The 71,134-nt window shown below is 38.2% G+C and overlaps 7 protein-coding genes, 3 long non-coding RNA genes and 2 other non-coding genes across 12 annotated transcripts; 5 read left to right on the forward strand and 7 right to left on the reverse strand.

Annotated features, from left to right (window-relative positions):
- The first annotated feature begins 9,043 nt into the window (after positions 1-9,043).
- LOC134329144 (uncharacterized) lies at positions 9,044-12,347 on the forward strand. Its single transcript, XR_010014799.1, has 3 exons — positions 9,044-9,138; positions 10,029-10,201; positions 12,176-12,347. It is a non-coding gene; the product is annotated as an uncharacterized LOC134329144 (long non-coding RNA).
- On the reverse strand, positions 10,324-13,034 carry LOC134329146 (uncharacterized). Its single transcript, XR_010014801.1, has 4 exons — positions 12,558-13,034; positions 11,659-11,812; positions 11,168-11,287; positions 10,324-10,765 (listed from the first exon to the last, which is right to left on the reverse strand). It is a non-coding gene; the product is annotated as an uncharacterized LOC134329146 (long non-coding RNA).
- Positions 13,035-17,912: 4,878 nt separating this feature from the next.
- Positions 17,913-18,075, forward strand: LOC134329713 (U1 spliceosomal RNA). The gene has a single exon (XR_010014937.1). It is a non-coding gene; the product is annotated as a U1 spliceosomal RNA (small nuclear RNA).
- A 3,385-nt stretch (positions 18,076-21,460) lies between these two features.
- LOC134329111 (uncharacterized) lies at positions 21,461-22,390 on the reverse strand. Its single transcript, XR_010014762.1, has 2 exons — positions 22,150-22,390; positions 21,461-21,859 (listed from the first exon to the last, which is right to left on the reverse strand). It is a non-coding gene; the product is annotated as an uncharacterized LOC134329111 (long non-coding RNA).
- A 702-nt stretch (positions 22,391-23,092) lies between these two features.
- LOC134328895 (histone H1-like) lies at positions 23,093-23,693 on the forward strand. The gene has a single exon (XM_063010129.1). It carries the CDS (start codon positions 23,124-23,126, stop codon positions 23,688-23,690), a length of 567 nt encoding a protein of 188 aa, XP_062866199.1. The 5' UTR covers positions 23,093-23,123; the 3' UTR covers positions 23,691-23,693.
- A 438-nt stretch (positions 23,694-24,131) lies between these two features.
- LOC134328425 (uncharacterized) lies at positions 24,132-28,585 on the forward strand. The gene is made up of 3 exons (XM_063009521.1): positions 24,132-24,244; positions 27,121-27,489; positions 28,183-28,585. Exons 1-3 carry the CDS (start codon positions 24,132-24,134, stop codon positions 28,583-28,585), a joined length of 885 nt encoding a protein of 294 aa, XP_062865591.1.
- Positions 28,586-37,609: 9,024 nt separating this feature from the next.
- LOC134329043 (histone H2B-like) lies at positions 37,610-38,007 on the forward strand. The gene has a single exon (XM_063010288.1). It carries the CDS (start codon positions 37,610-37,612, stop codon positions 37,982-37,984), a length of 375 nt encoding a protein of 124 aa, XP_062866358.1. The 3' UTR covers positions 37,985-38,007.
- A 6,931-nt stretch (positions 38,008-44,938) lies between these two features.
- LOC134329044 (histone H2B-like) lies at positions 44,939-45,323 on the reverse strand. The gene has a single exon (XM_063010289.1). The coding sequence runs from the start codon at positions 45,311-45,313 to the stop codon at positions 44,939-44,941; it is 375 nt and encodes a 124-aa protein (XP_062866359.1). The 5' UTR covers positions 45,314-45,323.
- Positions 45,324-53,018: 7,695 nt separating this feature from the next.
- On the reverse strand, positions 53,019-53,595 carry LOC134328942 (histone H3). Its single transcript, XM_063010183.1, has one exon. It carries the CDS (start codon positions 53,571-53,573, stop codon positions 53,163-53,165), a length of 411 nt encoding a protein of 136 aa, XP_062866253.1. The 5' UTR covers positions 53,574-53,595; the 3' UTR covers positions 53,019-53,162.
- Positions 53,596-54,228: 633 nt separating this feature from the next.
- On the reverse strand, positions 54,229-55,077 carry LOC134328427 (histone H2A-like). Its single transcript, XM_063009522.1, has 2 exons — positions 55,062-55,077; positions 54,229-54,656 (listed from the first exon to the last, which is right to left on the reverse strand). The coding sequence occupies exons 1-2, from the start codon at positions 55,075-55,077 to the stop codon at positions 54,229-54,231; spliced, it is 444 nt and encodes a 147-aa protein (XP_062865592.1).
- Positions 55,078-55,213: 136 nt separating this feature from the next.
- Positions 55,214-55,881, reverse strand: LOC134328828 (histone H1-like). Its single transcript, XM_063010058.1, has one exon. The coding sequence runs from the start codon at positions 55,832-55,834 to the stop codon at positions 55,214-55,216; it is 621 nt and encodes a 206-aa protein (XP_062866128.1). The 5' UTR covers positions 55,835-55,881.
- A 1,640-nt stretch (positions 55,882-57,521) lies between these two features.
- On the reverse strand, positions 57,522-57,594 carry trnar-ucu (transfer RNA arginine (anticodon UCU)). Its single transcript has one exon. It is a non-coding gene; the product is annotated as a tRNA-Arg (tRNA).
- Between the last annotated feature and the right edge of the window lie 13,540 nt (positions 57,595-71,134).

A 71,134-nucleotide genomic window follows, 5' to 3' on the forward strand; every position in this document is an offset into this window, starting at 1 on the left:
CTGCTTTATTGAAGAGGCTGAGGGTAAAGGTGATGGACTGGCCAAGCATGTCTCCAGACCTAAACCCAATAGAACATCTTTGGGGCATCCTCAAGTGGAAGGTGGAGGAGCGCAAAGTCTCGAATATCCGCCAGCTCCGTGATGTCGTCATGGAGGAGTGGAAAAGCATTCCAGTGGCAACCTGTAAAGCTCTGGTAAACCCCATACCCAGGAGAGTTAAGGCACTTCTGGGAAATAATGGTGGCCACACAAAATATTGACACTTCAGGAACTTTCACTTAGGGGTGTACTCACTTTTGTTGCCGGTGGTTTAGACATTAATGGCTGTATATTGAGTTATTTTGAGGGAAGAATAAATTTACACTGTTATATAAGCTGCACACAGACTACTTTTCATTGTGTCAAAGTGTCATTTTGTCAGTGTTGTCACATGAAAAGATATACTTAAATATCTGCAGAAATGTGAAGGGTGTACTCACTTTTGTGATACACTGTATACATACTACACGTGTCCCTCAGTCACTATCCATGGCTTAATGGTCCGAATTGCAGTGTCCAAAACCAGTATATTTTTTACCTATGCGATTTATTGGAAATGGGAATGTCAGATCTCAGGTTTGGAGCGAGGTAGGTCTTCCAAATCTGCGTTCCTCTCTAAGTCTACACCTCCTCAACCTATGGTGCAAGTTTGAAAAAAATTGGACCAAAAAATCTCTAAGGGTTTTGGTCATACTATACTGGTTTTGGACCAAATAAAAATGAAAATAAACTTATCCCATTTCCAATATAATAAAGGCATGACAAATATACAGCTTTTGGACAGTGAAAAGTCATCCCATTTGCAATATATTGAATACTTGAGTGGGGTCCCATAAGCAGCATACAGTAGTGAAGGCCCAAATGCTTATTTTTCACACTTCCCAAGGGTCTACAGCAGGGGTGCCCAAATAATTCCTTATAAGGGGCCAAACTTTTAGCTCAGTAAAGGGCCACGGGCCAAAACTAAAATGTTATGTTATTTTAATTAGGGCTGGGCGATATTGCAAAAAAAAAAAAAAAAAAAAAAAAGGATTCTGATTGCGTTTTTTTTTTTTGCATTTTAATTTAAAAGACTGCAGAAATGTAAAAATAGTAACAGCACCACCTATAATCTTTTTAAGGGACTCAAACTTTATAACAATAACAATATAACAACAATTAACAATAATTAAAACAAAAAAGAAATCTTAATTCCTTTTTAGGAACAGCTCACAAACAACTCACTTAAAATAATGTTCAGCAGAACCTCCTTACATTAAAAAAGTGCAAAACCACAAAAAGTTATTTACAGGTTTCTTCAAAGGAACACAAGTCTGTTTACTGTGCTGTTTCCACCACTGAGTGAGTCTGTATCAGTATCTACACTGGGGGCATCAAGTAATCACTCAGCTCAGCTTTGATTTGGTCCTCTTGTGATGGGGGGTGGATGGAGGGGGCAGAGTCTACTTCTAACTATATGGACTACAATTCCCATGCTACCACATGCTGTCACGTGACTGTCACATGTCCCAGGTCAGCCAATCCTGATCGGTCCTCATGCTTGGGAGTTTTGATTCAGTTCAGCTGTGTTCGATTCCATGAATCTTATTTAAACTCTTCTGTTTGAGTCTCGTTATGAAGTTTTGCTGCTCGTGTTTGCGGTCTTTATTTCTGAATCTAACCGTTACCGTGTACGGCCCTTGTTGTCTTCCATTTACTGTTTTAACTGTTTTGGTTTTCGCTGCCATTCTGTTTATCCTCCGATTTTGTACACTGTTTTTGCCCTTTTGATATTAAACTTTCCCTGATTTATATTCCGTGAGCGTCTGGTCAGTTTCTGCCTCGTGACATGTTGGTATTTTAATTAAAATGTAAAATATGTGAAATATCGCGATTGTCACATTTCTAACATCGCGTGATAACGTTCATTCGAATTAACCGATTTAATCGTAAAAATCACCCAGCCCTAATTTTAATACTGCATTAAATTAAAATATATCACGTTTTTTGCAGCTAGCGTTATAAGCAGTTGAACACCTAGTGAAAGAAATTCCCAGCCACTGACAAAAGTAGGTGCTACTTTGATCTAGCCAGGTGGGCCAAAAAAAAGAGACGGCGGGCCAAATTTGGCCCGCGGGCCCCAAATTGGGCAGCCCTGGTCTACAGACACGAAACACATACCAATGTATTCGTCTTGACGAGAAGATGTCATTTGACACCAGAAACGGCAGCTAATTCTGCTGGAAATTACCGAAAATCACCCCGTTTTTTATAATTTTTTTTTTACTAAATTAACATGTTTATCGGACACTTTGTTGGACAAATTTGGTACCCATGCACTCGGGAGGACTCCTAGATTACGATTCAATCGAGTCCCGGTGTCTGTGTTTTACTGTTTATTTCCGCCAAGCCTATGAGGCCTACGTTAGCAAACGAATGCTAATGACACTCGTTTTTCATACTTCCCGGTGGTCAACATGCAAAATACACATATCAATAGATTTGTCTCGATGAGTAGATGCTGTTTGACACCAGCAGCTTGAGCTGCTTTTGAGGGAAATCGCGGAAAATCGCCCCGTTTTTATAACGTTTAGCTACTAAATTAACATGTTTATTGGGCACTTAGGTAGACAAATTTGGTATGGTTACACTCGGGAAAACTCGTAGTTTGTAATGCAAACAAGTTTTGTTGTCCTAGAGGTTCTGGAACCTTTAGAAATGGTTCAAAGTCAGGCAAAAGAAACACAGGAAGGCCTTAAAAATGTTCAAGTGGACCTAGGGCTTCCAGATTTTTCACACTGCTTCTAGAGGTGTCCACAGCCCACACATTCGAGTTTTTAGTCGATCGGACCTTTCAAAGCAGTGTTACATAGAGCGTGTAAAAATCTGAATGGGAATAAATTGGGATTTGGACGTGTCCAAACGGGGTAGCAAGGTCCGATGGGTCCGAAATTTTGGCAACATTGTCGACATAGGCTCCAGATAAACATACTCAAATTTGGAAGCGTTCGGGCTTTCCGAAGTACTTTTTATTGGGGCAACGATTCGAGCAAAATCCATGCAGACTTGCACCTTGGCCTTATGCCTTTCTCAGTGAAGGAGGAGAAATACTGAAAGGCCTTAAAAATCTTCATGTGGACCTAGACCTTTCAGATTTTTCAGACTACTTCTAGAGGTGTTGACTGCCCACATAGTTGAGTTTTAAGTCAAACGACCCAAGTGGTGTCCAAAAAGTTATTATGGGATTTGAATGGGAATATATTGGAATTGGAACGTGTCCAAATAGGCTCTAGAAAGGTCAGACGAGTCTGACATTTCGGCTACATTGTCATCAGAGGCTCTAGATAAACATACTCAAATTTGGAACCGTTCATTCATTCCAAAGTATTTTTTATCTGGACAACGATTCGAGCAAAATCCATGCAGACTTGCCATGTTTTCTTAAGGTCAGCACTTAGAATTTCAAGTACTAAACTTTACTAAAGCCCCTGGGAGAACTGCAAATCCTTTTTAGGTGCTGGGTCAACCACGAAAGGTACTTCAGACAAAGATGACACTCAACGATACCCATTTTCAAAGGCTGCTTCTCAGATTAAAACTAAACACACATAAAAAAAGAGTTGTTGCATCCGAAAAGATGTATTTACAAACACATGACAATCTTCTTCTTCTCCTGGGCCTTTTTCCCGCTCGGTTGCGGGGTCAGCTCTTCGGCGGATCATGATCCGCACATCGATTTGGCACAGTTTTTACGCCGGATTCCCTTCCTGGCACAACCCTCCCTATTTTATCCGGGCTTTGGACCGGCACTACAATGCACTGGTTTGTGCATCTAGCGGCTAGGTATCTATAGGACAATTCAGTGTTTCCAATTAGCCTGGTGGCATGTCTTTGGACTGCGGGAGGAAACCGGAGCACCCAGAGGAAACCCACGCGGACACGGGGAGAACATGCAAACTCTGCACAGAAAGGACCCGGACCGCCCCACCTTGGGATTGAACCCAGGACCTTCTTGTTGTGAGGCGACAGTGCTACCCACTAAGCCACCGTGCCGCCCTACAAACACATGACAATAATTAGCCAAAAATGCAACACGGGTCATTCCCATGCATATGTCCATGTTTTTCCACTGCCCCTTTTTATATCAGCCATTTCTAGCATGTTCTTTTGTCAAAGCATCTATGTTACACCCAATTCTGATGAGGCCGGACTGACCCATGGGTCCAAGCCCTTTCACATCCTGATGGAAGTACCCTTATTTGACTGACTGAAAAGCTGACCAAGTGAAACTCTTTAGTCATTTTGAGTGACTTGATCACTATTTATCAACTCTTCAGAGCTGTGATCCAAGAGCTTGCCAATGCATCACAGCCACCCGATAGATATCTAGCATGGTAAATATCTGTACCTATCAGTGGGTGGTGAATAACCATCAAACCAACCTAGGATGGTAAATGTACAGTTTTCACACATCAGGGTATTTAATGGTTTTTTTAAATAAATGAGCAGGAAAATGTCCACTGAGGAGGACATTGGTCTAGTGATCAACTGGATTAAGTTGGCTGTTTTTTTGGTTGTAAACAGCCAACTCCCTGCTTTCTGACATTTTTCATCTTCTGCTTTGAATATCCTTGCAGCTCCAGTTGAATTATGGGATAGAATAACGATTAACTTGCTTGGTTCTCATACTTTAAAATGTTTGACGATGCAGTTCCACATCTGGGGATTTTTTGTATGTACTGTTTAATTAATACTACTGCTTTCATTTACTGTTATGTATACATATACAACAGTAATAATCAAATTACATTGACATTTATGGCATTTGGCAGACGCTCTTATCCAGAGCGACTTAAATTTATGCAATTTTTTTACATTTATGCAGGACTGGGTGTGGGGGAGGGGCAAGAACATAAGCTTTCCAAGTAAACTTCAGGATCAGGTTTTCTCTTTTCAAATTGAATGACAGAGCACAAATATTCAAATCACACTATAAAGATGTCCTACATGTTATATAAATACATAATACGCAGTGGTTTGGGCACAGCTAGCTGAATTCCATGTTTTGTTATTGGTTTAAACGTCTTAATGTCTCTTCTATGGGATAGAAATTTTAACAATATTTTTTCTGTATGTAACTAAAAGAAAAAAAAAGTTAGCTTTTTAATGCATTATTACTTTTATACCAGGCACATTGTGTTTTTTCCCTAGTACTTACATTCAGCAAGTAAAAAGTAATCATGCATTAAAATGTGCAGCACTTTGTTTCCTGTAGAGAATGTGTAAACTTATTTTTCTTTTTTTATTTTACTTACTTTTACAAAATCAGTAAAACATGGAATTTGATCAGAAGTATCCATTTGTTCTATACATGTAGTTCATGCTAAATTATTTAGCACAATATGTTGTTATCTACTGTATCTGATGTAAAAGCATCAGTAAAAATAAATAGCATTAAATATAGTGTAGTGTTGTGGTAAGACATTTCATACTGCGTTCATGTCACACTGGTTTGTGCATCTTCAGATCCAGAGCATAACAGGTCCAGAGTCAGGGTGGGGGAGGGGATAGAGAGAGAGCAATTAAGCACCTGTGAACTACTAATGCTTTATTCAAGACACACTGAAATTGTTTATTAACTTGATCTGTATGAATATATTTTATTCTGAAATGGAGAACTGCTCAGCCCTCTTTTGTTTTAGTAATTATTTTGAAGTCATACAACAATTTGAGCTCCTTCTGAGTTAATTAAGCCATCCCCTGACCTGATAATTGATATTATTAAAAAGAATGTTGTATTTTCTTTAATGTACAGATTTCTACAACACATTAAAGCGTTTAATAAAGTGTCTCTGAAGCTGTGTTTGGGTAATGATTTTATGGGAGAGTGATTAACTTCATGAGAAGTAAATTGGCACTGAAACATTTGATAAAACACCCCGCCATCATAAACGCACGAGTGCAGTTCTGCACTTTCTCTGTGCACCGTGAACGCATCATTATAATCATGCTCGGTGCGCGCGAGACACGGAGGTTTCAGAGGCTGCGCGCGCATCATCAGCGCTGTGTGGAGCGGCACGAGCTGGAGTCCCGAGAGAGGAACAGACTGGAGCACGAGGAAAGTGTGAAGCTGCTGCAGGTAAGACCTGTTTTACTCTTCTATTCAACTGTAAACTCAGGCTGTACTCAGAGCTTTAATCCGTCCAACACACAACACATACTGATGCTTTCACCTCGTTTTTCACCTGCATGACTTGGTATTTAAACAAATGAGGGTTTAAATGTAGAGAAAACACACTCAGGTGTGAATGTAATCATGTGTTTTAGCAGTTTGAGTCTACAGTCAGTGATGGTTTTGTACTGGATACCTTTAAATTCAGGTGTTCCTAAAATGTAGATTCCCGCGTGTAACTAAGTGGGGTGGGGGAGGGTAAAGTGCACCATGAGCTCTGTGATAACACGCACTTACATTTAGGTTCATCTGGGTTTTTTTTTCTGTTTGTTTGTTGACCTGAAGCAAAATTATTTTACTGATATTTCAAATGTGTACTAAACTTTACAGCGAATGGATAAACAAGAGGATAAACAAGAGGATAAACAAGAGGATAAACAAGAGGATAAACAAGAGGACAACATGGTATGTATTTATTTTGACATGTATTCTTTTCATGTGAACTATAACTAGAATTTGATTTAAAAAAACTACTTAATCTGTTTATTGAACATTTTATTAAATGTAGGATTCACTTTCTAAAATTGAGTGAGTTGCTCTAGGGCAGGGGTCCCCATCATGAAATTATATATATATATATATATATATACAGGTGCTGGTCATAAAATTAGCATATCATGAAAAAGTTGATTTATTTCAGTAATTCCATTCAAAAAGTGAAACTTGTATATTATATTCATTCATTACACACAGACTGATATATTTCAAATGTTTATTTCTTTTAATGTTGATGATTATAACTGACAACTAATGAAAACCCCAAATTCAGTATCTCAGAAAATTAGAATATTGTGACAAGGTATAATATTGAAGACACCTGGTGCCACACTCCACACTCTACATTTTCAGCAGACGCTTTTATCCAAAGCGACTTACACAATGAGCAACTGAGGGTTAAGGGCCTTGCTCAGGGACCCAACAGTGGCAACTTGGTGGTGGCGGGGCTTGAACCGGCAACCTTCTGTTTACTAGTCCAGTACCTTAACCACTGAGCTATCACTGCCCTACAGCTAGTTAGCTAATTAAAGTAACAGGGTTACATAAGTTTGTTTCATATGTGCTTTGTTTTATAACTATTTTATAAGATTGCATTTGTGTTATTGAATAAACCCTAAAAAGGTTATTGAAATGATTTAGAACTTCAATTTTGTAGCTAAAACTATTCCTGAGAGGATAAATAATTATAATTTATAAATACTTTGATTTAAGTTAAAAAGTATACAATAAAGCGTGTAAATAGTGTGTTATTTAAGTGTATTTGTTGGTTTATTTCACTTATTGTGTACTGTTGGTTGTCTAGGAAAATCATCTAGAAAACATTTAGATTAAGTAAGAACTTTACATTGTTCACAGGACCCAGGGTCCCATCCTTATTTCCTTGACATAGGTCTAAGCTTTCACCTTAGGGGGATTGGGGCGCTACACTTAGTACATCACAATTACAAAACACTTATGAACTGCACTGTTGTGCTGAACTCACATGACAAAGTTGCAGTAAGGTACAAGATGTAACTTATTTCTAGCACAACTAGATGGGGATGATGTCTGTACATAATTTTGAACTCCACTTTACAAGTCACTTAAACCTTGAAGATTTTCAGTTTAGCTACCAGTCCAACCACACCACACCAACGTCTGCATTCCTAGTAAAAATACAGTGGCCATTGATGAGCTGATTAATACTAAATAGATCAGGTAGTCCTCTACACCAAGCATTTATAGACGTATTACAGTAAATACGCAGAAGTGGTAAAGCATTGCATTCATCAGAAACGACATTAATGTTTTTGTAGGTGTGTTTGTTAAAAGTCTAAAACCAAGTACATTTATAAACGTGTTTAAATTGGTACTTACACATCCTAACACACTGACATCTTCAGCTCTTCATTTCAATCATCTGCTCTGCTATCACCTGCTCGTGCAGACGTGCACATTTACGCAGACTCACGATTGGCTGTGGGTTTGTAGAGGGGCGGGACAAGGGCTGAAAAAAACGGACGCATCTAGAGAGAGATAAATTCCAATTGGCTACGACTGGATTAGGGTGTAATTTGATTGGTCCACACTCCTGGACAAAATATGGGCCAACCCTAAAACTGCACTGATATTTAGAAAGAAAAACAAGGCAGGCATTAATATGGAATGATGGTCTGAACACCCAGACGTGTTAATCTGAGTTCTACATCAAACATTCAAATCTTTTTATGAATTTACCTTTCTGCACAGGAAGACGTTTTAAGTTAATTTTCCTTCTCCAGCCCCCATTCCCCAAACAGTTCACTGCAGCAAGGAGGAGTGAGAAGCAAATGGTGGCGTAAAAGATGCAGAAGTGATTCTGAAGAGTTTTTGCTCATTTTCTGAGAGGTGGTTTGCTGTTAAGACCATTAAAAGTGACTTTGGCTTTGGTCAATGTTTTGCACAGAAGCATATTAATTTGTCATTTATTTAGTGAATAGTTAGACAAGCCACTTATATATGCATGTAAGAATGGAAAACTGAGCAAACTATTCACAATGTAGAAAAGAGATGCATGTGTAGATGCTGTGTAAAAGGCAAGGTTTTTTTTGATGAAACATTGTCTTTTTGGTTAGACAAGTTTGGTGTGAAGGAACTCCAGTGTCCTGCACAGAGCCCTGAATTTTGTACAGATGCTGAATTTGTCTTCGTAAACACAGCATTAGCTTTCACCCTCCCATGCTTCATGACTGCAAGAGGATAGAACAATGTGGAGGTTGGGCTTTTGTTCTACTGTTTGAAATACTATAAATTTGATTTATTTTTATTCAGGTTTTCCACAGTCATTTAAGACAAAATTGGAATTAAGCAAGTTCATCACCATGATGATGTTCACCTGTTCAGCCTTGCATGCAGCTGTCAACTTTTCTCAGGTGGGTTCATTCTTTTTTAGTCATCTGTAAAACTCACTTATTTGTGTTTACATGATTAACTGTTATTAAACCAAGCAAATACAGATAGGACTGTAGTGTGCCTTAAAGTGGCATACATATGTATTACAACACGGCTAGTTTATAGTGCTACGGATCCTACGGATTTTAACTTATCGATGCCCAATTGCCCAGCCGCAATGCCCCCTCCTAATGCAAAAGGCTTAGTGACAGAAGAAGAGATTTTGTCTTTTCTTCCGGATGTGAACAGTACTTGCAATGTGCTCCTCGTACTGTCCATGCTATCACAGCCAGCAGTTAACTTTGTGAGTATAATCAACACATTTTGTGTCCTGTAGCTCTCACTGACATGGGTGTAAATATTTAACAATGACATGGGTGTAAATTGTTAGCAAAGGTGGGTAGATTACACAAATTATCACGAAGCAGATTTCATCAGACAGAAATGTGTACAAAAGTGATTGAAACATAAGTAAATAAAAATATAAGTTATATTGACCCCACTGTTTCAAACCAGTGTTTTTGTTTTTATTTGCATTTTAAATACTGTATTTTTTAACTATACTATATCTTATTTTTTAAACTGTTATAAAACCTAGAGCAGTGATTCTTTTTATAAATTTAAGTCTGGTAGTTATTGGGCAGATTTAGCCTTTACTAAAGAAGATTATCTGAAGACAAAAAGACCCAATGTTATCATATTATTTATATCAAGTTTTAACTATTTTGAGACCTGCTGCCATGAATAACAAGTTCATAAAAAACACAAATCTATGTTTATGTGGCAGTAAATTCCAACACTACAAAAGTATGTTTTTTATTTTATTTAGTAATTTAGTAATGTTTTTTATTTTTGGTTTATTGTACTGTAGGTGCCCTTGTGCCAGTACCGTGAGTGGTACTTCAGAAGTGGTGACCATCACAGGCTCGTGGAGATGGTACTAAAAGAGCTAGGAGCCATTGCTGATGACATTATCAAGAGAATCCACGATTCAACCCCCCACAGCACTGCAGCCCCCACCCCCCCACTGGCTGCCCTCGCCCGGTCATTATTATTATATTACAATATTTAAGCTACGTGAAATACTAAAATACAATGAAATATCAGAATACATGCAATCAAAATATACTGTTTGTTTGTTTGTTTATTAGGATTTTAACGTCATGTTTTACACTTTGTTTACATTCATGACAGGAACGGTTGTTACATATTACACAAGGTTCATCAGTTCACAAGGTTATATCGAACACAGTCCTGGACAATTTAGTGTCTACAATTCACTTCACTTGTATGTCTTTGGATTGTGGAAGGAACTGTTTTTTTTTTTTTTTTTTTTTTTTTTTTTTCATTTTTTTCATTTAAATAATTTCCTTTTTTATGGCCAGGATGGATAAGTGTTTTACTCTACTCAGAATGAAAGTATCAGCTGGCCTTTTTCTTCACGTATTGCTTTGGTGATGAAGAAAAAAAAGAAAATGTTCGGCTCCTTTGGCAGGAGGTTGAAGTAAAGATGTGTGAGGAAAAGCTTCCAGCACCTGGTATTCCCAGGCGGTCTCCCATCCAAGTACTAACCAGGCCCGACCCTGCTTAGCTTCCGCTCACGCAATACTGCTATTTAATCCACACAGACAATTATTGCAACATATCAAATTATTTATTTAAATCACTGCAAATGCTTAAAGCACTTTCAAGCAAAAACGTGTACAAGTACAGAATTTCCTTAAAAACATTCTTACTTTACTCCATGCAACTTTCAAAATACATTTAAAATAACACATATAAAATAACACAATGTGCATTAGCTTAACATGTACAAAATTCATGTTAATTCATATTACAGAAAAACACTTTTACTGTTAAATATATCAGTATTGAATGCATAGTACAACAATGAACAATGAATCTAGATAAAGTTACATTAGAAATAACACAAGAGCTTCAGAAATGCAGGGTTACAGAAACACAGTAGTTTTGGTATAAAACTCCACTCAACACTGTCGTCTCACATACCCGACTTGAAATGAACCGTGTTCCTAGGTAGACCCTAGGTAGCAAACGTAGTGAGGTAAACCACTTCTCAACCTGCAACCTGCTTTGTTCTTTTCCCTTAACAATCCAATCATTGTTCACCTGTAATCACAGAAAGATCATCTTTAGCAGTTCTATTCAATTTAATACAGTATCCTCAAAATAAATCTAATCTTTCTGAAAAATACAATGTTTTGTAAGGATCCTGTGGCGACTGTTAAACGATGTCACAGTTTACAGCGTCGCAGGAGATTAGCTACTATGCTAGCGCTGTCGTGTCGTATATTTCACCTAACCTGACTAACTTAGCTTTTAAACATGAAACTCACAGTCATTTGTACAATGGAACATTTACTTGTTTTACTTTGGAAAAAAGTTGCCGACAAGTAATGCTAACGCTCCTATAGTGCACAACAGTCCCGATAACCGTGACTAGTGTTAATTTATTGTCCTAACTGTCGTAGACTCTTTACCTTTATTTTTTGCTGGTTCCCAGTTTTGGTGTAAAAAATCCTCTTCTGCTCCTGCTCCACTGCGGCTCCATCCATCATAGCCGAACTGTTTCTGTGTGCGCGCCTCTCCTAAACTCCTTCCCGTAAAACCTGAGATAATGTGGTGGTTCCGAAGCTGAACCGTTAGGCAAACAATGTCAGTTTAAAACTCTCACAGCTGAAAATTAGGTGGAATCTTGTCAATAAAATCGTTTGGCACCAAAGGTAATTACAGTAATTTACCTCAATGTCAAAAATACAGTAAATCTCTGTATTCAGTATTTGGCATCAGGCAAAATTGTCATGATGCAGTGGAAAATACTGTTATGTACTGTAAAAACTATTTGCAGTATTTTACTGTGTGGTATGTGGTTAATAACTGTAGAAATTACAGAAATGTCTAACAGTGTGTGCTGGCTTGTTTTATTGTAATTCTTAAATGAACGCTATTAATGTTGATATTAATATTTTTGTTTCTTGTTTCTTTGTTTTGTTTTAGAGAGCTGCCAGCCAAATGTTAAGAAATCAGCTTGCCGTGTGAAACAGTACAGGTTCATGATTACTGTAAAGAGCTGTTTGTGCTTTCATACAGTCTGTACAGTTTTTAATGTTTCCTTGACATGTATTTTAAGTAAATATTTCTGAAGTGAAATAAAAAAGAGAAGAATTTTATGATTGTCTGTTTTTCTATAAATAAACATTTCTAATTGATATTTAAAATGTATTTAACATAAACTATTTTAAACTATTTTTTTAAATTGAGCTCAAGATAAGTAGAAATATTGGGAAAAGCAGTTGGTATAACAAAAAAAGAGTTTAATCAACTTGTGTAATAACTTAATGTTTTAAAATCATAAGTTAAATCAACAGAATTAACTTACTTGTTACATCAATCAACCTGCCAGGTAAGTATGAGGTCCAGAAGCACCGCCGAACAGAGACACCGAATCACACACCGTTCACACTCACAGTGACTCCACTCGATAATGAGGGACCACGTTCGCTTTCCCGTGATTTCTGTGGAAGCACTCCGGAGCAGAAAGTGGCGGTATTGCACAAATTAACTGGATTTTAACTTTCGTCAAATAACAAGTCGTTTACCGCCAGAACTGTGAAGGATTCGGTGGCGACACGTTGTCATCAACACTAATCGAAAAAGTAAGTCAAATTAATTTATGTTCGTGTTCGAGTAGGCAACATTCCCACTAGTATAACCAACATTAACATTCGCTGGTTAAATATGAACGTTTCTTAGATGAGAACAGTGCTTCAGTGTAGGCCTACTCGCAGCTAAACCGTCAATCAGCATTATAACGGGAAAAAAATCCCATATTTTATAAACGGCTGTATGGTAATATTGTGGCTCTGTACTTTATGCATCGTTTTGAGGATTTTGCTTACAAAAATATTACACAATTAGCCTATAATATAAGTTGAGTAAGTTTTGTTTAAATATTGCCGTTATGTCTAACATTGTAAGCTATTACAGAAAATAAGTCTGTTGCATCTTTATTTGTTTGTGGTCTTTTAATTAACTAAGGGCATGTACTGAGTTTACCTTATTGATTAAAATATCTTTTCTTAGGTTCCTCATTCTTTTCGCAACGCACACGCACTAAAAGGCATTGTTCTGGTAAGTGCTGTCTTTGTCCTGCCTCTAAATTCATAAAGCTGTGTTTTGTGAGGCTTTAAGATCCACCCATAAGTTTTATATATATATATATATATATATATATATATATATATATATATATATATATATTGCACACTGCCATTCCAAACAAGACTTTAACAAACACCTGAAATCAATAATAATAATAACTCATTTAGTTGTTTTGAGTTAGTCTAGTTAGTGTTACTTTTTAGGGACAGTTGATGTGGAGGTTATAGCAGATTTCCATAATATATTATGAGGTGCAGTCATTTTGTGTATATTTTTATATGTTGTGTGTGTTTGGGGCACATTGGAGGTTTAATTATGTGCCTACTGATTATTTTGGTGTTTGTTACAGGGTTTAGTGGTGGGAATGTGGCGTTGCAAGGGGTGCACAGAAACTGTTTCAAATAGGTCTCTCTTATAGGGCTGGTGAACTCCTTGATACTTATCCACTACAAGATTGGATCAGCTTGCATGTTGACTTTGAAAAGGCACATTGATATAAAAGGTGAGCTAAGAAAGTAAATGTGCTGTTTATCTCAGATAATTAGTTATACATTAAAATACTTATGCTAACCTACTCTTTCATTATTCTATTTCATGGAGTCTGCAGGTCATTAACATTATAGGTATGTATTAGGACTTGTCGTTATGTCTAATTTATAAGTTATTATAATTTATTAATTTAATTTTAAAAAATTGACACTGATCTATGCTATTCACCAGATATGCAGTACTGACCTTTTCACTTGTGGTTTAATTTGGGAAAAGGTGATTTGGCCAAATATCAGCCTGAAATGTAGTTAACATTTTGTATTAATGTTTTTTAAGGGATTTAAATATTATTTTTGTTGTCCTGAATTTATTTTTTTTTGTTTTTGTGCAGAGTAAACAGCTTTGAAGATGGTGACTTCTTTAATCCCTAAGGTTATCTTGCCTGATGCCAGTGCTCAGAGGTTAACTCTCTCCCAAGGACTCCCTGCATCTATTGATCTTATGGTGTGGACTTGCTGAAAGGTTTAGACTTTAGTACCTGGATTCCATGTTTGGAAATGAGTTTTTTTTTTTACCTTATCTCAATTTCAGAAGTAGAGGACTATGCAGTAAGATTATGAAAGTTCTGTAGTTAGTGGTCCAGTCTTAAATCCCCAAGCTTTCAGTCTTTCCTCTGTAAGTGACTCTTCTTCCCTGTCAGCTGGTTCTGATACAGATATGTCATCAAGTGACTGTTCAAGTGCACTATCTACTTGACCTGCTTTTTTTCATGTGCCTAAATTGTCATAAACTATCTAACTACCATACAAAGCTGAGAAAACTGTTTTTTTTTTATTAGCATTCTCCACAACTTTATCTGATTTGGGGTTGTATATGCAGACTTGCATGCACCTTCTTGTTTCTAGACTCATTGTCCATTTTATCAGCTCCACTTACCATATAGAAGCACTTTGTAGTTTTACAATTACTGACTGTAGTCCATCTGTTCTCTTCATGCTTTGTTAGCCCCCTTTCACACTGTTCTTCAATGGTCAGGACCCCCACAGAGCAGGTATTATTTGGGTGGTGGATCATTCTCAGCACTTCAGTGACTGACATGGTGGTGGTTGTGCTGGTATGAGTGAATCAGACACAGCAGCACTAATGGGGTTTTTAAACAATTCACTGTCACTGCTGGACTGATAATTGTCCACCAACCAAAAACATCCAGACAACAGTGCCCTGTGGGCAGCATCCTGTGACCACTGATGAAGGTCTAGAAGATGAGCGACTCAAACAGCAGCAATAGATGAGCGATTGTCTCTGACTTTACATCTACATGGTGGACCGACTAGGTAGGAGTGTCTAATAAGAGTGGACAGTAAGTGGACACTGTGTTTAAAAACTCCAGCAGCACTGCTGTATCTGATACACTCATACCAACACAACACACAATAACACACCACCACCATGTCAGTGTCACTGCAGTGCTGAGAATGATCCACCACCTAAATAATACCTGCTCTGTGGGGGTCCTGACTTGCAGAATAGGGTGAAAGGAGGCTAAAAAGGCATGTAGTGAAACAGATGGACTACAGTCAGTAATTGTAGAACTACAAAGTGCTTCTATATGTTAAGTGGAGCTGATAAAATGGACAGTGAGTGTAGAAACAAGGTGGGTGGGTTTAATGGTATGTCTGATCAGTGTATAGAAGTACATATATAGTTTATACTGTTAAAATGTTTTCAGCACTTTGAGGTTGGATGTACACTCTAGCTCTAATTAAAAATGCATAAAAAATGCACTTGGATTATGTATGAGTACCATGTATTGCATTTATTTAGTGTGAAAATAGTCAGTGCAAGTCTTGTGTATTGTGAATACATTGCACTTTTTTTTTTAAACCACTATGGTGGTTTGCATGTGTTTGAATAATCTGTTGCCTAAACAGGGTTTACAGTATTAAATAGTATTTTTATAGTATAGTATATATTTAAAAGTTAAATCAGTTTATAGGAACTAAAATGAGTCTGTTGGCAAAATTTTGTTCTCTGTGAAGCTTAAAAAAAAAAAAAAAACTCACTAAAGCAATTTTAGTACAGAATTCTGACTCTGCCTTTTCTTTGTCATATGTTTCCATTCATGGTTTTGTATTTGCATACAACTAACATATGGATGTTTGTGATTTATTTAAATGAAGCAATTTCAATAGGTCCTTAGTACCACTGTAAGATCTGAACAGTTAACTTGCTTAATTAAAATTAACTCAAATTCCACAATAAAAATATAGCTGCCGTTACAGTTAAAATCATGTACCCTTAACATGATGAAATTGATTTAATGTTATTTGATGAAATTGATTAACATTACATTATTAAATTGATTTAACATTACCTGATGAAATTGATTAACATTACATGATTAAATTGATTTAACATTACCTGAATAAATTGATTAACATTACATTATTAAATTGATTTAACATTACCTGATGAAATTGATTAACATTACATGATTAAATTGATTTAACATTACATGAATAAATTGATTAACATTACATGATTAAATTGATTTAACATAACACAATACATTTATTTAACAGTAATGAGAATTTCTGTTTTGTATCAACATGATTCAATTTACTAGTTTGAATGTGAATGAAATATTTTACCTTGACAAGAAAAAATAATATCAGTTGGCCACAATTTGATCATGTGGGACCGATGTACACATTAAAATTAAGTAAATTCAATGGATTTTTTTTTTCAGTGTGGGCTCTTTTGACCATCTTAACTTTTGAAAAATAAAATTAGGAATAATTCAGTTTTAATCATGTCAAAATAATGCTGGAGCAAAGACTTAATGATGGCTACAATTGAGCTTATATTGAATTTTAATATTTCATATTTATTTGCGAAGTGGCATAGCAAAATGTCATTATGTGTTGGTAATGACAATTTTTACTTTTTTAAAGAAAAAAACTAGATAGGCCATGGATTTGCTAAAGCTAGTCAACAGCTAGTACAAGATGCACTTAAAATACATATAAATAATGTGTACATTTCTTTTTTTTTTGTAACGTACTGCCATATTGATGTAAATGGTAATGACGCTGGATAAATATACTCTATGATCAGGAGGAATACATGATTAAGTTACTCACATTTCCAGACATTATCTTATTAAAATGTCAATCTTCTCTCATGGCTGGCATGTGCTTCCTTGCATGTCTTTGTTTCCATGGTTACAACATAAACAAGTGTTACCTTCAAATGATTCCCTACAGAAACCATACACTGTTGTAGTAATGACGATAATGCTGGGGACAGTAATATATTGCTTAAAAATATGCATAGGTTGTACAAATATGAAAAAAAAAATACATATTGTTTCTTTTCAAGTTATTATAAAACTCATATTGTGATTTTTATAATGAATTGATCACTTTTTAGCATTTTATCAGAGCAAAGAAGTTTTAAAGTCTGGGTTGGGGACAAGGCCAAAGTAGCAAAATATTGATGTTTAAATCATCATAAAAAATGAAAATCATAATTATTTTGGTATGTAATTTTTTAGTGATGCAATGAATGATCTTTTTAATACCTAAAATATTTGTCTAGTAATAAAGTATTTTTAACACAAATTTATAACTTAGGGACGTAAAAGTTCCCCCAATTGACGAATCACCCTTACATAAAAAGCTTGTTGATACAAACGTTAAAGAGACCGGTGTTTTAGATCAGCTTCAGCACTGGACACATAATTAGCCGTTTGCACTATTTCTTAGGCTAAATTGACCGTTTCATGATTGAGCTATGCCAAACCTGTAAAGAGCATGCTTATCAGGTGGATTTTTACAGTGGTTCTTTTTCTTTTCTGTAGATCAATTTTAAATGATCATTTTTTTCTTCTGTTTTGGTTGAACCAAGTGTTTTTTGTTTTGTTTTTTCCAGGCAGATGTCTGCGTGGTGGTTTTGATGTTGCAGAATAGCGGGTTTGTGTTCGGTGAGGTTTGTGCTGGTGTGATGAGTAGATGAATGGAGTCACCGTGAGTTTGAACGGTGTGTGATTCGGTGTCTCTGGTCGGCGGTGCTTCTGGACCTCATACTTACCTGGCAGGGGCGAGACCATGATCAAGAAGGTGATTCACCCAGGGCGAGGCTCAGCCATTGCACTCCGGTTGTGCTGACCGCTGCAAATTCCCCAAATGTGGGAATCTCGACTGCAGCATTTCTGATATGGGGGGACTGCGTTCTCTTCTCCCCTGATTTCTGTGATAGCAAAGAAAGAGTTTATGACTGCAGGATGATTGTTTGCTATTGGTTTGTTTTTAGTGAAGTGTATCAAATGCTTTCCAAAGAAAATCGTTTGTCTCTATTTACGTTTTTATGTTTTGCACAATTTGAACAAAGCATAAAAGAATAAACAGATACGTTACTTGTCATTCCTTAAACTGATCTATTTCAGTCATGGTTTTTATCTAATTTGCTTATGACACTTGTTTGCTATAGGCTCTATGCACGCAAGCTCTGTGACGCATTTCCGTTTAGCGTTAGTCGGGCAGTCTAGCTTCCGGTTTGTTATAAACACCGGCAAATTTCTAATCACAACGTGTCGTATAGCGGCGAATATACGAGTTTGAGTTCTAAAATTAGTAAGAAGGTTTTGTGTTTTCAAAAACAAGATCGGGGTGGATCGGTACATTCTCAGGGTTCATGTTGAACGCTGCATCCGACGGGTTAAAAAGAATAAGTTGTTTGACACAGTGATCGCTATCAGAGCATAAATCAGCTGTTTACTGTATCGTGAGATTGGACCACTTGTCAAGGGATGGAGCTAAACATTCGTTTTTGACTGTAATTTTTTAAAGAACGTGCACATTTAAATATTGTAAATATATATATTATAGTTTATACTCTGTTTTTAAACAAAAGCATAAAAAGCCAACAAAAGCCTCTTCATTATGTAAACATACCTCTTATGTCTACACTCTTTGATTATTTTATTAGTTCTACAATTACAAACTGTAGTTAATTTGTTTCTTTCTATACTGTGATAGCCTCCTTTCTGTTCTTGATGACCAGGACCCCCACAGAGCAGGTATTATTTAGGTGGTGGATGATTCTCAGCACTGCAGTGACGCTGACATGCTGGTGGTGTGTTAGTGTGTGTTGTGCTGGTATGAGTGGATCAGACACAGCAGTGCTGCTGGAGTTTTTAAACACCGTGTCCACTCACTGTCCACTCTATTAAACACTCCTACCTTGTTGGTCCACCTTGTAGGCATAAAGTCAGAGACGATCACTCATCTATTGCTGCTGTTTCAATTGGTCATCTTCTAGACCATCAGTGGTCACAGGACGCTGCCCATGAGGCACTGTTGGCTGGATGTTATTGGTTGGTGGACGATTCTCAGTCCAGCAGTGACAGTGAGGTGTTTAAAAACTGCAGCAGCGCTGCTGTGTCTGATCCACTCATACCAGCACAACACACACTAACACACCAGCACCATGTCCGTGTCACTGCAGTGCTGAGAATCATCCACCACCTAAATAATACCTGCTCTGTGGGGGTCCTGGGAGAGTCATTGAAGAACAGCATGAAAGGGGGCTAACAAAGCATGTAGAGAAACAGATGGACTACAGTCAGTAATTGTAGAACTACAAAGTGCTTCTATATTGAGTGTGTAAAACAGTTTTTGCTGTTTCTTACGTTTTGTGAATCTGGCAGTTGTTTAACATTCATTTCACAATGAATAGACCACTTGAATGGCGTTAAAAAGACTTGAAATAAAATCTTTTTACATTTAACTTCAAATGGACGTTTTTTTTTTTCTCTTTTGTAACATGATACAAGGTTTTGAACTGAACAGCATATACAGTGCCTTGCAAAAGTATTCAGCCCCCTTGAACTTTTCAACCTTTTGCCACATTTCAGGCTTCAAACATAACGATATGAAATTGTAATTTTTTGTGAAGAATCAACAACAAGTGGGACACAATCGTGAAGTGGAACGAAATTTATTGGATATTTTAAACTTTTTTTAGAAATAAAAAACTGAAAAGTGGGGCGTGCAATATTATTCAGCCCCCTTGCGTTAATACTTTGTAGCGCCACCTTTTGCTGCGATTACAGCTGCAAGTCGCTTGGGGTATGTCTCTATCAGTTTTGCACATCGAGAGACAGAAATTTTTGCCCATTCTTCCTTGCAAAACAGCTCGAGCTCAGTGAGGTTGGATGGAGAGCGTTTGTGAACAGCAGTTTTCAGCTCTTTCCACAGATTCTCGATGGGATTCAGGTCTGGACTTTGACTTGGCCATTCTAACACCTGGATACGTTTATTTGTGAACCATTCCATTGTAGATTTTGCTTTATGTTTTGGTTCATTGTCTTGTTGGAAGATAAATCTCCGTCCCAGTCTCAGGTCTTTTGCAGACTGCAACAGGTTTTCTTCCAGAATGGTCCTGTATTTGGCTCCATCCATCTTCCCATCAATTTTAACCATCTTCCCTGTCCCTGCTGAAGAAAAGCAGGCCCAAAGCATGATGCTGCCACCACCATGTTTGACAGTGGGGATGGTGTGTTCAGGGTGATGAGCTGTGTTGCTTTTACGCCAAACATAACGTTTTGCATTGTGGCCAAAAAGTTCGATTTTGGTTTCATCTGACCAGAGCACCTTCTTCCACATGTTTGGTGTGTCTCCCAGGTGACTTTTTATAGATATCTTTGAGAAATGGCTTTCTTCTTGCCACTCTTCCATAAAGGCCAGATTTGTGCAGTGTACGACTGATTGTGTCCTATGGACAGAGTCTCCCACCTCAGCTGTAGATCTCTGCAGTTCATTCAGAGTGATCATGGGCCTCTTGGCTGCATCCCTGATCAGTCTTCTCCTTGTTTGAGCTGAAAGTTTAGGGGGACGGGTCTTGGTAGATTTGCAGTGGTCTGATACTCCTTCCATTTCAATATGATCACTTGCACAGTGCTCCTTGAGATGTTTAAAGCTTGGGAAATCTTTTTGTATCCAAATCCGGCTTTAAACTTCTCCACAACAGTATCTCGGACCTGCCTGGTGTGTTCCTTGGTCTTCATGATGCTCTCTGCGCTTTAAACAGAACTCGGAGACTGTCACAGAGCAGGTGCATTTATACGGAGACTTGATTACACACAGGTGGATTCTATTTATCACCATCAGTCATTTAGGTCAACATTGGATCATTCAGAGATCCTCACTGAACTTCTGGAGTGAGTTTGCTGCACTGAAAGTAAAGGGGCTGAATAATATTGCACGCCCCACTTTTTAGTTTTTTATTTCTAAAAAAAGTTTAAAATATCCAATAAATTTCGTTCCACTTCACGATTGTGTCCCACTTGTTGTTGATTCTTCACAAAAAATTACAATTTCATATCGTTATGTTTGAAGCCTGAAATGTGGCAAAAGGTTGAAAAGTTCAAGGGGGCTGAATACTTTTGCAAGGCACTGTATATTTGATACCCCATTGCTGCCAGCTTGACACTGATAAATTCTGTAATGACTTTAATTCTTGATAACCTGCTGTAATAAACATAAGAATAAAAAAATCAAAGTTCCTCCTCGCATTTACAACAAATATGTTTTTGGAGAAAGACATGTTAATACTGTAACATCAAATTAATCAATTGACAGGAAATTTATTATGGTCTGACATATAACATTTGATAATGAATAAAAGATAACTCATTCATATATTGGTGAACAAAACTTTTTACACTTAATCAAAAGATTGAGGGTAAATTGCTAATATATCCAGTCAGATATGTTTAGTTTGTTTTATGTTGTATTAGGATTTTAACATCATGTTTTACACTTTGGTTACATTCATGACAGAAATGGTAGTTACTCATTACACAAAATTCATCAGTTCAAGTTTTAATATCAAACAATTTTGTATCTCCAATTCACCTCACTTGCACGTCTATGGACTGTGGGAGGAAACAGGAGCTGCCGGAGGAAACCCACGCAGATACAGGGAGAACATGCAAACCTCACACAGAAAGAACCCGGACCACTCCACCTGGGAATTGAACACACAAAGATATATATATTTATTGTTGTTTGAACATCATTAATACATGGGATTTGACACTATCTATCTTAAAGCTTGCCTAACCTGGCACTGTGCAAGCAGAATATGCATAAAAATGAAATTGTAATGGTATGCTTCAAAGCTAACTAAAACATGAATCTTAATACTGGTCTGTCAAGCTAGATGTAGTGTTTGTCTAGTCTAGCAAAACAACCACTAACCAGTTTACAACTACCCTACTTGCATGGTTCTAAGGAAATGTTTGCTAACGTACTTACCTTCATATTTGTCAATGTCGCTGGAGTTGTACATTTAAAATCCTTTTTCCCGCTTGTTAGAAGAAGCAGTACAAACCATGCGTCGGTCGGTCTAAATCGTTCACTGTCAGACGAGGTTAATCTTGAAGACAACAAGTGTAAAAGAGAGCCATGCCTAACGTTATCTGCTTGTTGACGACCGGCAAATGAATACCGGAAGTTGATCTGCCAGTATACGAGAACCCGGAAGACAGTCGTGCATAGAGCCTATTGCTGAGGCTGAAACAATAATTTATTAATTAGAACAGGCATAATTGTGAATACGGTTGTTTTGACTTGTTCTGACTAACATTAAATGTTCTTATTATTATTATTATCATCATTATTCTAAATTATTATGTTTATTATTATTTTTTTTTCCATTTGTTCTTTCTGCTACATGACAGTTAAGCACCCTGGACTCGACCTAGTCCTGCTTGGTAGCTGTGTTTTACTTCGCACTAAACAGTCTCACATCCGCTTATAAATGCATGTGGAAAACACCAAGGTCTGGTTTGCTCTTTTCAGTCTGTGTCTACAAGAAGATCGGGTTTCCTCAGCATATTTTTACGTGTAATAAGATGTGAAATGTGCGCTGCGTCGCTTTACGCATCAGGAGCGGTGTGCTGTTTTAGCAGAACACAAGGAAACAGAGCATCGTTAGGTTCCCTTTGCGGGCTTTTACATGAACGAGAGAGCTTATGTTCGGCCGACGTGCACTTTATTACCTCGTATTTTATATCAGGACTTGTATTTTAATCATTATTTGCCATGAGAAAACACAAGTGCGCATGTGTCACGGAAGCACACAGACGTTGCGCTGATCGAGCTGAGTCTACACAGTTCTCATGTGTGCTATAAAGCCCCGCCCCCTCTCGTAAGTGGGAGGAATCTCTGTACAACAGAGCACAGCGCTTCACTCGCTCTTTCTTAGCGCCGTTTTAGCTCCAACAACGATGGTAGAAGAAGCTCCAGCACCGGCCAGCTCGGCCCCCGCCAAGGCTCCTAAAAAGAAGACCGCGGCCAAACCCAAGAAAGCGGGTCCCAGCGTCGGCGAGCTGATCGTCAAAGCTGTTTCCGCTTCCAAGGAGAGAAGCGGCGTGTCCCTGGCCGCCCTGAAGAAAGCTCTGTCTGCAGGTGGATACGACGTGGAGAAGAACAACTCACGCGTCAAACTCGCCGTCAAAAGCCTGGTGACCAAGGACATCCTGGTGCAGACCAAGGGCACCGGCGCCTCAGGCTCTTTCAAGCTCAACAAGCAGCAGACCGAGGCGAAGAAGCCCGCGGCCAAAAAAGCCGCCGCTCCTAAAGTGAAAAAGGCCGCAAAGAAACCCGCCGCTAAGAAGTCCCCCAAGAAACCCGCTGCTGCCGCTAAGAAAGCCACCAAGAGCCCCAAGAAGGCTAAGAAGCCGGCGACCCCCAAGAAGGCAGCCAAGAGTCCTAAAAAAGCCAAGGCAGCCAAACCCAAGACCGCTAAGCCCAAAGCGGCCAAGGCCAAAAAAGCTGCACCCAAGAAGAAGTAAACTTGTTCCTGTTTTATTACTTTTATTTTCTTAAAACGGCTCTTTTAAGAGCCACCTATATCTTCCCATAAAGAGTCGTTTCCTAAACACATACATATAAGCATGCATGCGAACATAAAACTATTCATCCATACATACATATTTTGTGGAGAAAGTGATAAGCAAGGAGTTAAAAACACTAAGTATGACTGGTCTTGTTTTATGTGTAATAATGATTTTGTCACACATCCTCATAAATGTGTATATGTATGTGCACTCACGTATATGAGCTCCTTACATAGTGTAATTGTTAGTGTAAATGTTATTGTGACATAATATAATGTAATTGTTGTTTAAGAGAAGCTTTTCTGTATCATACATTACACGGGCGGGAGAACGGAGGAGAAGAGAGGGGAGGAGGGGGGCAGTATGTGAGGGGGCGTGTATGTGTTTCCCTGAGACATGACGGCGCGTTTAGGATTGGCTCAGCTGTACCTTCGCTCTAAGCCAATAGGAGAGAGGCAGTTTGCCTATATCATACCGTTTCGAGGGCTCTCCCAGCTTACTTCAGTTTTGTTCGACGAACGCATCTGATCATCAAAATGAGTGGACGCAAGGATGACACGCAAAATCGTGAAGCGTTACCATATTTTTGGAAATTAAATACATCATGCCTAAAAAACCCAAATATAATAATAGAAGTGAAGGAAGAAATTAATCGAATTAAGCAATTAAATGTTTTAACTAAGTCAAATATAGAACTATGGAGTGTTTTAAAAAGTCAAATAAGAACCTTTTTTAAGCGTAAATGTAAAGAATTTAACTTTCGCAGAAACGAATATTATAAGCAGTTAACCCTTGACTACGTAAGTTTGCAAACTATATCAAATCGAAATTATGAAGAAGAAAATAAATTAAAAGAGGTAAAATTGGAAATCGCAAAAATAAATAATGACATTTTTCTAAGTACTCAAATACAAGCTGGTTTTGACTCCAGCTACATGGGAAATGTAAATACTGTAATAAAACACTTCAAAGAAAGAAAAGAAAAGAAATATATAACGGGTATTCGAAATCAAGATGGCAAAATTATAAAAACCAATAATGAAATACGTAATTTAATACAGGAAAAATGTGAAACTGCATATAAAAAAGAACATATTGATGAAGCTCAAATTATAAAATTCTTGAAACTTTTTCCTAAAAATAATATAGAAAATTTAGAACACTTAGAAAAACCATTTACAAAGGAAGAAATAGAATTAGCCATAAGACAACTAAACAAAGAGAAAACTCCAGGGTCAGATGGCCTCCCTGCTGAATTCTATCAAATATTTTGTAATGACTTGATAGATCTTTTGGAGAAAGTATACAATGAAGGTTTCCAATTAAGAAAAATGCATGATTCCTTTTATCATACCATAATAAATTTAATATTCAAAAAGGGTGATCAATACAATTTAGATAATTGGAGACAAATCAGTGTAACTAATGTAGATTATAAAATATTAGCAAAAATTTTAATTAATAGAATGAACGAATTTTTAAATAAAATTGTAGAACAAGAACAAACGTGCGCTATAAAAGGGCGATTTATGTGGGATAACCTAAGTACTATAAGAGATATACTAACAAATGAAAAAAATAAAAATTATTTCATAGTAGCATTAGATCAGAAAAAAGCTTTTGACTACGTCTCAAGAGAATATCTCTGGCATGTATTAGAAAACTATGGCTTTCCAGAAAATTTCATCCAAATGATAAAGCTGCTTTATGCAAAGTCGGAAGTACAAATAAATGTTAACGGTGTTTTAACTCATAAGTTTAGCTGTCATAGAGGAGTAAAACAAGGTTGTCCCCTGAGTTCTGCCCTATACATTTTGGCAATTAGTCCACTTTTAAAATTAATTAAAAATAATAAAAAAATCAAAGGTATTCAACTAGATCCCAATAACTTAGTTAAAATTTCAGCATATGCAGATGATATCACCGTAATAATAAAAGATCAACAAGAGCTTGATATTTTAAAAGAACATTTTAAAACATACGAGTTAGTTTCGGGAGCCAGACTAAATCAAAACAAAACCGAAGGAGTTTGGATAGGAGATGATGATATTCAACCCCATATCAATCTAAATCTGAAAGATAAAATAAAAATTTTAGGTATATACATAACTAATAGTAAAACTAGAGAACTAAATTGGGAGAAAAAGGAACAATTAATAAAAGAGGAACTAGAAAAATATAAAGCTACCAATTATATGACACGAATTCAAATTATAAAAACTTTTATCTTGTCTAAATTATTATTTCTAGCTACAGTTATACCACCCGATGATAAATATATTACAAGATTAAACAAGCAATGTGTAAAATATATATGGGGAACTAATAGAGAAGTAACAAAAAGAGCATTATTATACAAACCAAAAAAACATGGGGGTTTGGGAGCTGTTGATATGGGTAATAAATTAAAAATAGCATTTTGTAAAAATGTAACACAAGCCATGAATAGAGGTGCAATTTGGGTTGGAAAAAAAGAATATTGGTCAAAACAAAAAGGTAAAAAGAGATTAAATATACCATACTACCAACTCCTTTACGGAGATTTTATGTTTAAACATGATCATTTAAATATAGACTGGCTAAATCAAACCAATAAAGATATTTATAATATAATTAATAATCATTATTATGGTGAAAAGATACAATACAGTCAACTAACCGAAGAGGAATCGACAAAAGTAAGAAAAAATATCTCCTCTAAAAACATCTCTGAAAACATACGCGATACAATATGGTTAATAACGGTTGGAAGACTTCCTGTAAGAGTTATCGTTAAATGGAGTTGCTTTGTAACAACAAAATTATGCCCGATACAGGGCTGTTTACAAGATGAAACCATCGAGCATCTACTAATAAACTGTAGTAGATCAGTTGATATTTGGAACAAAATTAAAACTTTAAACTTAGATTTCGAAATAAATAAAAAAACAATTATGTTTGGAATCTTCGAAAATATTTCTCAAAGAATAAATGACCTTTATTGGTTAGTTGTCTGTATTGTTAATACAAAAATCTGGAAAACTAGGTGTAAAATGATTTTCGAGCAATGCAACATACCCCCAGATATTGTTTTTAAACAAATTGTATGCCATCTTAGAAGACTAAAAAATGAAGACTTGCGCACAAAAAAAACTCCACTTCCTTGGTCAATATTAAGATTGTAATTTATTATTATTATTCTTTTTTTTTTTTTTCACTTAAAAAAAATAATGTATAAAAAGGGAAAATAAAAAGAACAAGCTCTGAATATATATATTTTTTCTGTATTATTCTACTCTGGATTTGTAATGAACATTTTGAACTGATGTAATTATTTTGATGATGTATTGATCTGTATATATTTGTAATGTGATTGAATTTTGTTAAATAAAACTATTTAAAAAAGGAAGACCGGTGGTAAGACTAGAGCTAAGGCCAAGACTCGTTCATCCCGTGCCGGCCTTCAGTTCCCCGTGGGCCGTGTTCACAGACTGCTACGTAAGGGTAATTACGCCCACCGTGTGGGAGCTGGTGCTCCTGTCTACTTGGCTGCCGTGCTGGAGTATCTGACCGCTGAGATCCTCGAGTTGGCTGGTAACGCCGCCAGAGATAACAAGAAGTCTCGTATCATTCCTCGTCATCTGCAGTTGGCCGTGCGTAACGACGAGGAGCTGAACAGACTGCTTGGAGGTGTAACCATCGCTCAGGGCGGTGTGCTGCCTAACATCCAGGCTGTTCTGTTGCCCAAGAAGACCGAGAAAGCAGCCAAGGCCAAGTAAAGTCGCTCTCGTGTTCTAACCAAAAGGCTCTTTTAAGAGCCACCCATTTCCACAGAAAAAGTGCAATTTCCCCAGATAATGTGTAAATAAATGTAATATCGTTTCATAGATTCACACGGTGTAAAACACATGATTTATCACATGGTAAAATTAACAAATCAATATTTACAATAAATTTTTTCTCTAGCTATCTTTACATATATCACTATATACTGCATGTATACACAAGTGAAGTTACAGATCTCTTGCAGTAGCAAAACCAACAGTATAGACGATTAAAAGTGGTGCAACAAACGTGTTTGTGTAATACACATGGAACAAAAATAATAATGTTAACAATAATAATAAACAAAATGAACGAAATAATCAATAATATATATTTTGCAAAAGGTATATACTTTAAGTGCGATTGTAGGCTGTGTTTTAAAAGCACAAAGAAACAAAGGAAAGTATTATAAATCCCGCCAACAGCATAGAGGAAATATTATGTTTTCTGAAACGAGGCAGCGGCAGAACGCCGACCAGTAAGTGACATTTGACGTAAGCATGATCGTCCAATGAGAAAAGTGCGTTATCAAGACGCCCAATGAGCGCGGAGCGGCTCTGGTACATAAATAGAGCGTGTTGGGCGGGCTGACATATTCTGTCCTACAGTTGGTGAAGTGCGGAGTTCCAAACGCGATGGCAAGAACCAAGCAGACCGCTCGTAAATCCACCGGTGGTAAGGCGCCGAGGAAGCAGCTCGCCACTAAGGCTGCCCGCAAGAGCGCCCCGGCTACTGGCGGTGTGAAGAAACCTCACCGTTACAGGCCAGGTACCGTGGCTCTGCGTGAAATCCGCCGTTATCAGAAGTCCACCGAGCTGCTCATCCGCAAGCTGCCCTTCCAGCGCCTGGTTAGAGAGATCGCTCAGGACTTTAAGACCGATCTGCGCTTCCAGAGTTCTGCCGTCATGGCTCTGCAGGAGGCCAGTGAGGCTTACCTGGTCGGTCTGTTCGAGGACACCAACCTGTGCGCCATCCATGCCAAGAGGGTGACCATCATGCCTAAGGACATCCAGCTGGCCCGCCGTATTCGCGGAGAGCGTGCTTAAACGAACCCACTCCATCCAGTTATCCCCAAAGGCTCTTTTAAGAGCCACTTACAAGCTTCCACTGAAATGGGCACTTTTCATAACTTTTTCATTTATTTATGTGTGTCGGTTCCAAAGTTAAATTTATCAGAGTTATGAATATTAGAAAAAACAGGTGTGTGTGTAGAGATGTACCTTACGACATGTTCTTACAACAATTATAAGCAAGGTTACATAAGTACAGCTGATTAAAGATTGGCAGGTGGTGTCTTATAGCATGATTAATAATGTTTATAGTGGTGTATGTTTATGGGGTTCCATAAAGCATTAAGTTAGTAAGAGTAATATAGTCGTTATGAGTAGGCTACTAATGCCAAAAAAATGAAAGAATAAACGATTAATAATCAATAATAATTATTCAGAATAATGTATCATTATCAATAATAAAAAAAATATTATAGATAATTAACACTGGGTAATTACAGGCATTTTAGAAGACATACTGTAAAATATTAACTGTAAATAATCATAATTACTCATTATGATTTTTTTTTTTCCTATTATAGTTGTTGTAATAATAGTATTATTGGTGATAGTAGTAGTAGTACTAGTAACTGTAATTATAATGTTTTGGAGAACCAATACACAATTAGTGAAGCGTGGCTTCCATCTCGTGGTTACACTGTGACAACACACAAACTAAATCTATTTGTGTGTTTGTGTGTATGTGTATGTGTATGTATGTGTATTTAAACAACAACAGCCACTGCACAAACACAAAACCACACTGCATCAGCTATTGGAGAAGCCAAATACAAGCACAGAGTAAAATGCGGTGTTATTCGGCCCTAAATTGACAGCACACTGTAGCAGATTACCTGAGTACAGTGACTGACATCAAACACAGAACCACACTGACAAAATACAGACTCAGCGCACACAAGCTGGCCATCGAGACCGGACACTACAAGAAATTCTGGACCCCACAGAACCAGGAGTGTGTACACAGTGCAACACCAACACCACAGAGACTGAGCTGCACTTCTTAACATATTGTCCAAAATACACTCAACATACAAAAGGTCTACTACAAACCAATTTCAAAAACTTCACCCTGAATTCTTCTCTCTTACCAACACCCAGAAACTGTTCATCATGTGACACTGAAAAAACAAACTAGTAAGATTTACTTGATAAAATCCTCATAACTCTTTGATTGATTGGTTGATGGATAGTTAGATAGACACTGAAGCCTTCAGGGACAATGTTTTAATGTATTTTACACAGATATCGTATTAACTGCTTGTAGTGTAATCTACAGTATGGCTGTACATTGGTAGTATGCAAACACGTTGTATGAAGGCATAAGGAATAAGCAGAATATTTAATGTTAACCATAATAGCGGTAATAGTAATAATGGTGATAAAACAACCATATTCACAATGATGCCTGCTGTAATTTGGAAATTCATGTGTTTCAGCCGCCACCATAGCTAACAAGTGTTAACAAGTGTCATAAGCGAGTTAGATTAAAACCATGACTGAATTAGATTAAAGGGGAAGACCCTGTCCTGTTCCAGCAGGACTAAACCTCTGTGCACAAAGTCCACAAACACATAAAGAGAAGCTCGGCTTCAAAAAACTCCAGTGTCCTGCACAGAGACCTGACCGAAATCGCACTGCACAGCTGAGGAATTAAAGTTTTTGGTAATATGGATTGAGGCTCTCCTGACCAACATCAATTTGAAGCCATACAAATGCTCTTTTGACAGAATGGGTCCAAATTCTGACAGACACTGTTCCCCCCTCTATTTTAAGTGAAATATACAGACACATTTTTAACACAGATGTAACTTATACAGACTTGCATCACTATTATTTATTCCAGAATAATCTGAACACTGTTTTACACATTTTTTTGTTTTGTTTAAGGTATTAATTTTTTAATGTATTTATTTAGTTATTTACTCATTCATGGCCCTTACACTCAATTTAACAAAACATAGATGACTCTAGCAGTACAGGTGGCACAGTATTTTACTCATATTTTACTTATTAGTGTGATTGCCTATAGGTTAGGCAATATCCATTAGTCATATTATTATTATTATTATTATTATTATTATTATTTTACACTTACTATTTTACTCTCTCTCTCTCTCTCTCTCACTCTCTCACTCTCTCTCTCTCTCTCTCTCTCTCTCTCTCTCTCCCTCAGTCACTCAGTCACTCAGTCACTCAGTCACTCAGACACACACACACAGACACACACACACACACACACACACACACACACACACACACACACACACACACACACACAAACTCAAAAGAAGCTTTATTGGCATGACAAATAAGGACATTCGTATTGCCAAAGCAAGTTACAGAGAAATAATAAAAACATTTACATTTATGGCATTTAGCAGAGGCTTTTATCCAAAGCGACTTACAGTTGTGACAGTATACAATCTAAGCAATTGAGGGTTAAGGGCCTTGCTCAAGGGCCCAACAGTGGCAACCTGGCAATGGTGGAGTTTGAACCAGCAACCTTCTGATTACTGGTCCAGTACCTTAACCCCTAGGCTACAACTGCCCTATAAGAACAAATATATACAAAACAGTTACATGTGCAAAATAGAATAAAATAGAATAAAATATTATTTTAAATAGAATAAAATATTAATAAAAACAGTGCAAAACAATAACAATAAAAATTATAATATTTACAGTAAAGAGGTAGTAATAACAATCAGTTTGTGTGTGTGTGTATGGGATATGGTCACCCACTGTCCCTCACCTGGTGGCAGGTGTGTGTATAGAGTGCTGCTAGTGTGCAGCTCTCTCTGTGCTCCCCCAGTATTTGGGGCAGTTTGTCGGGGTCTGGGAGGGAGGTAAAGTTGGGGATGACGGTATTAAATTTAGGGAAGATTGGGCGTGGATGTGGTGGTACTTGGTACACTGGGTGAGGAAGTGCAGCTCCGTCTCTACTGTACTGAGAGTGCAGTGCTGGCACAACCTCTCCTCCCGGGGCAGCCAGGACCGGGTGTGTCGCCCCGTCTCTAAAGCCAGGTCGTGTGCGCTCAGTCTGTACCTCGTCAGGGTGTTTCTTAATTTAGGGTCGGATACTGTGCTCAGATAATCTGCTGCACTGTAGTGTCTGTTTAGGGCCAAATAACACTGCATTTTACTTTGAGTTTAGTTTCCCAATAATTCAGATATTTTTGTTGGGTGTTTGTGTAATTTGGTTTATTCTAATTGTGTTAGCAGATTTCTCCTGCTCCTGAGTCTTTATTGTGTTAGTGGTGTGTTGGTGTGTGTTAGTAACGTGTTTGTGTGTGTTATTAGTGTGTCTGTGTGTGTTAGTGGTGTATCTGTGTGTGTTATTAGTGTGTATGTGTGTGTTAGTGGTGTATCTATGTGTGTTAGTGGTGTATCTGTGTGTGTTATTAGAGTGTCTGTGTGTGTTATTAGAGTGTCTGTGTGTGTTATTAGAGTGTCTGTGTGTGTTAGTGGTGTATCAGTGTGTGTTATTAGAGTGTCTGTGTGTGTTAGTGGTGTATCAGTGTGTGTTAGTGGTGTGTCTGTGTGTGTTAGTGGTGTATCAGTGTGTGTTATTAGAGTGTCTGTGTGTGTTAGTGGTGTATCTGTGTATGTTATTAGAGTGTCTGTGTGTGTTAGTGGTGTATCAGTGTGTGTTAGTGGTGTATCTGTGTGTGTTAGTAGTGTGTCTGTGTGTGTTAGTGGTGTATCAGTTTGTGTTAGTGGTGTATCAGTGTGTGTTATTAGAGTGTCTGTGTGTGTTAGTGGTGTATCAGTGTGTGTTAGTGGTGTATCTGTGTGTGTTAGTAGTGTGTCTGTGTGTGTTAGTGGTGTATCAGTTTGTGTTAGTGGTGTATCAGTGTGTGTTATTAGAGTGTCTGTGTGTGTTAGTGGTGTATCAGTGTGTGTTATTAGAGTGTCTGTGTGTGTTAGTGGTGTATCAGTGTGTGTTAGTGGTGTATCAGTGTGTGTTAGTGGTGTGTCTGTGTGTGTTAGTGGTGTATCAGTGTGTGTTATTAGAGTGTCTGTGTGTGTTAGTGGTGTATCTGTGTATGTTATTAGAGTGTCTGTGTGTGTTAGTGGTGTATCAGTGTGTGTTAGTGGTGTATCTGTGTGTGTTAGTAGTGTGTCTGTGTGTGTTAGTGGTGTATCAGTTTGTGTTAGTGGTGTATCAGTGTGTGTTAGTGGTGTATCAGTGTGTGTTAGTGGTGTATCTGTGTGTGTTAGTAGTGTGTCTGTGTGTGTTAGTGGTGTATCAGTTTGTGTTAGTGGTGTATCAGTGTGTGTTATTAGAGTGTCTGTGTGTGTTAGTGGTGTATCAGTGTGTGTTATTAGAGTGTCTGTGTGTGTTAGTGGTGTATCAGTGTGTGTTAGTGGTGTATCAGTGTGTGTTAGTGGTGTGTCTGTGTGTGTTAGTGGTGTATCAGTGTGTGTTATTAGAGTGTCTGTGTGTGTTAGTGGTGTATCTGTGTATGTTATTAGAGTGTCTGTGTGTGTTAGTGGTGTATCAGTGTGTGTTAGTGGTGTATCTGTGTGTGTTAGTAGTGTGTCTGTGTGTGTTAGTGGTGTATCAGTTTGTGTTAGTGGTGTATCAGTGTGTGTTATTAGAGTGTCTGTGTGTGTTAGTGGTGTATCAGTGTGTGTTATTAGAGTGTCTGTGTGTGTTAGTGGTGTATCTGTGTATGTTATTAGAGTGTCTGTGTGTGTTAGTGGTGTATCAGTGTGTGTTAGTGGTGTATCTGTGTGTGTTAGTAGTGTGTCTGTGTGTGTTAGTGGTGTATCAGTTTGTGTTAGTGGTGTATCAGTGTGTGTTAGTGGTGTATCAGTGTGTGTTAGTGGTGTATCTGTGTGTGTTAGTAGTGTGTCTGTGTGTGTTAGTGGTGTATCAGTTTGTGTTAGTGGTGTATCAGTGTGTGTTATTAGAGTGTCTGTGTGTGTTAGTGGTGTATCAGTGTGTGTTATTAGAGTGTCTGTGTGTGTTAGTGGTGTATCAGTGTGTGTTAGTGGTGTATCAGTGTGTGTTAGTGGTGTGTCTGTGTGTGTTAGTGGTGTATCAGTGTGTGTTATTAGAGTGTCTGTGTGTGTTAGTGGTGTATCTGTGTATGTTATTAGAGTGTCTGTGTGTGTTAGTGGTGTATCAGTGTGTGTTAGTGGTGTATCTGTGTGTGTTAGTAGTGTGTCTGTGTGTGTTAGTGGTGTATCAGTTTGTGTTAGTGGTGTATCAGTGTGTGTTATTAGAGTGTCTGTGTGTGTTAGTGGTGTATCAGTGTGTGTTATTAGAGTGTCTGTGTGTGTTAGTGGTGTATCTGTGTGTGTTAGTGGTGTGTCTGTGTGTGTTACTGGTGTATCAGTGTGTGTTATTAGAGTGTCTGTGTGTGTTAGTAGTGTATCGGTGTGTGTTATTAGAGTGTCTGTGTGTTAGTGGTGTATCTGTGTGTGTTAGTGGTGTATCTGTGTGTGTTAGTGGTGTATCAGTGTGTGTTATTAGAGTGTCTGTGTGTGTTAGTGGTGTATCTGTGTGTGTTAGTGGTGTGTCTGTGTGTGTTACTGGTGTATCAGTGTGTGTTATTAGAGTGTCTGTGTGTGTTAGTAGTGTATCGGTGTGTGTTATTAGAGTGTCTGTGTGTGTTAGTGGTTTATCTGTGTGTGTAAGTGGTGTGTCTGTGTGTGTTAGTGGTGTATCTGTGTGTGTGTTATTAGAGTGTCTGTGTGTGTTAGTGGTGTATCTGTGTGTGTTAGTGGTGTATCTGTGTGTGTTAGTAGTGTGTCTGTGTGTGTTAGTAGTGTGTCTGTGTGTGTTAGTGGTGTATCAGTGTGTGTTAGTAGTGTGTCTGTGTGTGTTAGTGGTGTATCTGTGTGTGTTATTAGAGTGTCTGTGTGTGTTAGTAGTGTATCTGTGTGTGTTAGTGGTGTATCAGTGTGTGTTAGTGGTGTATCAGTGTGTGTTATTATAGTGTCTGTGTGTGTTAGTGGTGTATCTGTGTGTGTTATTACAGTTTCTGTGTGTGTTAGTAGTGTATCTGTGTGTGTTAGTGGTGTATCAGTGTGTGTTAGTGGTGTATCAGTGTGTGTTATTAGAGTGTCTGTGTGTGTTAGTGGTGTATCTGTGTGTGTTATTAGAGTGTCTGTGTGTGTTAGTGGTGTATCTGTGTGTGTTAGTGGTGTATCTGTGTGTGTTAGTAGTGTGTCTGTGTGTGTTAGTGGTGTATCAGTGTGTGTTAGTAGTGTGTCTGTGTGTGTTAGTGGTGTATCTGTGTGTGTTATTAGAGTGTCTGTGTGTGTTAGTGGTGTATCTGTGTGTGTTATTACAGTTTCTGTGTGTGTTAGTAGTGTACCTGTGTGTGTTATTAGAGTGTCGGTGTGTGTTAGTGGTGTATCAGTGTGTGTTAGTGGTGTATCAGTGTGTGTTATTAGTGTGTCGGTGTGTGTTAGTGGTGTATCAGTGTGTGTTATTAGTGTGTCGGTGTGTGTTAGTGGTGTATCAGTGTGTGTTATTAGTGTGTCGGTGTGTGTTAGTGGTGTATCAGTGTGTGTTATTAGTGTGTCGGTGTGTGTTAGTGGTGTATCAGTGTGTGTTATTAGTGTGTCGGTGTGTGTTAGTGGTGTATCGGTGTGTGTTACTGGTGTATCTGTGTGTGTTAGTGGTGTATCTGTGTGTGTTAGTAGTGTGTCGGTGTGTGTTACTGGTGTATCTGTGTGTGTTACTGGTGTATCTGTGTGTGTTACTGGTGTATCTGTGTGTGTTACTGGTGTGTGGGTGCAGTGACTCAGGACCAGTTGGATGAGGGGACTGGTATGTTTGCTCAGCTCTTGGTGTTTCAGGGCTTTATAATGATAAGATTGGGGGTCGCTCTCATTTAGATGGTTCCAGAAGTTGATTGCTCTTCTCTGTATGTTAATAATTAGTGGAAATCGGCCTAATTCTGCCCTGCACGCATTGTTCGTGGTGTGTCTGTGCACTTTTAGGATGCTTTTACAGAACTCTGTGTGCAGGGTCTCTAATGGATGTTTGTCCCAATTATGGAATTGATGGTGTGTAAGCGAACCCCAAACTTCACTGCCATATAGAGCAATCGGTTCAATTATTGATTCAAAAATTTTAAGCCAGATTCAAATCGGAATTTCCACAAATGTTTGACGTTTTATGGCGTAGAAGGCCCTGCGAGCTTTTTCTCTCAGTTCATTTACTGCCGGGTTAAAGTTTCCTGTGGAACTGATGTTCAGTCCGAGGTAAGTATAATCTTTAGTGTGCTCAATGTCATGATGTCCTAATTGAAATGTGTGTTTGGTTCCCTGAGATCTGGTTCTTTTCTGGAAGGTCATAATTTTGGTCTTTTTGAGGTTGACTGTCAGGGCCCAGGTCTGACAGTATTGCTGCAGCAGGTCCAGTTTGTGCTGGAGATTCTGAGTGCTGGGGGACAGAAGGACCAGATCATCTGCATACAGCAAGAGTTTAATCGTGTAGAGTGAGACCGGGCGTGGCTGAGTGCTCACACACACACGAATCAACAAGCACAAGAATTGTCCATTTACGTATTATGTATTTACCCTGACATTTTATTTACTTTCATAAAGACTCTTACACCGATGCAGGTGCTTTACATGTACATTTATTTACCCTAACATGTTTCTAATGCTACTTCCACAAACCCTGAAAGGTTTTAAAACATTTTGTTTAATTTACTCCAATTTTACTCTAAATTTTCTTATTTGAACTACCATTTTGATCATAAACTGAAATATTCTCCCACGCTGCCTCATCCCCTGGTATAGATTTTATTGGCTACATTGTCATGTCTCTAATGGCTATTTGTCCCACCTAATTGTACAATATTAAAAGCGCGTTCCACAAGGCCTACTCTGAGCAGCTTCGGTCACAGTGGGCGGGCGCTGCTTAACTCCGCCCTGTTGTCTTCAACTAGGTCCGGTAGAGGGAAATAACAGGCTCGCTGTGAACGCTCGTCCTGCATTGACTCGCTTCATCTCGACGAGAGCAGTAACGATGTCCGGAAGAGGAAAAGGCGGCAAAGGTCTTGGAAAAGGAGGCGCTAAGCGTCACCGCAAAGTTCTCCGTGATAACATCCAGGGTATTACTAAACCCGCCATCCGCCGTTTGGCTCGCCGTGGCGGTGTGAAGCGTATTTCCGGCTTGATCTACGAGGAGACCCGCGGTGTGCTCAAGGTGTTCCTTGAGAACGTCATCCGTGATGCCGTCACCTACACCGAGCACGCTAAGAGAAAGACCGTCACCGCAATGGACGTGGTGTACGCTCTGAAACGCCAGGGACGCACCCTGTACGGATTCGGGGGTTAAACGTTCAGACCTCCACGCTAACACAACGGCTCTTTTAAGAGCCACCCATATTATCTACAAAAGAGAAATTCCTTCTTGTTTATTATTATTATTATTAGTAGTAATAGTAGTACGTTCACTGATGCGTGGATGTCCAAATCACTCGTTTAGCCCCAAAAGCTTCATTCTAAGAAGAAATAACACATTCACTTATGTAGCCCTAAAAGCTTGGAATTATTATTAATAGTTAGTAGTCATACGGTGTGTTTGCATACTACCAATGTACATCCATACTGTAGATTACACTACAATCATTAACACGATCTTTGTGTAAGATACAGTAAAACATTGTGCCTGAATTCTTCGCTTAAAAAACTAAACAAACAAAATCGATCTGTGTATGTATAATATATATATATACTATATCTATATATATATTATATAAAACTTAATGAAATGTAACAAAATATTGCTATTGATTCTTTTATATTCGTTTTTAAAACATATATCGACCTCAGATTAAGCGGGAACAGACAACAAAGAACAGATTCTAGTGAATGGGGCAGAAGGGGGCGTGGAACGGTTTGTTGCCTGTCCAATAGAAACCCAGGACCTTGGACCAACTTGGCTTACTCAGCATGCAGGGTTAATAAAGCGGGCGTGTAGAGCGTCTACATTCACTTGCAGTTTGTTCTAGAGGAAACAGCAGCATCATGCCCGAACCAGCGAAGGCCGCGGCCAAGAAGGGCTCCAAGAAAACCGTCCCCAAGACCGCCGGCAAAGGAGGTAAGAAGCGCAGAAAGTCCAGGAAGGAGAGCTACGCTATCTACGTGTACAAGGTCATGAAACAGGTCCACCCTGATACCGGGATCTCCTCCAAGGCTATGGGCATCATGAACTCCTTCGTCAACGACATTTTCGAGCGTATCGCTGGTGAGTCCTCTCGTCTGGCTCACTACAACAAGCGCTCCACCATCACCTCCAGGGAGATCCAGACCGCCGTGCGCCTGCTGCTTCCCGGTGAGCTGGCCAAGCACGCCGTGTCCGAGGGTACCAAGGCCGTCACCAAGTACACCAGCTCCAAGTAAAGCGCCTTAGTCGCTCTGGCAAACCAACGGCTCTTTTAAGAGCCACCCATCTTATCAAGATAAGAGAATTTTCTTCTTTTTAAGTATTATATCTGAATATGTTATACACATTATCTAGATAGCCTAACATGATTTTTTATTTATTTATTAATATATTACTATTTTTGGGCCCTGCTGTTTTTCACGAGTTGTCCACGACTGTCACTATGTGGTGAGTTTAGGAGATTACACAATAAAATGTCACTGTACTCTTAAAGTTAATATAATACACTCAGAGCTGTAGAGAGAGAGTTGCTACACTCCTTGATCTCGCCAAACAAACCCGGTGCTGTTAAAATAGAAAAAACGATAACTAACTGTAACTGTATTAGGCGTTTACAAAACTAACGAGAACGTACTAAAATTATAGATAGAATAGCCTTCGTTTTCGTGTTCATCATTTTATTTATGAGCATTGTGAACTGATATGAAATCGATGTTTTCCACTCGTGCAGTTTTACGTTAGCTGCCGGCACCGTACGGCACCTCATGCGGTCTTTCCCAATCCGCTCCCTCCTCACTAACACTCCACTACAGAGGGACCCTCCACGTGAACGCGCAAACGGAGGCGGAGTGGAGAGGGGGAGTGAGTAGGGAGCGGATTGAGATTGGGGGGATTGGGCTCCCTGACGGCACTTCATGTTTACATTCCGTTTCTGCTCACCACGCTAGCCTGCAAAATGACCACAGCAAAAGTTAAGTTGATGTTTTTCTAGTGTGTCTCATGAATTAGTTCATATTATTATTAGGGCTGTCGTTAATCGCGGTAATTAACGCGATTAAGGCGTTACATTTGTAATCGCGATAAAAAAAAATTAATCGTGATAATTTTTAATCAAACTGTTTTTATTGAGCTGTTTGTGTCAGCTTTATTTCATGTGTTAGTAAACATCCATTCTTGCATTTCAGGGCTGCAGCACCTTCCAGAAAAGCTGGGATGGTAAAGCATTTACCACTTTGTAATGTTGCCATTCCGTCTCAACACAAAGATGTTTTGGCACCTTGAATACCTAGCAATGAAGTGTTCTGGTGTATTTTGTGCCATTGTTCCTGAAAACTGAAGTCTTAAGGTGTGCAACAGTACACGGTTGTTGTCATAGTCACTTCTTACAAAATTCTCCACACGTTCTCTCTAGTAGGCCGGTGCAATACTTGGCTCTCTTCTTCCACAGCCATGCCTTTGTAATGTCTGCCGGCTGGGATAACTGAGGTTTAGCACATAGGTCAAGCCAAGGAAGGCAGCACAAGCTATAGCATTATCTTTTAGTCCTGTGATGAACATGAGAGCTTCTGCAGGTGACACACCAAAGGACATCATGATTATTATTGAGAAAGTACATGTCATCATCACAACTACTGCCAATGAGGGCTGGTCCACTTCTAAACCTTCAGGTTCCTGCAACATCAATTATTATGGTATGAAAAGGGTCAAAAGTAATTTGTTAATACTTTAATTTGTCTTGTAAAAACATGCAGTTAATAAACATTACATTTTTGGACTAATTGTCACATTAACAAGTTTCATTTTAATTACATTTTTATAGTTTTATCCTTATTAGGATGAAATGCACCAAATTGGAATCATTAAAATATGTCTCACAAATGACTGAATATTAAGATAATTGAGGTTTGCAAAAAAATGACTCGTTATGTTGTGGTTAACCAAGTTAACTACCCTGACATGAGGTTTAAATTAAGTTAACTATGTTTTCTCTAGCAAGCTTAGCTTGCTTAGCTGTTCTCGCTACCGCTCTGGATACACTTAAAATATCGTCCTGTTATTATTGTTAGGATTGAAGTTTTGTTTAAGCTGAGAGTGTAATGGTCAACTATTATCATTAAACAGCATTAAGTGGCTCCATTTATATGCATTCTGACATATATATATATATGGATTTATATATACCTAGCCTTTCCTTCAGATCGACCATTTGTAAATTTGTTTCGGCATTGTTAAAAGTGTTTCAGCTCTAGTAAATTTGTTTTTGTTGTAAATTTGTTTTCTAAAATTTATTTTAATAATTTTGCTGTTTTAAACATGTTAAAAAAAGAAATTCAACAGGGCTTCTATGCAACCCTAAACCTTATTACAATATACTATAATTTTAATATTGTACAATTAGGTGGGACAGATAGCCATTAGAGACATGACAATGTAGCCCAAAAAATAACCCATACTAGGATATAAGACAGAGTGGGAGAATAGAGCAGTGTATGACCAAAAGTCATATTAAGTCAAATTTGTAGTGAAATTGAAATAAAACAAACAAATAGCTTTAAAAACCTGTCAGTGCTTGTGAAAGTAGCATTAGAGACACGTTAGGATAAAAAAATACATCTAAAACACCTGCAGTGGTGTAGGAGGAGGTGTAGGGTGAATAAAACATGAGGGTAAAATTGTGTTTAGGAATGTGTAATATATAAATGGACAACGCTTGTGCTTGTTGCTAGCTTTTGCAGGTGTGTGTGTGAGAGAGAGAGAGTAAAAAATGTAAGTAAAATAGGTGGATATGTCTCACCTGGACTTCTAGAGCCATTAATGTTTTGTTAAATTGGGTGTTAGGGTCATGAATGAGTGATTAAATAAACAATGAATACATTAAACAAATAAATAAATAAAAATTTAGTAAATAAGTTCAGATTCTTCTGTGCTGAACAATACTGACTTATAAAGTCTTTATAAGTGACATCTGTGTTAAAAATGTGTTTGTATATTTCACTGTATTGTGAGAAATGGGACGTTATAAGTCATATTCTGCTAAAGCATAACGTTTCATAAACATATTTCAAAGTCAGACACATCTTGGTTAAAGTGAAAGTGGTCTTAGCTGTGTATCAATAAAAGCCAAACAAGTGAAATAAGACATTTTATGTTTCAGTGTTAGCTGTGTTAAAGCCATTTCTGAGTTAAACATTAAAAAGTGCATCTTTATAAAAGAGATGTATCAGATAAATAACTAAAATAGACTTGAATCTTTTTTGTAAGTGTTAGAAATATCAGTAGAATGTGAATGTTGGAGCCATGTGTTGTTTTAGAAATGTGTCAGTATATGTGAACTTAAAGCTGACACGGTGATGTTCTGTAGATCTTACAGCACAAATATGTAGGAATGACTGAAATGAATGTTAGTGTATTAAAATATTCTTCTTATTATCACCATTACTATTATAAATTGTTATGTTTATTTTTTTCTTCCATTTCTGCTACATGACAGTTAAGCACCCTGGACTCGACCTAGTCCTGCTTGGTAGTTGTGTTTTACTTCGCACTAAACAGAGTAACAGAACAAAAACATGCCAGTAAAGAAGAGGGAGCAGTAAATTGCAGCTTGCAAAAAAAAAAGAAATAATAATCAGTAATTATTATTCAGAATAATGTATCAATATCAATAATAAAACACTATTCTAAGTACTCAACACAGGGTATATATTTTAGGACAGACATATTGTAAAATATTAACTGTAAATAATCATAATTACTCAATAATCAATTTGTTTTTAATATTATAGTTGTTGTAATAATAGTATTATTGGTGATGGTAGTAGTAGTAGTAACATATAATATAACTAGTTACTTATAATGTTATGGAAAACCAATAGACAATTAGTGGAGCGTGGCTCCCATCTGGTGGCCAAAATGTGACAACACACAAACATGTCATGTAGCTGTTACGTTCATACATTTACATTTTCAGCATTTAGCAGACGCTTTTATCCAAAGCGACTTACAGTACTGTGACAGTATACAATCTAAGCAATCGAGGGTTAAGGGCCTTGCTCAAGGGCCCAACAGTGGCAACCTGGCAGTGGTGGGGCTTGAACCGGAAACCTTCTGATTACTGGTCCAGTACCTTAACCGCTAGGCTACAACTGCCCTACACATGCCATACACATGCCATACACATGTATATGTGTTTTCTTTTATGTATGTATTTTTTTATGTATTTGTGTGTGTGTGTAAGTGTATATACACACATTTTACTCAAACACACACAGATACTACTAAGAAACAAAAGTGCTGTAAGAACCGGTGACAAACATACACAATACACAACACAGAATTGCAGGACTGCAGTCTGAGTCCATCACTGTTTAATATCTACATAAATGAATTAGTGTGCAGCCCCCGGACTCACTCTGCAGGACGGGGAAGTAAAATTTCTACTCTATGCAGCTGCACCTAGACCTGTTGGAGCAGTACTGCCAGAACTGGGCCCTAACAGTAAATCTGAAGAAAACAAAAATGATGGTGTTCCAAAAACAAACCTAGATGTCAGGAATACATGGCACCAGTTTACCATGGTCAGCACTGCCCTGGAGCACACAATGCAGTACACTTACCTTGGTCTCATCATTACATTTACATTTTCAGCATTTAGCAGACGCCTTTATCCAAAGTGACTTACAGTACAGCTACAGTATACAATCTGAGCAATTGAGGGTTAAGGGCCTTGCTCAAGGGCCCAACAGCAGCAACCTGGCAGTGGTGGGGCTTGAACCAGCAACCTTCTGATTACTAGTCCAGTACCCTAACCACTAGGCCACGGCTGTACGCATTACTGCATCAGGGAGTTTCAGCATGGCAGTGAATGCACTAAAGTATTGTACGTACGCAATCAGTAGGAGATTTTACAACATTGACATCCCCACCTCAGTTTGGAGTAAATTAATTGATAGTGTGATACAGCCCATTGCACTGTACAAGAGTGAGGTATGGGGTCCACTGAAATCTCACAGTTCTATTAAATGGGACAAACATCCAACAGAAACCCTGCATACTGATTTCTGTAGAATGATTTAAGTCCTAAGAAGTGATAGAAGTCCTAAGGAAAACACCGACCATTTGGCAATATTGTTTCCTACTGTCATGCCTATAGAGCTACTTGAATCTGAATCTACATATTACACAAATAACAGCGGTCAGAAACTGAGCATCATGTTAGGAGAGGAGAAGGAGAGCAGCACTGTAGCAGCTCAGTATGTTTCTGCCTGCAACAGTCTGAGAGACACGGACTGATACACCCGAACAGAGGAACAGTCGGAATTAACCCACAAAGAGAAAGTGTTCCATATATACATGTTTATTTTATTACTTTTTATTGTTTTAATTCATATTTCCTTATTTTTTTCCTGTGTATACATTCATATTCTGTCTTTTCAATGCTTTGGCAATACTGTAAGTACTACAACAGTCACGCTAATAAAGCTCTTTGAATAAAATAGAAAGAGAAAAAACAGATATAGAGATAAAGATTTTTTTTTTTATTGTTGTATGGTTATTTATAATTAATATATATATATATGTATATATTACATACATATAGTAGTACTTTATATTAGTAGTAGTGGGTTTTTTTTTCTCTTGTATTTGTTCTTGTTTTAGGCCAGCAATCCTTTGTGATTTTTTTTAAATTTTTGCTCTTCTTCTTCTGTTATTATGACATTATCATCATCATCAGCATCATCACTAAACATGGACATATAGTCCAATGACAATTTGTCACACATGAGGCACAAGAAAACAGATAATTTGCTATCTGCAAATGATACGTAAAGACTAAAAGCCATCAGTACAAGCTGCACCGCATTGTGTCTAAATAAAACAATTGAACAACGCTTGCTCAGAATGCATATAAATGGAGCCACTTAATGCTGTTTAATGATAATAGTTGACCATTACACTGTCAGCTTAATTTCATGACAAATCTTTAGTTATTTAATCCGCAACAGAACATAAAATTAAAGAAGGAATATTTAAGCACCACTTTTCAGTTTAAGCACCACAAACATGACATGAGGTAATATTTGTGATGGTCATCCTGATGACCTGTATGAATCTCATGAATAATTGATGACACTTGTACCTTAATTACTAAAATAATAAATATATATTGCTCCTGCAGTAAGGCATACATTAGCAGTGGTGGACAGTAACTAAGTAAATGTAACTAGTTGGGTGAGTTTTTACTTTAACTCAACCACATTTGGTAGTCAAATGTTTTACAAAACGTAACATTGTCAAAATAAAGGAAGCGTGAAGCGATCACACCAATCAGTGTTTTGTTCTTATGATAATTTTAATAAACATTAGTGTCAGATTAATGAATGACACTCGAGTCTTTTCACCTAAAATGAGTTAATTCATCAAGTGTCTTGTTACAGAAATGATAATGAAACATTAGAGCCATAATAAATCATGCTACTTTTACTTTCATACATTTGAAGGTATATACTAGTACTTTTACTCAATTGGAGGTAAAGAGTATTTTTTTAATTAGTTCTTGTATTACATGTAGGAATCGATTATTAATCACTCATGAAATAAGAGATGAATTAATACCATTTCCTGTACCTGCACTATAATGTTTCTGGTACGGTAGTGTGTTTATGAATCTGTTCATTCAGTGCAGGTAAACCTTATGAATCCAGCCACATGGCTTAGTGTTTAACCAAAATTATTATTATTATGAATCCTCAGGAAAGTGAAGGGAGGTTAGTTTATGCAAAAAAACAACTCCTATGCAAAAAAAACCTCTTTAATCTCTGTACTGTATATTGTCTCTACTACTTAATGTCAAGGGGCACATGAACCACGTGACCGCGTGGCGGCGAGATCAAGAAGTGTCGCAACTCTCTCTATCTACAGCTCTGAGTGCGTCATACTATCTTAGTACAGTGATATTTTATTCTGCAAGTTATCCTAAACTCACCACATAGTGGCAGTCAGGGCCCAAAAACAGTAATATATTAATAAATAAATAAATGGTAAGGTATTACAAACATGGAAAGCTACCCAAATGCAGTGTAAGTAATATATTCGAATATAATACTTAAAAAAAGAGGAAAATTCTCTTAACTTGATAAGATGGGTGGCTCTTAAAAGAGCCGTTGGTTTGCCAGAGCGACTAAGGCGCTTTACTTGGAGCTGGTGTACTTGGTGACGGCCTTGGTACCCTCGGACACGGCGTGCTTGGCCAGCTCACCGGGAAGCAGCAGGCGCACGGCGGTCTGGATCTCCCTGGAGGTAATGGTGGAGCGCTTGTTGTAGTGAGCCAGACGAGAGGACTCACCAGCGATACGCTCGAAAATGTCGTTGACGAAGGAGTTCATGATGCCCATAGCCTTGGAGGAGATCCCGGTATCAGGGTGGACCTGTTTCAGGACCTTGTACACGTAGATAGCGTAGCTCTCCTTCCTGGCCTTTCTGCGCTTCTTACCTCCTTTGCCGGCGGTCTTGGTGACGGTTTTCTTGGAGCCCTTCTTGGGCGCGGCCTTCGCTGGTTCAGGCATGATGCTGCTGTTTCCCCTAGAACAAACTGCAAGTGAATGTAGACGCTCTACACGCCCGCTTTATTAACCCTGCATGCAGAGTAAGCCAAGTTGGAACACGTAACTCTGATTGGTCCAAGGTCCTGGGTTTCTATTGGACAGAGAACATACCGTTCCACGCCCCCTTCTGCCCCATTCACTAGAATCTGTTCTTTGATGTCTGTTCCCGCTTAATCTGAGGTCGATACATGTTTAAAAACCGAATATAAAAGAATAAATAGCAATATTTTATTACATTTTATATATAAATATATAGATAGGATAGATATATATTTTTGTTTGTTTTATAAGCGAGGCATTTGGGCACAATGTTTTACTGTATTTTACACAGAGATCGTGTTAATGACTGTAGTGTAATCTACAGTATGGATGTACATTGGTAGTATGCAAACACGCCGTATGAAAACTAAACAAGATCGGATAGTAAACGTAATACTAAAATTACTATTGATAATTCCAAGCTTTTAGGGCTTCATCAGTGAATGTGTTATTTTTACTTATAATGACGCTTTCAAGCTTTTGGGGCTAAACGAGTGATTTGCAAATGTACGCATCAGTGAACGTACTACTACTAATAATAACGATATTAATAATAAACCAGAAAGAATTTTCTCTTGTGTAGAAAATATGGGTGGCTCTTAAAAGAGCCGTTGTGTTAGCGTGGAGGTCTGAACGTTTAACCCCCGAATCCGTACAGGGTGCGTCCCTGGCGTTTCAGAGCGTACACCACGTCCATTGCGGTGACGGTCTTTCTCTTGGCGTGCTCGGTGTAGGTGACGGCATCACGGATGACGTTCTCCAGGAAAACCTTGAGCACACCGCGGGTCTCCTCGTAGATCAAGCCGGAAATACGCTTCACACCGCCACGGCGAGCCAAACGGCGGATGGCGGGTTTAGTAATACCCTGGATGTTATCACGGAGAACTTTGCGGTGACGCTTAGCGCCTCCTTTTCCAAGACCTTTGCCGCCTTTTCCTTTTTAAATATGATCTTTATTAAGACATGATTTTCAGAACAAAGTTATTATCATTACATTACAATCAGAACAAGATACAGAACACAGCAATAACACATACAAAACATAAAATCTATTACATACAAATTTTTACAACTTAAGTATCGACCATGGAAATTTTTTCTTAGCTTTAAGATCTTCAGTTCGCAACCGTCTTAAGTGACAAACAATCTGTTTAAAAACAATGTCAGCACTTATATTAATTTGGTCTATAATTATTTTGCATCTTGTTTTCCAAATCTTTGTATTCACCACACAAATAATTAGCCAGTAAAATTCTTCAATATTTGTATGTACATTATCAAAAATACCATACATTATTGTTCTCATATTTATATCAAAATCCAAATTTAATGTTTTTACTTTATTCCAAATGTTGGTGGTTCTTGTACAGTTCAACAAAAGATGTTCAATTGTTTCTTCTTCCAGACAACCATGTATAGGACATTTAGTGGTGGTGACATAGCAACTCCATTTCACAATTGTTCTAACAGGTAGTCTATGATTTATTATTAGCCACATAGTGTCTCTTATATTTTCAGAAATATTTTTAGAGAGTATGTTCTTTATTATTATCTTACTTTCATTTAAATCTATCTGTCTATACTGTAAGGTTTCTCCATGATAAAATGTATTAATTAATTTATAAATTTCTTTATTTGATAAGTTAATCCAGTCAATATTTAAGTTTGTATGCTTAAATGTGAAATCACCATAAATAAGTTTATAATAAAATACATCTTTTCTTTTCTTTCCTTTTTGTTTCAACCATTCAGATTCCTTTAGTATCCACTTAGCCTTCCTTTCCATTGCTTGTGCTATGTTTTTACAAAATGCAATTTTTAATTTAATGCCTAAGTCGATTGCTCCTAACCCTCCTTGTAACTTTGGTTTAAACAAAAGGGTTCGTTTTGTTACCTCCCTATTTGTATTCCATATAAATTTAATACACAATTTGTTCAGGCGATTAATACATTTTTCATCTGGTGGAAAAACAGTAGCAAGAAATAATAATTTAGATAAAATAAAGGTTTTAATAATATGTATGCGAGTTTTATAGTTAGAGCCTTTGAATTTGTCCAGTTCATGTTTCACTGACTCTTCTTTCTTTTCCCAGTTTAGTTCACGTGCTCTATCTTTAGATACATATATACCCAGTACTTTTATTTCTTCTTTTATATTAACTTCTAGATAGGGTTGTGTATTTCCTCCTATCCAAATACCTTCTGTTTTCATTTGGTTAAGTTTTGCACCTGCTATTATTTCATATTCATTAAAATAGTCTTTTAATATATTGTATTCAAATTGGTTTTTAATAAAGACTGTTATATCATCAGCATAAGCTGAGATTTTAATTATGTTGTTCTTAGAAAGTTTTATACCTTGTATTCTTGGGTCATGCTTGATTTTATTTAGAAGAGGGCTAATAGCTAGTACATAAAGGGCTGCACTTAAGGGGCAGCCTTGTTTAACTCCCCGTTCCACTAAGAAGGAATCTGTCAAAACACTGTTTACTTTTACTTGTGTCACAGATGTTTTATATAATAGCTTAACCATATGTATAAATTCAGGAGGAAACCCATAGTGTTCCAACACCAACCAAAGATATTCTCTAGATATTAAATCAAAAGCCTTCTTTTGGTCAAGAGCAATAATAAAATAATCGTTAATGTTTTTATTTGTCATTATCTCTCTTAAAGAATTCAAGTTGTCCCACATATATCTGCCTTTTATTGCACATGTCTGTTCCAATTCTATCAAATTGTCTAAATGTTCATTTATTCTATTCATTAAAATCTTAGCAAATATTTTATAATCTACGTTCATTATTGTAATTTGTCGCCAATTATCAAAATCATGTGGATCTCCTTTTTTAAAAATTAAGTTAATTACACTTTGATAAAAAGATTCATGCATTTTGCAGTTATTTATTCCATCATTAAAAGCGGATGCCAATAATTCCCCCACATCTTGTTTAAATAACTGATAGAATTCGGTGGGTATGCCATCTGTGCCGGGAGATTTACCTTTATTTAGTTGTTTAATGGCAATAAGAGTTTCATCACATGATATAGGTCTTCCTAGGTCTTCTGAACAATAAACAGTATCTTTTGTGCATGTACTCAAAAAGGACCGCACTTTTGTAATGTCTACTTCTATTTTTTTATACATCTTTTCACAGATATTTCTTATTAATATACATTTTTCACTTTCATCCTCAATTATTTTTCCCTTATCATTTCGTATCCCGGCAATATATTTATTTGATTTTCCTTCTCTTAATTGTTTAATTATATTTGTAATATTTGCTGGTTGATTTATGTCATGACCTGCTTGCATTTGAGGGCTTATAGTTAGTTCATCATTAATTTCAGTTAATTTTTTTTTTAATGTCATTTAATCTATTCTCTTCTTCAGAGGTCAACCCAGATTTTGTAAATAATTCAATATATTCATCCAACAGTTTATCATAAATGTCGTTATTTTGTTGATGCAATTCCCTACATTTTCGTTTAAAAAACATTCTAATTTGTTCTTTTAAAACTTGCCATAATTCAATATTTGATCTTGTTAATACTTTTAGTTGTTTTATCCTATTAATTTCATTTTTAGTGTCGGAGATAATTATTTCTTCTTTTAAACAACGAGTATTTAATTTCCAATAACCTTTTTGTTCATATCTATATAATAATAGTTTTACATTTAGAGCTAGGTGATCAGAATCAACTAACAGCTCAGTTTTATACGATTTGACATGTATATTTTGTGATACATATATTTTATCAATCCTTGTTTTAACTGATTTGTCCATTCTAGTAAAGCCAATATCGATCGGGTAAATCTGTCTAAACGCGTCTTTTAGCTCTGACATTTCACATATTTTGTTTAAAAATTTACCATCCCTAGATAAAGGTATATCCCTATACGGTATTCTATCTTTTAAGTCAGAAATTATATTAAAATCTCCACACATTATTACGGGGAAACCAACATATAGTATCTCGAGAAGTTTATGTAGTATTTTCATCTTACCTGAACGATCTGTGGGTGCATAAACATTTATGATTCTTATTTTTTTATTATTAAAAAAACAGTCGACCAAAAGTAGACGACCCGGCACAAGATGTCTAGTCTTAATTATTCTTACTGTTTTTTTTTTAAAAAAGATTCCAATTCCGTCGGCTCTATCTTTACCTATTGATATAATACATTCTCCTATTGTCCATAGTGAAGACATTTTTTTTACATCTTCTAAAGTTGTCAATCTTAATTCTTGGGAACATATTATATCACAGCGTTTATTCATAAATTTAGCTATTTTTATATTCATATTTTTATCAGATTTCATCCCTCTTACATTTATTGATATTATATTCAATGTCATTTTAAAATAATTTAAGTGTTACGTTTAATACCTAATGAGATCATTCAGGTAAGATGTCAACTAACAATATTTAGTCTGCATCTTTTACTCGTTTACTCGTGTCCGCTATAGATGAAATTTTTTTACGTCTCTTTTTTGAGATGCCTTTTTTTTCAGCCACTATGTTAACTGTGTTAGGTGAGTTAGCTTTTTTTATTACTGTTTGAACAGAATTTTCATCATTCATTGTTGTGGTGTCAGTTTGTCTTTCACCTGAATCAACTTTGGGTATCGGGGGAGGTTCTTCATCAGATGTAGCGTTTGAAGATGTTGAGTCCTCGGTGTCGCTGTCTGTATCGGAGGAGGTAGTGGTGGATCCATCAGAATCTGAACTCTCTTCTTGTTGATCTTTCTTTTGCTCTTGAGTCGGAAGTACCGCCTTTTCCTCTTCCGGACATCGTTACTGCTCTCGTCGAGATGATGCGAGTCAATGCAGGACGAGCGTTCACAGCGAGCCTGTTATTTCCCTCTACCGGACCTAGTTGAAGACGATGAGGCGGAGTTAAGCAGCGACCGCCCACTGTGACGGCAGCTGCTCGGAGTAGGCCTCATGTAAAGCGCATAACTTAGTACCTCCACTGTTTTATCCTCACAGTAAATCGGTCTACAATCGATGTGATGTATTAATGTTTAATGTTAAAAAAAAATATTTCTAAACATGTTGTGCCAAAAGAATGAAAAGAAGAATGAAAGACAAACAAAGAAACAACCCTAAACACTTTGCAGCCCTAAACCCTATTACAATGTACTACTGTATAATCGCCATGTTTGTCACATTTTTTAATATTGTACAATTAGGTGGGAAAAAGAGCCATTAGAGACATGACAATGTAGGCAAAATAAAACATATTAGGAATACGGAAAGACGGTGTGGGAGAATACAGCAGTTTATGATAAAAAAATCATATTAGTTCAAATCAGTACAGTTGTAGTGAATATTGAATTTGAAACAAACAAATAGCTTTAGAAACTTTTCAGTGCTTGTTAAAGTAGCATTAGAGACACGTTATGATAAAAACAAAGATCTAAAACACCTGCAGCAGTGTAGGAGGAGGTGTAGGGTAAATAAAACATGATGGTAAAATTGTGTTGGAATGTGTAATATATAAATGAACAACGCCAGTGTTTGTTGCTAGCTTTTGCAGGTGTGTGTGTGTGTGTGTGTGTGTGTGTGTGTGTGTGTGTGTGTGAGTGTGAGTGTGAGAGAGAGAGAGAGAGAGAGAGAGAGAGAGAGAGAGAGAGAGAGAGAGAGAGAGAGAGAGCGAGAGAGAGAGAGAGAGAGTGAGAGAGAGAGAGAGAGAGAGAGAGTTTAAAAAAAAAAGTAAAATAGGTGGAAATTATCAGCATTTAGAAGACGCCTTTATCCAAAGCGACTTACATTACAGTGTACAGTCTGAGCAGTTGAGGGTTAAGAGCCTTGCTCAAGGGCCCAACAGTGATAACGTAGCAGTGGTGGGGCTTGAACCAGTGACCCTCTGGTTACCTTAACCACTAGGCTACAGCAGGCCCTGGATATGTGTCACCTGGACTGCTAGAGCCATAGATGTTTTGTTAAAGTGGGTGTTAGGGTCATGAATGAGTGAATAACTAAATAACTACATAAACAATGAATACATTAAACAAATAAATACATAAAAAATGTGTAACGCAGTGTTTGGATTTGTCTGTGCTGAACAATACTGATGCAAGTCTTTATAAGTGACATCTGTGTTAAAAATGTGTTTGTATATTTCACTGTATTGTGAGAAATGGGACGTTATAAGTTATATTCTGCTAAAGCATAACGTTTCATAAACATATTTCAAAGTCAGACACATCTTGATTGAAGTGAAAGTGATCTTAGCTGTGTATCAATAAAAGCCAAATAAGTGAAAGAAGATATTTTATGTTTCAGTGTTAGCTGTGTTAAAGCCATTTCTGAGTTTTAAAAAGAATTATTTAAAAAAAAGTGCATCTTAATAAGTGAGATGTATCAGATAAAAAACTTAAAATAGATTTGAATCTGTTGTGTAAGTGTAGGAGCCATGTGTTGTTTTAGAAATAAGTCAGTGTGTGTGAACTCAAATTAATTAATGAATTTATTTATTTTTATTGGACTGGACTGGGGGTGGACTGGAATTTTTTATTTCCCTCTCAGTTTATGATTTAGGTGTGTGCGAGTTTATCCATCTTCACCGTAATGTGTTAGCGAATAGAACTGTAAGTGCAATAGATAGAAACTGTGATTTCTTAACAAGGGCATCTATTTATTTACTGAAGTCAGAAGTAAAGCTGTTAAGATTTACCATTTAAATCCCCATTACGGTACTAAACACAGAGTGAAATACATGAACGTGAACAATGCACAACATTCAGGTGTGAAGCTTTGCTAGCTCAAATACAAAAGCAACAAAATCTTTTTATAGCGCTTTATGTACTTTTTGGAAATCACAAAGCTGCTCTTGACTGCTTCAAAGGACTGAAAAACAGCAAATGAAGTCATTAAGTTCCAAAAGTTATAGAAATAAGATTTTGTGTATTGTTAATGTGAAAACCTACACTTTTTATGCTCACCTGTTTTCGTGAAAGTAAATTAAGTTACCTAATTTGGGTTAGATACATGTTGGGGTTATCATAGTTTAGGTTAGAAATAACTTGGGGTTATTGTAATTAGGGTTAGAAGGAGGTTGGGCTTAAATTGAACTCAACAGAAATCATCTGTGCTGCATCGGAACACAAGGCACATCTGGAGGTGATGAACCACACCTGGGTCCTCATGCCTTCAGATCAGGTAGCGAGAACAATGAGTTCCAGCCTGAGTGTGAGTACCAGCCGGAGAACCTGCAAACGGAGACAAAAACCCGTCAGAAATGGGAGTCGGTGCTGCGGGACTCAGAGGGCAAAGGTTAAAGTTACACACACACACACACACACACACACACACAGTACAAAATACAGACTGTGTACACCGTGCAACACCAACGCCACTAAATCCTCCTAACAATTTTTATATTACATAAAAATACATAAAAGTATACATACATAAAAGAAAACACACACATACACACAGATTTAGTTCGTGTTTTCACATTTTGTTGGAAGATGGAAGAAACGCTCCACTAACCCTCTAATTACCCTGTGTTGAGTACCTAGAATAGTATTTTATTATTGATTTATTATTCTGAATAATAACACACATCTCTACACACACACACAAACACACAACCAGTTTTTCCTAATATTTATAATTGATAAATATAACTAAATTATAACTCGGAACACGCACACACAATGGAATAATAAATAAATAAATAAAAAGTGCCCATTTCAGTGGAAGCATGTAAGTGGCTCTTAAAAGAGCCTTTGGGGATAACTGGATGGAGTGGGTTCGTTTAAGCCCGCTCTCCGCGAATACGGCGGGCCAGCTGGATGTCCTTAGGCATGATGGTCACCCTCTTGGCATGGATGGCGCACAGGTTGGTGTCCTCGAACAGACCGACCAGGTAAGCCTCACTGGCCTCCTGCAGAGCCATGACGGCAGAACTCTGGAAGCGCAGATCGGTCTTAAAGTCCTGAGCGATCTCTCTAACCAGGCGCTGGAAGGGCAGCTTGCGGATGAGCAGCTCAGTGGACTTCTGATAACGGCGGATTTCACGCAGAGCCACGGTACCTGGCCTGTAACGGTGAGGTTTCTTCACACCGCCAGTAGCCGGGGCGCTCTTGCGGGCAGCCTTAGTGGCGAGCTGCTTCCTCGGCGCTTTACCACCGGTGGACTTACGCGCGGTCTGCTTGGTTCTTGCCATCGCGTCTGGAACTCTGCACTTCACCAACTGTAGGACAGAATATGTTAGCCCGCCCAACACGCTCTATTTAAGTACCAGAGCCGCTGCGCGCTCATTGGGCGTCTTGATGAAGCTCTTTTCTCATTGGACGATCGTGCTTACGTCAAATGTCACTTACTGGTCGGCGTTCTGCCGCTGCCTCGTTTCAGAAACACAGTATTTCCTCCATGCTGTTGGCGGGATTTATAATACTTTCCTTTGTTTCTTTGTGCTTTTAAAAGACAGCCTACAATCGCATTTAAAGTATATACCTTTTTAAAAATATATATTTTTGATTATTTCGTTCATTTTGCTTATTATTATTTTTGTTCCATGTGTATTACACAAACACGTTTGTTGCACCACTTTTAATCGTCTATATTGTTGGTTTTGCTACTGCAAGTGATCTAAAACTTCACTTATGTACACATATATAAAGATAAATAGAAAGGGAAAAAATAAATCGTACATATTGATTTGTTAATTTTACCATGTCATAAATCATGTGAGTTTCATGCTGTGTGAGTCTATGAAACGATATTACATTTATTTACACATTATCTGGGGAAATTGCACTTTTTCTGTGGAAATGGGTGGCTCTTAAAAGAGCCTTTTGGGTTAGAACACGAGAGCGACTTTACTTGGACTTGGCTGCTTTCTCGGTCTTCTTGGGTAACAGAACAGCCTGGATGTTAGGCAGCACACCGCCCTGAGCGATGGTTACACCTCCAAGCAGTCTGTTCAGCTCCTCGTCGTTACGCACGGCCAACTGCAGATGACGAGGGATGATACGAGACTTCTTGTTATCTCTGGCGGCGTTACCAGCCAACTCGAGGATCTCAGCGGTCAGATACTCCAGCACGGCAGCCAAGTAGACAGGAGCACCAGCTCCCACACGGTGGGCGTAATTGCCCTTACGTAGCAGTCTGTGAACACGGCCCACGGGGAACTGAAGGCCGGCACGGGATGAACGAGTCTTGGCCTTAGCCCTAGTCTTACCACCGGTCTTCCCTCGACCACTCACTTTGATGATCAGATGTCTTCGTCGGATAAAACTGAAGTAAACTGGAAGAGAGCTCGAAGCGGTATTATATAGGCAAACTGGCCTCTCTCCTATTGGCTTAGAGCGAAGGCACAGCTGAGCCAATCCTAAACGCGCCGTCATGTCTCAGGGAAACACATACACGCCCCCTCACATACTGCCCCCCCCCCTCCTCCCCTCTCTTCTCCTCCGTTCTCCCGCCCGTGTAATGTATGATACAGAAAAGCTTCTCTTAAGCAACAATTACATTATATTATGTCACAATAACATTTACACTAACAATTACATTATGTAAGGAGCTCATATACGTGAGTGCACATACATATACACATTTATACGGACAGTTTTATGGGGATGTGTGACAAAATCATTATTACACATAAAACAGGACCAGTTATACTTAGTGTTTTTAACTCCTTGCTTATCACTCCACAAAATATGCATGTATGAATAGTTGTATGTTCGCATGCATGCTTATATGTATGTATGTGTTTAGGAAACGCGATTCTTTATGGGAAGATATAGGTGGCTCTTAAAAGAGCCGTTTTAAGAAAACAAAAGTAATAAAACAGGAACAAGTTTACTTCTTCTTGGGTGCAGCTTTTTTGGCCTTGGCCGCTTTGGGCTTAGCGGTCTTGGGTTTGGCTGCCTTGGCTTTTTTAGGACTCTTGGCTGCCTTCTTGGGGGTCGCCGGCTTCTTAGCCTTCTTGGGGCTCTTGGTGGTTTTCTTAGCGGCCGCAGCGGGTTTCTTGACCTTCTTGGGGGACTTCTTAGCGGCTTCGGGCTTCTTGGCTGTTACCTTCTTGGGCTTCTTTGCAGCGGCGGGTTTCTTTGCGGCCTTTTTCACTTTAGGAGCGGCGGCTTTTTTGGCCGCGGGCTTCTTCGCCTCGGTCTGCTTCTTGTTGAGCTTGAAAGATCCTGAGGCGCCGGTGCCCTTGGTCTGCACCAGGATGTCCTTGGTCACCAGGCTTTTGACGGTGAGTTTGACGCGGGAGTTGTTCTTCTCCACGTCGTATCCACCTGCAGACAGAGCTTTCTTCAGGGCGGCCAGGGACACGCCGCTCCTCTCCTTGGAAGCGGAAACAGCTTTGACGATCAGCTCGCCGACGCTGGGACCCGCTTTCTTGGGTTTGGCCGCGGTCTTCTTTTTAGGAGCCTTGGCGGGGGCCGAGCTGGCCGGTGCTGGAGCTTCTTCTACCATCGTTGTTGGAGCTAAAACGGCGCTAAGAAAGAGCGAGTGAAGCGCTGTGCTCTGTTGTACAGAGACTCCTCCCTCTTACGAGAGGGGGCGGGGCTTTATAGCACACATGAGAACTGTATAGACTCAGCTCGACCAGCGCAGCGTCTGTGTGCTTCCGTGACACATGCGCACTTGTGTTTTCTCATGGCAAATAACGATTAAAATACAAGTCCTGATATAAAATACGAGGTAATAAAGTGCACGTCGGCCGAACATAAGTTCTCTAGTTCATGTAAAAGCCCGCAAAGGGAACCTAACGATGCTCTGTTTCCTTGTGTTCTGCTAAAACAGCACACCGCTCCTGATGCGTAAAGCGACGCAGCGCACATTTCACATCTTATTACACGTAAAAATATGCCGAGGAAACCCGATCTTCTTGTAGACACAGACTGAAAAGTGCAAACCAGGCCTTGGTGTTTTCCACATGTATTTATAAGCGGATGTGAGCTTCCTTTTCTACTAGAAAAATAGGCTGTTTAGTGCGAAGTAAAACACAGCTACCAAGCAGGACTAGGTCGAGTCCAGGGTGCTTAACTGTCATGTAGCTGAAAGAACAAATGGAAAAAAATAATAATAAACATAATAATTTAGAATAATAATGATGATAATAAGAAGAACATTTAATGATAGTCAGAACAAGTCAAAACAACCGTATTCACAATGATGTCTGTTCTAATTTAAAAATTCATGTGTTTCAGCCGCAACGATAGCTAACAAGTGTTAACAAGTGTCATAAGCGAGTTAGATAAAAACCATGACTGAAATAGATCAGTTTAGGGAATGTCGTGAGTTTCAGCTGTTAATCTTTTACAAAGCGTTTCCCTGGATAAAAAGAAAAAAAAACATCAACAAGTCACGTACCTCTACTTATATATATATTATATATTATATATTTTATATATTATAAGTTATTGCGTGTTTGTCAATTTAAAAATCAAAAATCGTCTTCTGTCAATTTAAAAATAAAAAATGGTCTTCAACAAATGATTTAAATGAATACAGAGCGTTAATGTCATTGTAACAGTTACAGATTGACATCATGTGATGATGCTGCATTTCAGTGAGCAATGACACAACGACTTTCATATTACATGATGCCCTTAAATGATCATAATGTTTCTTTACTGGAGAATGCGGGCATCGATCCCGCTACCTCTCACATGCTAAGCGAGCACTCTACCATTTGAGCTAATAACCCTTAAAAAGAACCCTATTTTACCCTTTTATAAATTGTAATGTACTAACAGAGCATTGATGCTGCATTATGTAAGGCCTAAAATAGTGCAGGATATACCAACTGTTTAGTGCAGTGCAATAACAAAGCGGCTCTGTGAAGCAAGAACTGAAATTATGATGCATGTAATTCAACATAAAATATATGTAGGTATTAATATCTTATCTAAAACTCAGTGCATTATTAGGCTGCACATAAATATAGATTTAAACTGTCCTCTATTTACTACAGTGTGTTTGAAACAGCTGGGCGTACAACTAGACTGTGTGGAGAACATGTTACACATACAGTGTGCTATTATTTCAAGCTGATCAAGTACATGCTATGTCAATTAGATATATCTCACTAAGTACAAACTTTCTAAATAAACCATGTAGTATGGGACATTAGTGCTTACTGCAGTAAGGAACAACTCACCCAAACAGGGACTTGAACCCTGGGCTCTCAGATTAGAAGTCTGATGCTCTACCGACTGAGCTATCCGGGCCCTAAATACTGCTTTATTCCTCACAAGGATGTGACATGAATTACAAGCTTTAACATACGTTGTCCTATAAAACTGCAATTAATATAAAATGTTTTCATGTTTTTGCAAATGTGTGAAATACACCATTTTTATTGTATATGTTGATTTCACTTATTAAGCCAAGCAAAAGAAGTTTCATCCTGAAAAAGTACTTTTAACTGTATTTTTTTTTATAGTTTGAAACCTTAAGACGAGTCAGTTTGACCCATAACAGGAGGGTTAAACCTTTCATCACTTCTCACGTTTGTTTTCATGACTAAACGTAGTTTGGGAGACCAGAGAAGCTCTCCTGTGATTCCAGTTGGTGATAGATGGTGTAGTGTGTGACCCCCTATGACAGATCAGTCATGTAGTGTGACAGCTACACCTACTTGAAAGACTCCCGTTTACAAGAGATCCAGTCGTGTAGTGTGAACTGTACAGAGACCTGATGTCTTGAAAAGTTGTGTAGTGTGAATTTGGCATAAGATGAATCCCCACTAGACTGTGGATAGTGACACCAGAGTTCCAGCAGCTTTTATTTAAAACAGACCAGTTTTTTTGACATCTGACAATCCGGACAACTATTATTTCAACATAAATTAGGAAGTTGGGGTTTGTTTGGCAAAAATATCACAGTTTCGTGTTATCTTGTCCTTAAATACCCCTTTATGGGAAAAAAAAACCGTAGCACCTGGAGGAAAACCATGCAGACAAAGGGAGAACATGCAAACTCCTCTTGTGGAACTTTTGGAGAATTGTAAAAAAAAAAAAAGTTATATGATATGATAATACGAGATCTTGTGACCATGTTGAAAAAATTGTGATGTTGCCTTCTTGTGGCATTTTTAAAGAACTGTTAAAAATGAGTTATGATATGGCAATATGAGATCTTGTGACCATGGTAAAAAAAAAAATTCTTGTGATGTCGCCCTCTTTTGGCACTTTTGGAGAATTGTTATAAAAACTAATACGATATGGTAATATGAGGTTTTGTGAACATGGTAAAAAACAGGTCCTTGTACTGTCGCCCTCTTGTGGCACTTTTGGAGATTTGCAAAAAAGTAATATGATGTTGCAATATGAGGTCTTGTGACAATGGTAAAAAAAAAATTATGTAATGTCGCCCTGTTGTGGCACTTTTGGAGATTTGTAAAAAAAATAAATAGTGATATGTCATTGTTACATGCCTGAGGGACACGTGTTTTTTTTTCTGTTTTCATGTATTTGTGTTTGGTTGTTCTCTCTTTCTGTCTTTCTGTATTTTTGCCGTACAAGTGGCTGCAGCGTTTTCTCCACTGCAGCCAATGAGAGATATGATGGAGTGACTGGGGATGACCAGTACAAGTGGCTGCTGATTGGTTACAGCCTGTTCTCCTTTGCAATCAATAAAGGATATGGTGGAGTGACTGGGGGCGGGGCTTCCAGTAAAAAAAAAAAACAGCAAGAGACCGACACGAATAAATAAAGAAAAGAAAAGAATGTTAAGTGAAAGATAGAGTGTATACTTTTAAAACACTGGTTGAGTAAATACAGTTACAACGTATGTTATGAGCACATGCAGAAAGACAGACCAATGTAATTTTAGCCTTGTGATTATTTGTGGCCAGTTTTCTTGTGATCATGGTAAAAAAAGTAAAAAATGTCGCCCTCTTGTGGCACTTTTAGAGAATTGTTATTAAAACTAATATAATATGGTAATATGAGGTCTGTTGATTATAGTAAAAAAAAAAATCATTATAATGTCGCCCTCTTGTGGCAGTTTTTTGAAAATTGTAAAACAAATTAACATGATATGGTAAAATGAGATCATGTAATCATGGTAAAAAAAAATATTGCAAAAAAAATTGCAATAAAATAATATGTTGTATTAATTTGAGATCTTGTGACCATAATAAACAAAAATCTTTGTAATGTCGCCCTGTTGTGGCATTTTTGAACAATTGTAAAAAAAAGGTGATATGATATTGTTACGAGCCTGTTCTCCACTGCAACCAATTAGAGACATGGTGGAGTGACTGGGGGCGGGACTTTCAGTATTAAAAAAAAGAAAAGAATGTCAAGGGCAGTTGTAGCCTAACGGTTAAGATACTGGACTAGTAAGCAGAAGGTTGCTGTTTCAAACCTCATCACTGCCAGGCTGCCACCGTTGGGCCCTTGAGCAAGGCCCTTAACCCTCAATTGCTTAGACTGCAAAATGAAAGTCGCTTTGGATAAAAGCATCTGCTAAATGCTAAAATTGAAAATGTAAAGACAAAGCTAGAGTGTATAATTTTATTTTTTAATTAATTGATTATTTGTGGCCAGTTTTCTTGTGACCATAATAAAAAAAAATTAATGTTGCCCTCTTGTGGCACTTGCAAAAAAAGTGATATGATGTGGTAATATGAGGTCTTTTGACCATGGTAAAACAAAAAATCCTTGTAATGTTGCTGTCTTGTGGCAGTTTTGGAAAACTGTAAAAAAAAATTTGACCAAATGGGTAAAAATAAAATCTTTTAATGTCGCCCTCTTGTGGCACTTTTAAAGATTTGCAAAAAAGTAATATAATAGATAGATAGATGATAGATAGATACTTTATTGATCCCGAAGGAAATTAAAGCAATATGTCGTAATATGAGATCTTGTGACCACGGTAAAAAAATCTTTGTAATGTCGCCCTGTTGTGGCAATTTTGGAGAATAAAAAAAAATAGTGATATGATATTGTTATGTGCCTGAGGGACACGTGTTTGACATTTGTGTTTGGTTGTTCTCTCTTTCTGCCTTTTTTCAGTACAATTGGCTGCTGATTGGTTGCATCAATTTCTACACTGCATCCAAGGAGAGATATGATGGAGTGACTAGAGGCGGGACTTTCAGTACCCATACAGCAGACGACTGCCACAAATAAAAAAAAAGAAAGAAAAGAAAGTCAAGACAAAGATAGAGTGAATACTTTTAAAGCACTGGTTAAGTAAATACAGCTACAAGGTTATGTTATGAGCACATGCAGGTAAACAGACCACTGTAATTTTAGCCTTGTGATTATTTGTGGTCAGTCAAAAAAAATTTTGATGTCACCCTCTTGTATCACTTTTGGAGATTTGTTATAAAAACTAATATTATTTATTATTAGATAATATTATGGTAAACTAAGATCATGTGACCATGCTGGTAAAAAAAATATTGTAATGTCGCCCTCTTGTGGCACTTTTGGAGAATTGTAAAAAAAAAAAATACTGATATGATATTGTTACGTGCCTGAGGGACATGTTTTTTTTTTTTTTCTGTTTTTATGTATTTGTGTTTGGTTGTTCGCTCTTTCTGTCTTTTTGCAGTACAAGTGTCTGCTGATTAGTTGCAGCCTGTTCTCCACTGCAACCAATGAGCGATAGGGTGGAGTGACTGAGGGCGGGGCTTCCAGTTAAAGCAGGAGACCGCCAGAAATAAAAAACAAAGAAAAGAATGTCAGGATAAAGATAGAGTGTATACTTATATTGTATATGTAAATTAAAGCTCTGGTTAAGTAAAAACAGCTACACGGCTATGTTATGAGCATATGCAGGTAAACAGAGCACTGTAATTTTGGCTTTGTGTTTATTTGTGGCCTCCAGATTTCTTGTGACCGTGGTAAAACAAAATTGAGATGTCGCCCTCTTGTGGCAGTTTCTGAGAATTGTTGTAAAAACTAATATGATATGGTAATATGAGATCTTGTGACCGTTTTTAAAAAAACTTTGAATGTCGCCCCCTTGTGGCACTTTTGGAGAACTGTAAAAAAATAACATGATATGGTAAAATGAAAAAAAAAATTTTAATAAAAATAAAACCCAATGTAATATCAATAATAATCAATAACACTTTGTGATCAGCCTCACTGGTTGTCCCTCAGATTGTGACAGGCTGCTACAAATTGTGCAGCATGTGTGATCAGTCCGCTCTTCTCTCCCAGTATGTAGGGCAGTTTGTGTGTGTTACTGCAGTGTAGTAACTCAGGGGAGATGCTGCTGATCTTCCTATAGTATAGACTCCTGATAGAGCTGTACTTCAGGTACTCTGTTAGGAAGTGCAGCTCTGTCTCCACCACTGCCAGCTCACAGTGAGAGCACAGCCTGGCCTCTCTGGGTGTCCAGCTCTGTCTGTGCCGCCCGGTTTCGATGGCCAGGCTGTGCTCACTGAGTCTGTACATCGTACAGTTTTTTCTCTTTCATTTCTGTCAGGTAAGAAGCCAGAGAGTAATCTCGATTCAGGGCTGAAGAGCACTGGAGTCTGTGTTGTTGTTGTATTGTCTCAGTCCAGTATTTGATGTGATTTTGTTTTTGTTTGGTCATAATTTGGTTGGGTCTAATGTTTTGGGCGAGTGTGTGGTGAGGCTGATTGGTGTGTGTGATGTTAGTGTGGTTTAGGTCACTGAGACCAGCTGGGTTAGGGGACTCCTTTCCATGTTCAGCTCTTGGCATGTCAGTGCTTTATAATGGAGTGAGTGGGGAACACTGGATTTGATGTTTCCAGAAGTTTAGAGCTCTTTTCTGAATGCAGAATATTAGTGGGTATTGTCCCAGAATTCTGTGTGCAGAGTTTCAGTTGCGTTCTCTCTCTCTCTCTCTCTGTCGGAGTGCATGCTGGGAGCGAGTGGGCGGAGCGTGGTGAACGTGAGTGTGAATGTGCGATTGAGTGCTTCTCTCTTGTTTGTCATTTCATTTCTATATATACAATCCTAAATATTGTGTAAAATACAAAAAAAAAAAAAAAACCCAGCTGTTGCATAATACATTTTTTTTATATTACCGGGCGTCTGCACCAGTGTGTAGCTGGAGAGCATGACGACCCGCGGTGGCGGCGTGCTAAACACACTAACGCGGGATCACGGTGTTAAAGTGGCCACCAGCGCTAGTGTGGAAGATTGTATTTTAGCGGTTGGAAAACTAGTTAAACTAGAAAATGTGCTGGCAGCGTCCAGAATGAACAGTGCGGTTGTTTTGTTTGTAAGCACCGTCGAAATGGCTAGACACCTAGTCGAAGAGGGAATAGTGATTGAAGGCTCATTCACTAATGTACTCCCTCTTTCAACCCCGTCTAGAAAAGTTATTCTCTCTAACGTTCCTCCGTTTATCAAAGACGAAATGCTACAAAGAGAACTATCGCGCTTCGGTAGACTCATGGCGCCGATTAAAAAGATTACAATCGGTAGTAAATCCGATTTGTTAAAACACATTGTGTCCTTTAGGAGATTCACTTACATGATTCTAAACAACAATGAGACAGAACTAGAGCGCATTTTAACCTTCAAAATAGATGGCTTTAGTTACACGATTTATGTATCAACAGATAGTATGCGATGTCTAAACTGTGGTCAAACAGATCATTTAGTGCGTGCGTGCACGAAAGGAAAAGAAACACAAAGTGAGCAAAATAATGATAAAGGTGAAGATAACGAACAAAAGGAAAACGAAACAAACAATGAAAACACCTCAAATAATGAAAACAGTGAAAGTAGTGAGTGTAGAGTAGAGAACAGTGGTGACCCAGGGCAGCACACACACACACCTGGTGTGAGGAACAAATCACCTTCGCCCTCACCCCTGATACAAAATGATAATGTAGAAACAAATACTAACGTTAATACAGAAAAAGGAACAAACACCAAATCAACACCTAAAAATGAAAATAAACTTTCTGATATTGAAATCCTAGTAGAGAGTCAGTGTAATGAAGATCAAATGGAAACAGATGAAAATTTCTTTAAAAAACCGATAAAAAGAAAGAAAAATAAAAAAGATAACACAAATATAAAACAGGTAAAGAAAACCGACTTTAACTCCAGTCAACACGAATCAGATACCGAAAGCGAGACAGGCCTTTCCGACTCCAGTCAATCAAGTTCTACTGAACTCGGCTGGACCGCAAAAAATTATGACCAGGAAGAAATAAAACGTTTCTTAAAAATAACAAAAAATATGAGAATGGTAGAAATAGAAAACTACTTTCCAGACATAAAAAGACTCTCAGAAAATATTAAACATCAAATGAGTGAAGGATGCTTCGATCACAGGGAAACGCATAGATTAAGAAAAATAGTGACAAAGCTTAATTTAAAAATAAACAATGATACCAGTAAACTATCCTAGATCAAACTTTTATACCTTCCTGAAAAGCATACTGTTATATCTAAAATGCTTGTCTTTTTTTCTCTTATCTTTTAAAATGCATAACATACATATAGCTTCCTTAAATATAAACGGAGCAAGAGATAGCGAAAAAAGAGCAGGTTTGTTTGAACTAGCAAAACAAAAACACATTGATGTATTTCTTATACAAGAAACACACAGTGATACAAATAATACTGTTGAATGGATGCAAGAATGGCCTGGCACCTGCGTTCTAAGCCATGGCACCTCTAATAGCAGAGGTGTCGCTATTCTTTTCTCAAAAAATCTAACTTTAGTTTCTTACGACGTAGAAGAGATCATAGAAGGAAGACTTTTAAAAGTTAAAGCAAATTTTGAAAATTATACATGTGTCTTTATTTGTGTTTATGCCCCGGTAATACCTCTAGAGAGAATACTCTTTCTAAACAAATTATGTGTCGCTTTGGAAACATGTAACAGCGGAGAGTTTTTACTTCTAGGTGGAGACTTTAATTGTACTGTAGAAAACATAGATAGAAACCATAAAGAACCTCATATAACCTCACGAAAACATCTCACACAGATAATTAAAAAACATGATCTTAGTGATATCTGGAGAACATTTAATGGTTCTCAAAAACAATATACATGGACTCACGCACACAATAACTCCTTATCGCTGGCAAGGTTGGACAGATTTTACACTTTCAAACACCATTTAAACGCGTTTAAAAACTGTAACATAAATCCTGTAGGCCTCTCAGACCATAGTTTAGTCTTATGTAAAATGTCTTTGAACTATCCTAAACAAAAAAGTGCTTTATGGCACTTTAATACATCACTATTAAATGATCTTTCATTTATAGAATCATTTAACTTCTTTTGGAGTCTTTTCAAAGAACAAAAAAAACAATTTAATTCCATACAAAAATGGTGGGACTTCGGAAAAGTACAAATCAGACAATTATGTCAACAATATACCGCTAATGCTACACAAGAACTTACACAATCTATGAAAGAACTAGAAGTCGAAATCACTAAATTACAATCTTCAGTAAAAATAAACAATGAACAGGGACATATTCAGTCATTGACAGAGAAAAAAACTAAACTCTCAGATCTCTTAAATCTTAAAGTACAGGGATCCCTGATAAGATCTCGTTTTCAAAACATAGATCAGATGGACTCCCCGTCAAGGTTTTTTTTCGGTCTAGAAAAAAAAAGTGGTCAAAGACGCCTTATTCATAGTATAAAATCAGAGAATGGAGACGATCTAACTGAACCAGTAGACATGAGAAAAAGAATAGTGAGTTTCTATGAGAAACTTTTCACTAGCGAACAAGAAAGTGAAGATCAGGCAATAGAACAGTCTTTTCTAGAAGGTCTACCCAAGGTTTCTAGAGAATCAAATGCAACTCTTGGCGAGGCGCTGACGCTGGGAGAACTACAAGAAGCCCTGCAAAGCATGAAAAATGGAAAAGTCCCAGGAATCGATGGAATACCTGTAGAGTTCTACAAAACTTTCTGGAGTACTATGGCAAAAGACTTGTTAGAAGTACTCAATACAAGTTTGACAGATGGAATTCTACCACGGAGCTGCAGAAGGGCAATCCTTGCATTACTGCCGAAAAAGGGGGACCTATCTAATATTAAGAACTGGAGACCTGTATCTTTACTGTGCAGTGACTACAAAATACTCTCAAAAACACTGGCTAACAGACTGAACAACATTCTGGAGGAGGTTATACATCCCGACCAGACTTATTGCATACCCGGGAGATCTATATTTGACAACATCTCTCTAGTAAGAGACATGTTGGAAGTTTCTAAAATTCATGGCCTGAATACTGGGTTTATATTATTAGATCAAGAGAAAGCTTTTGATAGAGTTGAACACGGTTATCTATGGAAAACTTTAAAAGCTTTTGGTTTCAGTAACACTTTTGTTGACAAAGTTAGTACTTTATACTGTGGCATTGAGAACATACTGAAGTTCAATGGTGACTTGTGCACCCCTTTTAAGGTTTGCAGAGGAATAAGGCAAGGGTGTGCACTGTCAGGAATGCTGTATGCCCTAGCAATAGAACCACTTTTACATAAAATAAGAACAGTACTTAAAGGCATTCAAATTCCAGATTGCCAAAATGTTTTTTGTTTGTCAGCTTACGCTGATGACATCATAGTGATGGTAAACAAACAAAATGACATTGACAGATTACTAAACATAACTAGAGATTATGGAAAAATCTCAGCCTCCAAAATAAACTGGAACAAAAGTGAGGCATTTATAACAGGACAATGGCAGAGTAACACTTTAAAATTTCCTATAGGACTCCACCAGAAAAGAGATGGTTTCAGATACCTAGGAGTTTATCTGGGAAATGAACAGACTGTCTCAAAAAACTGGGAAGGAGTCTTAGACAAAATAATAGGACGTTTAAAAAAATGGAAATGGTTACTACCAAAAATGTCCTACAGAGGGCGCATACTTATCATAAACAATCTGGTTGCAGCCTCTCTATGGCACAAAGCTGCATGTATTGACCCTCCGGTTGACCTTCTGTTTAAAATACAGTCAGCCTTATTAAGTTTCTTTTGGGACAAATTACACTGGGTACCACAAAGCACTTTATATCTACCTAAAGAAGAAGGTGGTCAAGGACTAGTACATTTACAAAGCAGAATTGCTGCTTTCCGTTTACAGTTTGTACAAAAATTTCTAGCAAATACGACGTGTTGTAGCTGGAAAACTGTAACTTGCACTATTTTAAAAAGTCTTAAAAACTTAAAGTGTGACAAAACCCTGTTTTTAATGGACTCAAAAAGACTGAACACTTCCACTCTTCCAGTGTTTTATCACAATCTTTTCAAGGTTTGGAAACTGTTCAAAAACCAGAGAATAACAACTACAGACTCTTTATACTGGCTAGTGAATGAACCTCTACTCTACAGCACTCGTCTAGACACCGCAAGCAACACGATCGTCGAAATATTTCAAAAAGCCAACACTATTACACTGGGACATCTGATAGACATTGCAGGACCAGAACTTCAGAACATCACCCAAACAACTGCAAAACTAAGGATAAAGTCAACACGGACTGTGGGACAACTTTTACGAAAATGGTTTTCTACTTTTACCCATGAAGAAAAAGAAATGCTTAAGGATTACTACAATGGATCAGAGGAACCGGACGAGGGAGATCCTTTTCCAGAACTAAATCTCTCACCAGACCTGGGAGAAAACGTAAACTTTTTCTTAAAGGATAAAGAAGACATCAAAATGAATTTGAATGAAGTCAACGGAAAATGTCTTTATAAATCCTGTGTTTATGTTTTCAACAAAAAAAGCTTATGTGACAGAATAGATACTCCTTGGCGAACTGTTCTGGGGTTGAAAGAAGAACAGCGACCCCAATGGAGAATTCTATATAAACCACCGTTAGACAAGAGAACTGGAGACTTGCAGTGGCGAATTCTTCACGGAATTGTCGCGGTAAATGCTTTTATTTCTCTTCTGTCTCCAGAAACTGATCAGAGATGTCCTTTCTGTTCAGAGAAAGAGACCATTTTTCATGCATTTATGCAATGTGGCAGACTAAAGCCAATTTTCTCTTTTTTAAACACTGTGTTTTCTGGTTTTAGTGAAAAGTTTTCTATTCAGACCTTCATACTGGGAGTAAAATACTCGCAGAAAAGCAGAACGAAATGCCAGTTGCTAAACCTTATAGTTGGACAAACAAAAATGGCAGTGTACATCAGCCGAAAAAAAAAGATTCAACAAAAAGAAAGCCATGATGTCGTGGCAATTGCCACTGGAATGATCAAGTCCAGGATACTAATTGATTTCTGTTTTTACAAACAAACTCAAAATCTTAATGCCTTTATAAACATTTGGTGTTACAACTCTGTTTTGTGTTATGTTGTTGACAAAGAGCTCAGATTTACACAAATTCTCACGCCCTAATAATATGTAGAGATTTTTTCCCCTTTTTTTTTTTTTTTTTTTTTTTTTTTTTTTTTTTTTTTTTTTTTTTTTTTTTTTTTTTTTTTTAAATTGATGTACATTGATGTTTAATGTAAAATTAAAAACATTGATAAAAAAGTCAAAAAAAGTCTCGTTCTCTCTCGTTCTCTCTCGTTCTCTCGTTCTCTCTCGTTCTCTCTCTCTCTCTCTCTCTCTCTCTCTCTCTCTCTCTCTCTCTCTCTGCATGCTGGGAGTGGGCGGAGCGTTTGTGAGTGTGTGAGAACGGTGGTGTGTGTGGCGGTGAGCTTGAGCTCTTTTCTTTTTTCTCAGTTACTTTTTTACCCTGGTGTTGGGTTTTTCTGAGTGTCCACCCTTTTCACCTTAAACACTAGTGTTTTCGATAATCCGCCGCGAGCGGTGTGAGGCGAGTAATGGCCTCTCGCCTCGCGGCGGAGATGCCGTCTCTCTCCCGCGCGAACGGGTTCAGGTGCGTCCCCCCAGCCCAGGCTACGGTGGAGGACGTGCTGCTCGCGGTGGGAGAGAAAGTCGGACATGATAAAATCTATTCCGCTTCGCGGATGAATAAAGCCGTGGTGGTGTTTGTGAGGGAAGAGCGGCTGGTTGCTGTACTGGTGGAGAGTGGCATTGAGATTTTGGAGACTTTTGTGCCGGTGTCTCCTTTGTTTACACCGGCGTCGAGGGTCACCGTCTCTAATGTCCCGCCTTTCGTTTCCAACGAGTCTATCAGACAGGAACTAAGCCGTTTTGGGAAGTTTGCGGGTGAAATGAAGCTGATTCCTCTGGGCTGTAGGAACGGGGCACTGAAGCACGTCCTGTCCTTCAGGAGGCAGGTGTTCATGTTTCTAAACAGCCCAGATAAAACGCTTGACGCTGCGTTCCGTGTGTTTCATGATAATAACTCGTACATTATGTACGCGACCACGGACAGTCTGAAATGTTTTCAGTGCGGGAGCAGTAGACATAAGCGATTTGAGTGCCCTTTAAACAAACAGAGGGCAGCGCAGAAGGACCAGGCCTCTACTACAGCTGAACCGAGTGGGGCTCTGGAGAAGGGTGCTGTGAGTGACGCTCCTGCAGATGCTGGAGAGGGTTCGTCAGTGACTCTAGCTCCGGAGGCAAGGCGTGGACAGGAGGTGAGTGAGCGGTTGAAGGGCAGTGGTATCGGCAGTGGGGATGGTCAGGTTCAGGCTGACCAGCTTACAGCCGAGCAGGTGGGTGTAAAGCCTAGCACCCTTATCAGTGGGGTAGCAGGTGGAGTAGGTAATGAGGTTGGGGCTGGTGCTCAAGAGGGAGAGGCAGTTGGTGATGGGGTAGACCGGGTTGTTAAGACCAGTGAACAGATGAATTTGGGAACTGGTGGTGGCACGGATTCGGGGGTTCAGATTGGTGATCACTTGGGGAGTGGAGCTGGTTCTCAGGAGAACATGGGGGTAGAAAGTGGTGTAGTCACAGGGGTTGAGTCTAGTGGTCAGGTGGGGGATATAGTTGAAAGTCAGGTGAATATGGAGAGAGTCTGTGGTGTGGATATAGGTACTGAGTCTGGTGCTCAGGTGGGTGGTGGTGTAGGTGATCTGATGAGTGGAGGTGTTAGTGCTCAGGTGAGTAGTAGTATAAGAGCTCAGGTGAACGAAGGTGTAGGAGCTCAGGTGAATAGTAGCGTAGTAGCTCAGGTAAGCAGAGGTGTTAGTATTCAGGTGAGCAGTAGTGTAGGAGCTGAGGTGAGCAGAGGTGTAGGAGCTCAGGTGAGCGGAGATTTTGAAGAGGCTGGACCGAGCACTGCAGGTGGCAGTTTTCAGGTGCTGGTGTCAGAGGTTGTCAGTGAATCTCAGCCTAGTTTAGCTGTGTCTCAGGAGGAGGCTATGGAGGAGGACAGGATGTCTGAGGTATCTGATTCTGGAGGGAGTCAGTCTGGAGGTGGGATGTTATACTCTGTGGAGCAGATAAACTCGTTTTTGGATGATACTAAGGGCAGACCTGTTGAGGTCAGTGATTTTTTCCCTGACCTGGACAGGTTTGTATGTTCGGCTTTAATGGCACAGAAGAATGTTGGGTATGACATCCTCTCGAAGCAAAAGCGTTTTTGTTTAAAAAAACTTGTTACTTCAATTAGGAAGGAAAAAAGGGCTAAGTCTGGTGTGTGTCGTATGTCTGTTCGTAAAAATGTCTGAACACGGAGCACGTAGGAAGAGGGTCTCTCTTGATCTTTTATTGCTTGTTTCCTGTTCTACTGTTGTCTCTCTCTTATTTCTATTATTATGGGTTTTCTAAGGGTGGGCTCTTTGAATGTTAATGGTTTTAGAGACAAAGATAAACAGGCCCTTTTTTATGAATTTTTTTCTCTTAAGAAATTAAATGTATGTTTTTTACAAGAAACACATAGTGATGATGCCTCAGCTTCTGAGTGGGGTCTGTGGTGGAAAGGGGAATTGTTTCTTAGCCACGGTTCGAATGTTAGCGCAGGTGTTGCTATTCTCTTCTCTCAGTCCAGTAGAGTGAACGTACTGTCTGTTGATGAAATTGTAGCTGGACGACTTCTCATGCTTAAAGCTAGACTCTGTGATCATGTGTTTATTTTTATTAATGTGTATGCCCCAAATAGAGGTGCAGAAAGAGGTGAGCTGTTTGTGAGGCTGGAGCAGTTATTGCAATCCCTACCTTCAGACAGCACAGTTGTGTTGGGAGGGGATTGGAACTGCACTTTGGATTTTGTTAATGATAGAAACGGCGAAGAGCCTCATCCCCAGTCTGCTCAGACTTTGGCCATTACTTTATCTGGTTTTAATTTAGTTGATGTTTGGAGGGAAAAACACCCTTCAGTCAAGCAGTACTCCTGGGTTAGGGTTTTTGAAGGAGGTGTATATGCGGCCCGTTTGGACCGGTTCTATGTTTCTAATAGTGCTCGGAATATGATTAGTCAGTCTACCATTCAGCCCACCTCTTTCTCTGATCATCATTTATGTACTGTAGTCTTTTCTGTTGTTCCTCAGTCCTCTGGTAGTCCAATGTGGTATTTTAATAAGGCACTTTTAGTAGATAAAAAATTTTGCAATACTTTTAAACTGTTTTGGGGAGAGTGGGTTGGTAAGAAGGGTGATTTTGTAAACCTTATGCAATGGTGGGAAGTGGGGAAGGCCCAAATTAAAGCCTTCTGTCAGGACTTTACCGCATATTCCACCTCTAAATTGAGGGCAGCAGTTAGTAAATTGGAACAAGACATTTCTAAAATACACGACTCTATGTTCCTTCAAAATTCACTGGATCTGCGGGCGGATCTTACGATTAAGTTACAGGAACTGAGTGATATTTTAAAGGAGAAGGCAAAGGGAGCTTTGGTGCGGTTCAGGTTCATGTCTGTGCGGGACATGGATGCTCCTACTGTTTTCTTTTTTAATTTAGAGAAATCTTCTCATCGACATAAATCACTG

The sequence above is a fragment of the Trichomycterus rosablanca genome, chromosome 15 (genome assembly GCF_030014385.1).
Source record: "Trichomycterus rosablanca isolate fTriRos1 chromosome 15, fTriRos1.hap1, whole genome shotgun sequence".
In the NCBI taxonomy this organism is placed as follows: Eukaryota; Metazoa; Chordata; class Actinopteri; order Siluriformes; family Trichomycteridae; genus Trichomycterus; species Trichomycterus rosablanca.

Bases quoted from the DNA above. Each gene is read 5' to 3' on its own strand.
- LOC134328828 (XM_063010058.1), bottom strand. From the start codon at position 55,834: ATGGTAGAAGAAGCTCCAGCACCGGCCAGCTCGGCCCCCGCCAAGGCT.
- LOC134328942 (XM_063010183.1), bottom strand. From the start codon at position 53,573: ATGGCAAGAACCAAGCAGACCGCGCGTAAGTCCACCGGTGGTAAAGCG.
- LOC134329044 (XM_063010289.1), bottom strand. From the start codon at position 45,313: ATGCCTGAACCAGCGAAGGCCGCGCCCAAGAAGGGCTCCAAGAAAACC.
- LOC134328425 (XM_063009521.1), top strand. From the start codon at position 24,132: ATGACGGCGCGTTTAGGATTGGCTCAGCTGTACCTTCGCTCTAAGCCA. The intron at 24,245-27,120 runs GTTCGACGAACG...TATTTAAAAAAG, and splicing joins TCCCAGCTTACTTCAGTTTT to GAAGACCGGTGGTAAGACTA. The intron at 27,490-28,182 runs GTAAAGTCGCTC...CGCGATGGCAAG, and splicing joins GAGAAAGCAGCCAAGGCCAA to AACCAAGCAGACCGCTCGTA.
- LOC134329043 (XM_063010288.1), top strand. From the start codon at position 37,610: ATGCCCGAACCAGCGAAGGCCGCGGCCAAGAAGGGCTCCAAGAAAACC.
- LOC134328895 (XM_063010129.1), top strand. From the start codon at position 23,124: ATGGTAGAAGAAGCTCCAGCACCGGCCAGCTCGGCCCCCGCCAAGGCT.